Source organism: Panthera uncia (genome assembly GCF_023721935.1).
Source record: "Panthera uncia isolate 11264 chromosome A3 unlocalized genomic scaffold, Puncia_PCG_1.0 HiC_scaffold_12, whole genome shotgun sequence".
NCBI classification, from domain to species: Eukaryota; Metazoa; Chordata; class Mammalia; order Carnivora; family Felidae; genus Panthera; species Panthera uncia.
This window is the reverse complement of record NW_026057579.1, coordinates 5376064-5446615: the sequence shown is the minus strand read 5'-3', so window position 1 is coordinate 5446615 and position 70552 is coordinate 5376064. Positions and strand designations below refer to the sequence as shown.

General features: G+C 48.3%; 2 protein-coding genes, 1 long non-coding RNA gene and 1 pseudogene across 10 annotated transcripts in view; 1 reads left to right on the top strand and 3 right to left on the bottom strand.

Moving 5' to 3' along the window:
• LOC125937482 (fumarylacetoacetate hydrolase domain-containing protein 2A) overlaps nt 1-19029 on the bottom strand; it is a 22122-nt gene extending 3093 nt beyond the window's left edge. The window contains exons 1-4 of one of the 6 annotated variants that reach the window (XM_049652218.1): nt 18901-19029; nt 5658-5784; nt 3170-3417; nt 957-1173 (exon numbers count right to left, since the gene is read on the bottom strand). In XM_049652218.1, coding sequence (XP_049508175.1) covers nt 957-1173; nt 3170-3411 — 459 coding nt within the window. In that variant the 5' untranslated portion in view covers nt 3412-3417; nt 5658-5784; nt 18901-19029. Of the gene's footprint in view, nt 1-956; nt 1174-3169; nt 5634-5657; nt 5839-18900 lie in introns of those variants that run through there. The other 5 variants (XM_049652219.1, XM_049652217.1, XM_049652216.1 and 2 more) reach the window with 5 other exon arrangements.
• Nucleotides 19030-28303: 9274 nt separating this feature from the next.
• On the bottom strand, nt 28304-54069 carry KCNIP3 (potassium voltage-gated channel interacting protein 3). Its single transcript, XM_049652225.1, has 8 exons — nt 53626-54069; nt 37623-37747; nt 37057-37126; nt 36771-36841; nt 30667-30774; nt 29856-29960; nt 29134-29196; nt 28304-28472 (listed from the first exon to the last, which is right to left on the bottom strand). The coding sequence occupies exons 1-8, from the start codon at nt 53726-53728 to the stop codon at nt 28425-28427; spliced, it is 693 nt and encodes a 230-aa protein (XP_049508182.1). The 5' UTR covers nt 53729-54069; the 3' UTR covers nt 28304-28424.
• A 224-nt stretch (nt 54070-54293) lies between these two features.
• Nucleotides 54294-60548, top strand: LOC125937489 (uncharacterized). Of its 3 annotated transcripts, XR_007462398.1 has the most exons (4): nt 54404-54649; nt 55432-55547; nt 57399-57506; nt 60205-60548. It is a non-coding gene; the product is annotated as an uncharacterized LOC125937489 (long non-coding RNA). The 3 variants fall into 3 exon arrangements; XR_007462397.1 differs by lacking the exons at nt 54404-54649; nt 60205-60548 and adding an exon at nt 54294-54394 and having other exon boundaries at nt 57399-58313; XR_007462396.1 differs by lacking the exon at nt 60205-60548 and having other exon boundaries at nt 57399-58313.
• A 5565-nt stretch (nt 60549-66113) lies between these two features.
• Nucleotides 66114-66936, bottom strand: LOC125937485 (60S ribosomal protein L23a-like; annotated as a pseudogene).
• Between the last annotated feature and the right edge of the window lie 3616 nt (nt 66937-70552).

Below are 70552 nucleotides of genomic sequence, written 5' to 3'. Positions count from 1 at the left end.
GGAAACTGCAAAAAGACAGTAGTCCATGAACCAAGCACCAAATGTATCAGCACCTTGATCCTGGACTTCCCAGCCTCCAGAACTGTGAGAAATTCGTTGTTTATAAGCCACCCAGTCTGTGATATTCTGTTACAGCAGTCCAAATGAACTATGTAAAATCCTTGACAAAAACATTTAAATCTAATCATGAGGAAACCGACAAATCCAGAGTGCGGGATATGCTAAGAGAACTTGTCAGGATTCTTCAAAAAATCAGTGTCACGAAAGCTAGAAAATGGCAGGGGGACTGTTTGCTATCAGAAATCACCAAACTATGGCCCACAGGCCGGATCCAGTTCACTGCCTGCTTTTATAAAGTTTTCCTGGAACACAGCCATATTCACTCATTTATGTATCAGCCACGGCTGCTTTTCCATGACAGTGGCAAAGCTGAGTTGTTGCAACAGACACTCTATAGCATTCAGAGTCTATTATTTGCTAACTGACCCTCTGAGAAAGTCTGTGGATCCCTGTTTAGATTAAAAGCCCTAAAGAGACATAGCCAAGTACAATGTGTGGCCTTGACTAACCCTGGTTCAACAAAAAATAAAACCGTACCCAAATTAGAAATCCTCTTTGGAGGCAATTGGGAATATTCCCAATTGGACCATATAATGGTTATTATGTTAATTTTCTTAGTGGTGATAGTGGCTATTACGGTCATGCAGGACACTGCTTACTCTTAGAAGATGCATGCTAAATTTTATTTTTCTACAATGAAGGTGCACTATTTTTGTAATCAGTAAAAGATATGTTAATTCCTTTTTCTCCTGAGACCAGCCTTCCACTGTATAGTCCCCAGTAGTATCTGCTTAATACACTAAGCAACAGGCGGCTTCTTTAGGCATCCTGAGTGCTGAGCACCCATGCGCTGGGCCCCGGTGGGTGGGGAGGGCAGTGAGGAAGGAAGCACTGACCTGGCTCAAGGGTGGGAGGATGACCTCGTCGTAGGGCCCCACGATGGAACTGGCAAACTTGCTGAAGATGATGGGCTCCTTGGGCACAGGAACGTTCTGCTCTTTGCAGTGGTCCACATAATTCATTCCCACACACACCACCTTGTCTGGCCGTGTGACAGGGGCCAGAAAGGTCACCTCTGACCGTGGTAGGACTGACAACTGGACAGCCAGAGCTCTGCAGAGACAAGAGCAGGAGAGAGGGACTGATTGGGAGCAGGCCAGCAACCCTTGGGCACGCTGGGCAGGTACTGCAGCAGCCACAAGTTTTGCTCTTTAAAGGGGCGCCTGGGTGGCTCAGTTGGTCATGCGTCCAACTCTTTTTCAGCTCAGGTCATGACCTCATGGTTGAGTTCGAGCCCTGCAGTGGGCTCCACGCTCACAACTGGAGCCTGCTTGAGATTCTCTCTCCCCCTTTCTCTGCCCCTCCTGGGCATAATCTCTCAAATAAACAAACTTACAATTATATACTTCTAGATCTATAAACCATCACAATCAATGTGGAAATCAAACCCAGCTATTGTCCCTTGGTATCAGAACACTTTATTTTTATCTATGTTGATTTCCTTTCCCCTGTTAGGTAATACATGTCATGTAAGGAATTCAAAAGGTGCAAATGGGAAGAATGGAAAGGCCTCTCTACTGCCCCTTCTCCTAGTCACCCTGCTCCAACCTTGGACACAGCTACTGTGTCCTGTGTAGCTCTTCATGGCTGCTCTATGTATACTCTGCTCCTCCCGTCCTTTTTTTAGGCAAATGACACCAAATACATTTTTAAAAATACATGTATTTTTTAGGGGCACCTGGGTTGCTCAGTTAAGCGTCCAACTCTTGATTTCAGCTTAGGTCATGATCTCACGGTTCATGAGTTCATCTCATGATTCATGATCTCACAGTGCAGAGCCTGCTTGGGATTCTCTCTCTCTCTCTCTGCCCCTCTACTATTTGCATGCACGCATGCATGTGCACTCTCTCTCAAACTCAAAAATAAATAAATACATATTTTTGGAGATCTCTCCATAACAGTATATACTTTCCCCTCTTTTTTCATATGGCTGTATATACCTGCACAACACAGATACACCCAATTACCTGATGAGGGATACAGAAGTAGTTTCTTTTTTAAATTTTTTAAATTTTTTTTTTTCAACGTTTTTTATTTATTTTTGGGACAGAGAGAGACAGAGCATGAACGAGGGAGGGGCAGAGAGAGAGGGAGACACAGAATCGGAAACAGGCTCCAGGCTCCGAGCCATCAGCCCAGAGCCTGACGCGGGGCTCGAACTCACAGACCGCGAGATCGTGACCTGGCTGAAGTCGGACGCTTAACCGACTGTGCCACCCAGGCGCCCCTTATTTTTTAAAATGTTTTATTATTTATTTTTTGAGAGGGAGAGAGAAAGAGAGACAGGGTGTAAGCAGGGGAGGGGCAGAGGGAGAGGGAGACACAGAATCCAAAGCAAGCTCCAGGCTCTGAGCTGTCAGCACAGAGCCCGACGTGGGGCTCCAACTCACAAACTGTGAGATCACGACCTCAGCCAAAGTCGGACGCTTAACCGACTGAGCCACCCAGGTGCCTCTGTGGTTTCTAATCTTGCAAGACTATGACAGTATAGGAAGCATACCGTCACCAACGCTGTGTGCTGCCAAACGTCTGTATTTTTGCCGGTTTAATGTGTAAAAATAATAACTCAAAGTGGTTCTCAATTAATTTCATCAGATTCCACACGGATCCTGGCTTTGGGGAAGTCCCTACCTAATCTAGCCCAAACCCAAGAACTATCTATAAGAACACCTCTTTGCAGTCCTCTCTCCTTCAAGGAGCCAAGAGTCCAGACCTTCCCTCCCCACCCTCCCCCCCTCCCAGGTCCCAGACTCCTCAGGCAGCCAGGAACTTAATACCCTGGGGAAGGCAAGTGTGATGAAGCACTTCTGGCTCCACCACCAAATGTGTGGCTTTGGGATAGTTAATCACCATCCCTGGGCCTGAGGATGTTGTCATACAAGATTTCTAAGACTCTTCACTAAGAGAACAGGTGAGAAAGGAGAGGTAGAGTTACCCTGCTCACTTGCAAAAAAGTTACTAGCTGGTTGTTTCCCAGGGCAGGAATGGGTGGAACGAGAAAGAGGGTAGCAGGACAGCCACTGTAGGGCTATGCTGCCTGTTGATTTACCTTCTTGCCACCGAGAGAGTGGCCTCTCCCTGCTCCAGGAACTCCACCATTGTCTTGGGCAGTGTGGGGTCAAAGGCGTTGAGGTTAATGACCCCCCCGCCATTCCCTGATTCCAGGCCCAGGTGAGGTCCCATCAGGTGGGGTGCCTGGAACTGCACCAGTCTCATATTTCTGGAGGGTTGAAAGGGCCACTTCTGAGCCTGCAGCAAAGCTGTGAGCAACCTTCTACAAGAGACCAGCATCAGAACCTGTGAAGAAAAAATTAGGTCCTAGGGGACAGAGGGAGCTAAAACCACCATCAAGATCCACAAAGTTCCCTGAGCTGCAGCCCAAGCCCTTTTGCCCACCAGCCATTCCTAGAAGTAGTCTGCATTTATTAGTTATTTCACTGTTACATTTTATAAGGTGACTTTTTTGTTTCTCAATTCAATGCACGTAATGAAGCATTTCTAGAAGAGTGACTACTTCATGCCAGGCACTAATCTAGATAGGAGGGATTCCAGTGTTCCTTCAACCAGTGCTTTCTAGAGGTTTACACTGTACCTGGCACATCTCTGAGGCACTGGACAAACAGTATAGATCAGACACACTCAGTCCTGCCGTCCTGCTGTCAGGGGAGACGGATATTAACAATGACGTTGTAAGTAAGATCCAGCAATTGGGACCACTGTTGTAAAGACCAAGGGTCCTGCCTTTGTCTAGTTTCTTGAAGTGATACTGAGCTGAGCTGGGCTGGCCTTAAAATAAGCAGGACTAGAAATTAGTTAAGAGTGGGGCACAGCATGGGCAAGTGACCACTGGTAAAACTGGCTTCACAGCTGTCATAGGCAAATTTTTAAATGCCAGTTTGATCCTATTAACCTCCTAGTGAAAATGCTTTCCACTGCTCACATTACCAAGCTAAACCCCATACCAGGCTATCCCAGCCTTCTAGAAGCAACTCCCATGAGCCTCTCCAGACAGTATTTAGTTTCTCCTGCTGAAGTACAGGCTACCTGAGGGAAGAGACTGCACACAAAGGGCAGGGTCAAAGCCTGACAGGCATCATTGGGCTGTCTCCTCTCTGGGTTCTAAGACTACCTCTGTCCTTTTCACTGCTTTTTCATAGCATTGTGACTGGCACACAGAAGGCTCTACACTGCTCTCTGTTGAATGAACAAATGCCAGAAGCAGGGGCTTGACTTTTCACTACTTGGGAAAGCTTGGTGATTGTCAATATGGCTATGTCTTCCTTTCTCAAATCACTTAGAAGGTATCAACAGGGCTCAGGTCCTGTTTGAGTTCCAGGCTTTACTCAGAGGCAAACCCCATTCTCCTGTTTTGTTTTTAATCTAAGTCTGGCCTTCATTCCAAACAGTCTTTGCCCTGCATGGGCCCTTGCTTTAAAAAGTAGCCCTTTATGCTCAGTCATGTGGAGGTGGACCCAGACTCCTGGTCCTCACCCTGATGACTCAATTTGCCACCTTCAGTTAAAGATTCATTAGACCCAGGTCACTGATCTGACTACTGTCATGGCCAATAAGTTTGACCAGAAAACAAGGAGCTTTGAAACTTCTGCCCTCCTGTCTTATACAACCATGCTACTGTCAAAAATGTGTTCAAGCCAAAATGCATGCACTCAGATCTCCACACACTGAAAAAACAGTAACCACTCCCACTGAATGCCAGGTGTTAAGTGCTTTACCTATAATATCTGATTTAATTCTCTTGACAGTTATGGAAGATAGGTACTGTTAGCCCCATTTTACAAATGAAAATACGAAGGCTTAGTAAGATGAAGGGGTTTTCCCAAGTTCCCAGGGAGAGAAAATAGCTGGGACTTGAATCCAAGTCCAGGTGACATTGAAATTCTTGGCTTGGGCTAAAGTGTCCTAGAGATGGGTGGGGGTTAGATCTCCAACAGATCTCCTAGAGCCCCATGGACACCCTGTCTGCTATCAGCCAGGGAAAACTTGGGTCACATTCTGGCTGCTGCTTCAGGAATAAGGCTGGTCATCTGCTCTCCAAGATAACCCCAGGCCCCATTGACTATGACCTTCCCACATGACAGGCATATTCAGGCTCTCATTCCACCCTACAGCAATCCCCTCAGGCACAAGGTCCATTTTACAAAGGGGACACTGAGGCGTAAAGAAATCATCTGCCAAAGTACCAGTTAGAAAGTGGCCTCCGTGCTTCTGCGGTAATCACGATGCAACAGGGCACGAGCTCAGTTCAACTCTGGAAAAGTGTCCTTAAGCAAAGAGGCAGAGATTCGAGGCAGAAACAGCACAAGCATCACAGCTTGAGAGACGTGGGCCCCGTCCCGCCACCCACTCGCTCGGCACCCTGAACCAGTCCCCCAGCTTGGTCCCTGGCACTCAGCGGGCACTCACGACGGCCCACCCCACCCGTGTGGTCAGAGGGATGGGGGGGCCCGGTCCAGTCCTGACCCCAGCGGGAGACCTGGAGGGAGGCTGAGACCCGCCCGCCCCCCACCCCAACCTACCTGGCCGCGGCGGCGGGTCTTGCCGGGTTCCCTGAGCTGTCGGGCTAGGGCTCACCGAGCTGGGGGCCGAGGTCAGCGGGCGCCTAGACACCTGCAGCGCGTTTCGGAAACAGCGACCGGCGGGGAACTGCGGGGGCAACAGGCCAGGCTGCTTCACTAAGACTTTTGCACAAGCGGGCGCTGCCTAGTGACGCCAGAGAACAACAGCCAATAGAAGGGCGCCTCATTCCGACCCGGAAGCCAAGCCACGGAGGGGGCGGGCCTAGCGCTAGAGGGCAGGTTGTCTTTCACCGGTTCCTTCAGGCGTCTGGGCAGGTCCCGACGCAGGTGAGGCCGACCGCCTCCGTTCCGCTCCCCCTCCCCCCACCCCGGGCGGACACTCCTCGTCAGCGCGCCCTGCAACTGCACGAAAACGACAGGGAGGGCTTCCTGAAATTTTGTGCCCTAGGCGCCTCGCTGGCCTCACCTGCGTCGGGCCCTGCTTCTAGGCCAGGCACCGTTCTGATTGTTGGGCAAAGTGTGGTGGAGGAGACCAAATGATGGCGTGCCGGTTCACAACAACGAATATTTTTGTCTTCTGATTCTGACATATCACAGAGAAGAGGGATGATTGCACCCATTTTACATATGGGAAACCCGAGGCGGAAGTGTTTTGCTCAAGGTGACACAGGAGTGTGAGTAGTGGAACCAGCATTTTTGACCCCAAGTGCGGTCCTTTACTGCCATTCTCAAGCAGCCCTGTCTTCACACGCATTGTGCTGGGCCTAGGGCAGGATAGCGGGAGGCATAACCTCCAGCATCAGAGAACAGGCATTCTCGTGTAGAGGTGTTTTAATTACACAGGCAGTTAACAATCCGGCTCTGTAGGCCTCTGGCATATGAAGACATATTAAGTGGTCTGGGCAAGATGCCCAAGACTTAATCAAGGACCAGATCATCAAGGGCTTTACTTGTCCCACGAAGGAGTTTGAGCCTTATCTAAGCACACGGGACATGTCACACACAGAGTTAGACTTGCATTTGAGAACTTTTGCTCTGGCCACTCCTCCAAGGCAAATGAGTGCAGTAGGGCAGGTGGCTTGGTGTGTGGCAGAGACGGTGAGAATCCAGACATGTATAGAGGGTAGAACAGACAGCTCTTGATGATGACAGGAAGTGGAAGTGAAGGCGGAAGAAGGTCTCAGGCCAACTCCTAGGTTTCTGGCTGGTAAATGGCAGTGCCGTTCATGGCGACAGGGGTCCTCCATTCTGGAGGGGCAGCAGGTCTAGGGAGAGGATGATGAGCTCAGTGTTTGGATGGGTTGTATTTAATGTGCCTGTGACACATTCAAGGAGGCAATGCAGGGTGGACATGGAGACACAGGTCTTAGAACTTGGGGTTCTAGTCTAGCTTGAAGGTAGAGGTCAGCATACAGAGAAAAACAGGACTTGTGAGGGTAAGTGTGATCAGGAGGAATGTGGTAAAGAGAGTCTGATATAACCCCCAGTCAGAACACCCATCAGGTAAGGATCAGCCAGAAAGACTGAAGGGAAACGGAGACAGGGGAACATACAACTTAGGCAAAATTTGGGGGCTGCACCTTCGAAATGCCAAGGAGAGGACTTCTGCTTCTGGACAAGATGAAATAGGTGATGTTATTAAAGACCACGATCAAAAAGATGAGAGAATACTATGAACAAAGCTACACACATAAATTTTACAACCTTGATGAAATGGAGCAATTCCTTAAAACAACAGCCTGTCACAATTCACCCAAAATGAAATAGATAGTTTGGATAGCACCGTATCTATTAAGGAAATTGAATTTGTAACTTAAAAAGTCCTGAGGGGCACCTGGATGGCTCAGCTGGTTAAGCGGCTGACTCTTGATTTGGGCTCAGGTCATGATCTCACTGTTCCTGAGTTCAAGCCCCACATTGGGTTCTGCTCTGGGATCCTGGGAGCACAAAGCCTCTCTCGGATTCTCTCTCTCCTTCCCTTTCTCTACGCATGCTCACTCTCTCTCAAAATAAACAAACAACAACAAAACTCCTAAAAAAGAAAGATCTAGTCCCAGATGGTTTCATTGGAGAATTCTACCAAATGTTTAAAGAATGAACAGCAATTCCACATAATCTATTTCAGAAAGTTGAATAGGAAGGAACATGTCTCAATTCATTTTATGAAGCTAGTATTACCCTGATACCAGAAAACAAAGACAGTACAAAAAAGGAAACCACAGGGGCGCCTGGGTGGCTCAGTCGGTTAAGCGGCCGACTTCGGCTCAGGTCATGATCTCGCGGTCCGTGAGTTCCAGCCCCGCGTCGGGCTCTGTGTTGACAGCTCAGAGCCTGGAGCCTGTTTCAGATTCTGTGTCTCCCTCTCTCTGACCCTCCCCCATTCATGCTCTGTCTCTCTCTGTCTCAAAAATAAATAAACGTTAAAAAAAAAATTTAAAAAAAAAAGGAAACCACAAAGCAATATATCTCATGAATACAGATGTAAAAGTCCTTAACCAAATATTAGCAAATCTAAGTCAGCAATATATGAAGATAATTTTCTACCATGACCAAACGGTTTATTGCAGGAATACAAGGCACATTCAATATCCAAACACTAAATATAATTCACCAGGTTAATAAGCTAAAGAAAAAAAATCACAAAGTCATATCAATTAGTGTAGAAAAATCCAACAAAATCCAACACCCATTCATGAAACATACTCTCAAAACTGAGAAGGGAACTTCTTCAACTTGATAAAGAACATTTACCAAAAAGCCTACAGTTAATATGGTTAATGGTGAAAAATTGAATGCTTTCCCCTCAAGACTGAGAACAAGGAAAGAACGCCGGTTCCTACCCCTCTTACTCATCATAGTACCGCAAATTCTAGCTAGTACAATAAGGCAATTGAAAGGAAATAAAAAATGTATAGATTGGAAGGGAAGAAATAAAACGATCTCTTTTTGCAGATGGTATTGTTGTCTTCATAGAAAATCCACAGTGGGGGAAAAAACCCTCCTGGAAATAATAAGTGAATCCAGCAAGTTTACAGAGTACAAGATCAACATACAAAAATCAACTGTATTTCGGCACACTAGCAATGAAAATGTGTATCCTGAAATTAAAAATATAATACTATTTGCTCAAATAAAAATAAATACTTAGGTGCAAATCTAACTAAACACGTACAGGACTTGTATGCTGAAAACTATAAAACACTGACAAAAGAAATCAAAGATCAGCATAAGTAATGAGATATATACCCTGCCCACAGATTGGAAGACCCAACACAGTAAAGATGTTAATTCTCCACAAACTGATATACAAATGTAACACAATTCCTACCAAAATCCAATCACAATTTTTTCTACATAAAGACAAGACTTTCTAAAATTTACACAGAAAGGCAAAGGAACTAGAATAGCTAAAACAAATAGCTAACTTTTCAAAAGAAGAATAAAGTGAGAATAACCAGTCGACCTGATTTCAAGACTTATTATGTGGTTATTGTAATCAAGATTGTGTGATCTTGGCAGAGGAATAGACAGATCAATGGGCCCACAGAAATATATCCAGCTGGTTTTGAGAAAGATACAAAAGCAATTCAATGGAGGAAAGATAGTCCTTCCAACAAACGGTGCTGAAGCAACTGTACATCCATGATCTTATATAAAATTTAACTCAAAATGGGTCACAGATTTAAATTTAAAATGTAAAATTACCAAGCTTTTATTATCTTATTTTTTTTTTAATTTTTTTTAACATTTATTTTTTTGAGACAGAGAGAGACAGAGCATGAACGGGGGAGGGTCAGAGAGAGGGAGACACAGAATCTGAAACAGGCTCCAGGCTCTGAGCTGTCAGCACAGAGCCCGACGCGGGGCTCGAACTCACGGACCGTGAGATCATGACCGGAGCCGAAGTCGGCCGCTTAACCGACCGAGCCACCCAGGCGCCCCTCTTATTTTTTTTTAAGTTTATTTTTTATTTTGAGAGAGAGAGGGAAGAGAGAATGAGTGGGAGAGGGGCAGAGAGAAAGAGAGGGTGAGCCCAAGCAGGCTCCGGGCTGTCAGTGTAGATACCGACACAGGACTTGATCCCACGAACCGTGAGATCATGACCTGAGCCAATACCAAGAATTGGATGCTCAACTGACTGATTCATCCAGGTGCCCCTAAGATTATCAAGCTTTTAGAAGAAAATATAGGAGAAAATCTTTGAGACATATGGCTTAGTGAAAGGTTCTTAGACATTACCCCAAAAGCTTAATACAGGAAAAAAAAAAAAGTAGTGGACTTCATCATAATTAAAACCTTTTACTCTGCAAAAGGATGTTAAGTGGGTGAAAGAACAAGCTACAGAAAGGGTGAAAATATTTGCAAACTACATAGCTGACAAAGAACGCACACTAGGATATATAAAAAACCCACAGACTTGTCGAATCACTATGTTGTATACCTGAAACTAATGTAAAATAGTGTCAACTATACTTCAGTTAAAAAAGAAAAAAGAAAACCTCTCAAAAATCAGCAGAAAAAAACAATCAGTGGATAAAGGACACGAAGAGATGTTTCACTGGAAGCTATACAAATGGCATATGATCACATGAAAAGATGTTCAATATCTCTATAGAAATTAGGGGGATGTAAATTAAGACCATGATGAGATATCACTGCACAATTATTAGAACAGTTGAAAAAATAGTGACAATACCAAATGCTGGGGAGGATGCAGATAACTGGATTTCTTATACATTGCTGACAGGAATGTCAAATGCCATAGCCACTCTAGAAAATAGTTTGGTTGTTTCTTAAAAAAACTAAACATGCACTTACCATATGGCCCAGAAACTGTAGTCCTGGGCATTTATCCCAGAGAAATAAAATTCTATACATGATTGTTCATAGTGGTTTTATTTGCAATAGCTAAAACCATGGAAACAACCAAAATATTTTACAGTAGGTGAATGGTTAACCAAAATGTGGTACATCCATACTATGAAATACTACTTGTCAATAAAAAGGAAACAACTTTGGATATCCACAATAACTTGGATGGATCTCAAGGGCATTGTGCTGAGTGAAAAAGGCCAATCTCCAAAGGTCACATTCTGTATGACACCATTTATAGAACATCTCAAGATTACAGAGATGGAAAACAGATTAATGGTTGCTAGGGGTTACTGATGGGGGTTTTGGTATTCCGTGCAAGCGAGAGAAAAAAAAATCTTTTTTTTAAGCCACTGTTATTTTGGATCCCTGTTACTTGCAGTCACACACAGTCTGAACTGATAAGTCTCCTGTCACTCTACACTTTTTTGAATTTCCTCCTCCATCTCAGTCCCTTTCAAACTCACCCTCCTCCACATACCCTATAAATGATGGCATCGCTCAAAGCATGATCCTTACTGCTCTTCTCCTCACGCAGTAGGATCCCTAAGCAATCTTTTTCATGCTTGATGGTTTCATTATCACCACAGAAATAAGTCTCACATGAATCCAACTGCCTATTGGACATCTCCATTTTGATGTCTCAAAAGCACCATAAACAACATGTCCAAGACTGAACTTATGATTTTTCCACGTCAAACATGGTCTTCTTCTCTATTTCAGGGGATGTCATGACAAGCTGTCCAGCTGAATAGCTCCCAAACCAGAATTCAGTCTTTACCCTTCCCTCACTCTTTCATTTCCAATTCATCTTCATTTCCCAGCAACATTACCTTCCCAAATCTGAGTTGTTAGACTTCTTATCCCAGGTCAAGCCACTATTATATCCTACCTGGCTGCGTTCCTACTACGCCTTTCTGACAGATTTTAAAACATGTTCACAAGTTGTTTAACACTCCTTCCATCAATAAGTGGTATCTAATTTTCATCCACCTAATTTTCTGTGAGCTGAACTTAGTGACTCACTTCTACTAAATACAGTGCAGTGGATGATCCTGCCTGACTGCCAAGGTCAGTGTATTACTCTGCTTGGGCTGCCATAACAGCAGGTGGTTTAAAGAACACACGTTCGTTTTCTCAGTTTTGAAGGCTGGAAATCTGAGATTAAGGTGTTGGCAGGTTGGGTTCTTCTGAGGCCTCTCTCATTGGCCTGCAGATGACCACCTTCTTGCTGGCTCTTCACATGGTCGTCCCTCTGTGTATGCACCCCTAGTGTCTGTGTGACTACATTTCCTCTTTTTATGAGGACACCAGTCATACTGGATTAGGGCCCACCCTAACAACCTCATTTTAACTTAATCACCTCTTTAAAAGACTTATCTTCAAATACAGTCACATTCTGAAGTACTAGGGGTTGGGACTTCAACCTATGAATTTTGGGGGGACACAATTCAGCCTATAACAGCTAGGCAATAAAAGGTGGTACAGCCTCTTCTTGGCTCTCTCTCTCAACAGCGTATCAGTCTAGGTCCAATCAGGAAAGAAATCACACGGGAATTTGATCAGACTTAAGTTTAGTATAGGACGTATTAAGTAGAACAGGGGATTGGAGTCGTGAGGGATTGCCCAGTAAGACTCTAAAAAATATAAAAGTAATAACGGATATAAGAAGTCAAACCCTTAAGACTCGAGAAAGCACCCTAGGAAGAAACCTGCCAAGGCTGGGATTCCCCCCACTCCCCTTGTTGGAGATGGCAGAGATGTTTAGAGCTGTGCTGGTGAAACCTACTAGAAATCTGGAGCTCACTTGAAATCCAAGCTTTAGGGTACTGGCAACATTTTACTGGAAGCTCTCTGTTACAAAGCCAACTGACAAAGGGAGTGCCAAGGGAGGATGCTGGCCACCAGAGCTTCTGGGACCAGGTACTGCAGGAGCTGGGCACTGGGGAAGTGGGGAATGCTGTAGGATCCTGCTGCTGAAGAAGTCTGCAGGAGCTGGTCTAGTGAGAATGCTGAAAACAGGAAGCAAAATCCTTTCTTCCTAGAATGTCTCTCCAGTGCCCTCTGTAGACAATGCTTTAGTGTCAGCTGGAAAGGAGAAAATATTTAAAGTGCCTGGATCCATTTTTACAGAATAGGCAAAAAAAAAAAAAAAAAAAAGGTGAATCTAGAGCTGACAAGCAATAAATAGGTAACTGGCACAGTCCAGCCCTTTGACTACTCTGCTTCCAGATGTACCCCCTGACACATATTTGAATTCTGTACATCAACAAAATAACTCTCGATTTCTATCTAATATGAGGTTACTCTTCTTAGGAGTGAAGAAGTTCTCATCCTTTCCCCAGGGGTCAAGGTACCCATCACTCACTATGTTAATCATTGCTCAATTTAGTAAAAGTCCCCCGTTAGAATATTCTGTTGCCTAAGTTTCTGACAACTTGTGGATAAAGGAAAATTGGGAAGGATAAACAAATGGTTAGCATATCCAAACATATCAAATAGAAAATAAGCAAAACTTTTCACAGAATTATAACAAACAATCCTAAAATTTGTATGGAACCACAAAAGATCTTGACTAGCCAAAGCAATTTTGAAAAAGAAAAACAAAACTAGAGGTGTCATAATTCCAGATTTCAAGTTATATTACAAAGCTGTAGTAATCAAAACAGTATGGTACTGGCACAAAAACAGATCCATGGATCAATGGGAATGGAACAGAAAACCCAGAAACAAACCCACAGTTTTATGGCCAATTAATCTTTGACAAAGGAGGGATGAATATACAATGGGGAAAAACAGTCTCTTCAATGCAAAAGAATGAAACTGACCACTCTTTTACCATCCACAAAAGTAAACTCAAAATGGATTAAAGACCTAAATGTGAGACCTGAAGCCATAAAAATCCTAGAAGAGAGGATAGGTGGTAATGTCTCTTGACATGAGCCATAGCAACACTTAAAAACAAATTTTTTTTATGTTTATTTTTGAGAGGAAGAGAGACAGAGTGTGAGTTGGGGAGAAGCGAGAGAGGGAGACACAGAATGTGAAGCAGGCTCCAGGCTCTGAGATGTCAGCACAGAGACTGACACACCAGCTCGAACTCATGAACTGTGAGATCGTGACCTGAGCTAAAGTTGGATGCTTAGCTGACTGAGCCACCCAGATGCTCTGCAACATTTTTTTTTACATATGTCTCCTGAGGCAAAGGAAACAAAGGCAAATATAAACTACAGGGACTACATCAAAATAAAAAGTTTCTGCACAACAAAGGAAACAATCAACAAAACTAAAAGGCAACATAGTGAATGAGAGAAGACATTTACAAATGACATATCTGATAAAGGGTTAATATCCAAAATATACAAAGAACTGATATAACTCAGTACCCAAAAAACAAATAATCCAATTAAAAAATGGGCAGAAGACATAAACAGACATTTCTCCAAAGAAGACATACAGATGGCCAGTGGACACATCAAAAGATGTTTAACATCACTCATCATGAGGGAAATGCAAACCAAAACCACAATGAGCTATATCACCTCACACCTTTCAGAACGGTTAAAATAAAAAACATAAGAAATAACAAGTGTTGGTGAGTATATGGAGAAAAAGAACCTTCATGAATTGTTGGTGGGAATGCAAACTGGTGCAGCCATTATGGAAAACAGTATGGAGGTTCCCCCCCAAAAATTAAAAATAGAACTACCCTATGATCCAGTAATCACACTATTGAGTATTTATCCAAAAAATACAGAAACACTAATTCAAAGGGATATATGCATCCCTATGTTTACCACATTATTTACAATAGCCAAACTATGGAAACAGCCCAAGTGTCCATTGACAGATGAAAAGATAGAGAAGATGTGGTATATACATGATGAAATATTATTCAGCCATAAGAAAAAATGAAATCTTGCTATTTGCAACAACATGGATAGAGTTAGTCAGCAATCAGTCAGAGAAAGACAAATATCATACGATCTCATTCATATACAGGATTAAATAAAACAAACAAATGAACAAAAGAAAAACAAAAGAGAGCAACAAACCAACAGATTCTTAATTATAAAGAACAAACTTATGGTTACCAAAGGGGAGGTGGATGAGGGGATGGGAGGAATAGAGGATGAAGATTAAAAACTACACTTATGATGAAAAAAAATTAAAATGATTAAAAAATCAATGAAAACAAATAAAAAAGCAGCCAAACTACTACAGTTCTCCTTTCTGTAATTTGTCACAAGGCTATAACCGATACTGATAGCTTTCTTCTCTCACTGCACCCTCTGTATTTCCCCTGCCCTCAAGGAGAACCTTAACTGCTCGGGGTTCACACCTAGAGGAGTGACTTAAACTCTCATTCCCAAAATGTTTGAGCCCTCAATGGTCCTGCCTTTTTTGGTTTCTGTAGTTTTTCATTCACCTTTACTATTGCTGTATTTTTCATTAAACTTTACTACTAATACGTGTCTTGTGAGGGCAAATCTCTGTGCCTTCTGTGATGCAGGAGGTCCAAAGTAATCTACTTGCCACTAGGTAGCTAGCTGGTGCCCACAAGGAGTGGTGCCATATCAAGGATTAACACTGGTCTCTGCTGTTGGCAGACTGGGCACCTAGCAATAGCGTTAGGTCAGTCTTGGTAAGGGTAAGTGCACATTGCTGAGACCACGCATGGACCCTATTCCTGCCATCCTGTTCATGAGCCCATTGAGCAAGCACTAGGGTGGGGAGAAAGGCTAACTAACATCCAGAGTATGTTAGTAAGTATCCATGTTTCCCACCTATTGTTGTGCTCCTTTGCAATGGATGCCTTTTGGTGGGCATTCACATGTACACTAATATCTTCATAGTCTATGTCCTTTCAGAGAGGTCCATCCCTATAACTCTTCTCCAGACTTACCTGTCATCAATTGTGATGGTAATTTTATGTGTCAATTTGGCTTGGCCACGGTGCCCAGAAATTTGGTCAAACATTATTCTGTATGTTTCTGTGAGAGTGTTCTTTGATTGAAATTAACATTTTTAAAAATGTTTATTTATTTTGAGAGAGAGAGGGCATGAGTGGGGAGAGGGCAGAGAGAGAGAGAGAGAGAGAGAGAGAGAGAGAGAGAGAGAGAGAGAAACAGACAGAGAATCCCAAGCAGGCTTTGTGCTTGGAGCCCTACACGGGGCTCAATCTGATGAACTGTGAGATCATGACCTCTCATTTCATGACCTGAGCTGAAATCAAGAGTTGGATGCTTAACCAACTGTGCCACCCAAGCGCCCCAAAATTAACATTTTTTTCAGCAAGATGTATTTTTTCAATTTAAATTTTAGTTAACATACAGTGAAATATTTGTTTCATAAAATTAGCACTTATATCAGTGGAATTTGAGTAAAGCATATTGCTTTCATAATGTGCATGTGCCATGTCCAATCCATTGAAGGCCTTAACAGAACAAAGACTGACACCTACCCACCCTACGCCAAGCAAGAAAGAATTTTTCCAGCAGATGGCTTTTCAATTCAAACTGCAGCTCTTTCCAGAATCTCCAAACTGCTGGCCTATCCCATTAGATTTTGGACACACAAAGCCTCCACAATCACATAAGCCAATTCCTTAAAATATCTATCTATCTATCTATCTATCTACCTACCTACCTACCTACCTAGGTTCTATTCTTTGGAGAACGCTATTACACCAATTTTTCATTCCTGTTCCTTCCAAGTGCTTGACCATAAAGCCAAACCATTAACAACAGATCATGAACCAATAACCAGTAGATTCATACTTCTGGCCATCTCTCACTCCAGAAAATCAAACACATTGCCCAAAGTTCTAGCCACAGGGGAGATTTTTCTTTACCATTGACCTTCATCCCTGAATGAGGTCAAGGTCACCCCTGAATGAGATGACCATGCTGCCTTGTAACTTTGGGGAATTATCAGCGTCATTTCATGCAAACCCATCTGTAGAGCATGCTTGAATATTTTATTTTTATTTTTATTTTTTTAGTGTTTATTTTTGAGAGAAAGAGAGAGACAGAGTACGAGCAGGGGAGGGGCAGAGAGAGAGGGAGACACAGAATTTGAAGCAACTCCAGGCTCTGAGCTGTCAGCACAGAGCCTGACACGGGGCTCGAACCCACAGACCTAAGCCAAAGTTGGACGCTCAACCAACTGAGCCACCCAGGTGCCCCAGAATTTTTTCATTTTCTGTAAACATATCCTAAAGATCATCCCAGGAAGCCTTGCCTGTGGGTTGAGAGAGAGAGAGAGGAGGCAATGTGACTGGAATTGGTGTGAAAATAATCTGAGTCACCTGCGTATTCAACTTAGTTGTATCTTCCACACCTGCCTGAGCTCGGACTCTTAGCTACCATTTCCATTTGATGACAGACTGATGCTGCACATGCCCAACCTTATAACTGAGGGATCCAACAACACCCAGATTTTTTGGGCAGCTCAGACTGCATGGCCACCTAATAGCCTATGGTGGGACATAAAACCCAACAGCAAGCCAGAGCTGTTTTTCAAAGTCAGAGTAGATATTTGAGAAGAGGGTATAGACATGCTCTACAGTCCTAGAATCTGAACTGTGATGATTCTCTTATCAGTGCTTTCCAGAAGCTCCATATAGTGTCCCTATCTGCCATAAGTTTCTATTATCAGATGACTCCTACCCCAGCCACTGTCTAATTGCAAGTGCATGAGAGATCTTGAACAAACATCACTCTGAGATGTAATAATAATCAATGACTGCTATGCTGTCGTAGCTGACCCCAACAGCATCCTCTCTGGTTTCCCTGCATCTTCTCTGGCCCCTCCAATTTGGAGTCCATGTTTCAGCCAGAGGGGCATCTTCAGAACAATGATCTGACAATAATACACTTATCAGTGCCTTCCTGCTGCCCTCAGGCTGAGGCCCAAGCCTTCAGAGCACCTCCCCATTTCACCTCCATCTGCGCTCAGGATTCCGGGCTCCAAGTCCCGTCTCTCTAGCCCAGTTCTGGGCAGTGCTGTCTCCCTCCTGTGCCACAACCCTTTACCTGGCTCCCTCCTGCTCATGCTTCAGGTTTAGCTCAAATGCCACTTCCCTCAGGAAGCCTCCTGAGGTCACGTGGCCTGTCCAAAGGTTCTCAGACCTCACCTTTGTGGCTGTGGCACTGGTTGTAAATTTACACCCTTTTGAGTGATTTATCTTTTCAGTGAAGACTTTATCAACGTCTTGTCTTCAAGAAATTATAGGCTCCACCAGGGAGAGGTCTGCAAATATTCTGTGATTTTATCCTCAGACTCCCCCAGAGTGCTGGGTGTGCAAAGGTTGTTGTTGTTTTTTCCAATGAATGAATGAATGAATGGATGAATAGTGAAGTAATGGGCTGGGATGGATGGGGGCTGGAGAGTCTCGATGCCTGTCCCACAGACACAGGGGATATGGCCTGGGGTGGGGGGGACACAAGTCAGAGACCAGGGCCACCTCCCTTTGGGCTCCATTCGTTCTGCCCAGGACAAAGTTCCACTCAGGGCTGGGGAAGTTCGTCAACAAAGCAGGGAACTTGAGGATTTCACAATACTGGTTGGGCTGGCAGTTGGCTGTGGGGGACTGACTGATGGCCTGCTCTTTGGGGCTTTATTTTTAGTTTCTGGATGTTTTACTGTATTTGGTAATTTTTCAAAACTGGGAAAAACCATTGCCTGGCTTCATTTGTTGTGCTCCTGGGTCAGGACACAACCAGAATTGCTCAGGAAAGTAGAAAAAAGAGGGGCTGAGCTGGGGGTGAGTGCTCAGACTGCTCTACAGTGCAGGCCAGAGGAAATGTTTCAAAAGATGTTTCAAAAAAGACTCTGACCCTGGTGCTGCGGAAAAGCGGGTCCCATGACCCATTAGGCTCAGGGCCCTGACACCTGGCCCCACCCTGGGCTGTCTGCCATGGCCTCCTTCCCTATAACCTTCGGTTCAGCAGCATTACTGACCACTCCCTTCCCCAATGTGCCAGCCACAGTGCCAGTCCTGGCCCCAGGAGGGACCACCATGGCTCCCACTTGCAAGACGCCCACAATCTGGCAGAAGAGACAGCACTGGGCACTCTGGCCCCTGACCGCCCCACCCCGCTTCCTTCAGGGCCCGCTGGAGTCTGGAACGCATGTTCACCACCCCACAGCTGAGCCTGACATGCGGGGCCACAGCAGTTGAGAATTTTTCAGGAAAAGTGCCAGTCAACCCAGGTCTAACTGGCTTATGGCGGTGGGGGTGGAGAGGGGAATCCTATTAACCAGTGGCTCATAAGTGAAGAGTCTAGAGAGTGGGAGGGGGCTTGCTTAAGGTGCAGTTTGATTTTGAGCTCAAGAGCTTCCCCTCCCCCACTTGCCTTCCCCGGACCTTGCTTTCTGTCTCTCCATGCCTCAGTCAGGCCATCTTCTGCACCAGCTTCATTCCCGCGGCTCCCTGCAGGTACGAAGCTGCAGCAACAACTCCAGGACTCACACGACCCAGTGTCTGGGAGCAGGGCAGCAGCGCCTTTTCCCAGCATGCCCAGCATATGTCTCCCTGGGCCTCATTGGCTGTAATCGGGTCAGGTGCCCGCCCCCCAACCAATCACTGACGGGGAAAGGCGTTGCCGCGATTAGCTTCATCTGGGTTTAGAGGTAGTATGGCCGCCAGGGCTTCACCAATGGAGCATGGAGGAGGGCTCCGCAGGCGAGATTGGGAGGCTACTGCCAGGAGCAGGGGGAGGATGCGGGGAAGCGGAAGACTGGTGTCTTTCGTTCCCATGGTGCCCAGGGACCTCAGTGAGAGCGAAGTTCCTGACAGCCGTTTGTTGCCAAGCGAATGGAGGGGCCATCTCAGGCAAAGGGATGGGGTAGACTTAGATACTGCATTTAAAGGAAGGTTCGGTAATGTTCAAAGCCAGCTAAGAGACCTGAACAGAGGGAGCCCTGTTCTAAGACTGATGGCCCTCAGCAGTCGGGACAGATGTCGGAGGGAAGTTTGTGGGTTGGACTCTTGTTACATTGTCCCTTCTCTGGGACCTCTCAGCTCTGGCCAGGGTCTAATTAAACCTGTATCTTCCCCTTCAAGAGGGGTGTGGTGGGTATGATGGATAGAGTGTTTCTTACAGATCCCTCATCTTGGCCCTGCTTAGGGAAAGGTTTAGTCTGGGCCACATTGTCTCTGGTTCTGGCCTATAGGCACCATTCCCTGTGCAGACTGACCCTACCTATACCCCGCCCTCTTCTCTAATCTCTGAACCCTGCAGACCTCACTTTGCAGGCAGCTAGATTCTGCACATTCTCTTTATAACAAGCTAGTTCAGACAAAGTCCATGTGATTAGAGCTGGCCCATGTGAAACCACAGATAGCTTGCCTCTGGTATTCCCCTAACCTGAAGGGCTAGGGTTCATGTGAGTGGGTAAGGGGGGCAGGGAGAGGGGGCTTAGCACCGGCTTTGGGCCGGCAACAGTGTCCATGGCCTTGGAAGCTTGTCTGGGATGCAGAAGGTTAATGGACCAGTGAAAAGAACAACGAACCATGTCCAGGATGACAGAACCTGGCTCGAGGAGAGCCTCACAACTAGCTCTCAAAGCCTTACTGACTGCAGCACAGCTCCCCTCTGGAATGTGTCAGGGGAAGGCAGGATGGACAAGGGAAAAAAGGCTCCCAGCCACTCTAAAACGGACATCACAAATACTTATACTGAGGCGGGCCCCTCAGTTCCTCGCTTTGAGCCTGGTTCCTCTTGTTTTACTCACAGTTCTGTGGGACGTCCAGGTCCTCTGGCAGTCTTTCCCAATGAGCTTTGTCCCCCACCCCGGCATGTGCCTCGTGGTAACTTCTGTCATGGTCCGAATCACTCCCGTGGACATTTTGCCTTCTGGGTCCCCGGACTTGAATTTCCCAAAGGCAGAGACAGTGGTTTATCCCCGTGGTCTCACATTGCGGCCCACACATAGTGTATGAGAAGGTATCTAATAAAGGTAGAATGATGCCTCCCTTAGCGTAGACCCAGGAATTTGGAACTTGGCAGGGGCGGGGACGAGGATGAGTGGAGTGTCACTGCCTGGCGTGGAGGAGGAGGCAGAAAACCACCCCGAGTAGACACATAATGATTAGAAGCTCATGAACAGACCGCCTGTGACCTTGGCTGTTGCTGAGGCTCCAGGGCACCGAGCAAAGGTTAGAGACCGGAGAGTGCTGAGAGATTGCAAAAAAAATCTCCGTCCCCACAAGTGTTTTACGGGACGGTGTGGTTGTTTCAAAGTTTGGTTCTGTCGGGATCACACCCTCAGCTGTTTGATGCGTGCTCTACACATGACTCTTTCCCATAGGGTCTCTGACAGCCCAGATGTTTCTGCGACAAACTACTGTCTCCTGTCTGGCTTTTTAGACCCTACAGGGTGTCATTGAGGTTTTCAAGCTTTCTTCAGGATTTTCAAAAGCCTAGTGGGTAAACCTAAGTGGGGAATCCAAACGTTAACTTACTTGCCATGGGCTGGAATGAAATCTGCTCAGTGTGGTAACAGTTATGCAGTCTGATGAGTGCTTATGTGTGTCCTAGTTAATCAAATAGGGACTGACAAGTGTATCTTCTCTCCCAGCACCCAGCTTGGTAGACTTTTGTGGAACTGTTACTTGATCAATTGAGTTTTCTGGGGGGAAACCATGTGCAGAATGAGGCAGAAATACGAAAATATCTTTGGGCTGTGAAAGGAATGACTAGCAGCTTCCCTCCCGTAGTTTCCTCCGGAGCCTGTGGAGGGCAGGGAAATCGGTGAGGAGGCCCGGTTGCAGCGCAGTCGCCCCCTGGTGGTCAACGGGGAAGCACAGTACTTGTAACCACAAGCGAACGGTGTCTCCAATGAAACCTCCACGTGGGGAGGAAAAGAGAAGCCATTCATCTTCTAAATGGTAGACTGGCCATTGCTTTGGAAAGTCTGGAGCAGAACACGATAGGGAAGGGTACGGGCACCTTACCCAATGTCTCTGGGCCTCACTTTTCCTATCCCTTGCAGGAAAGGCACCAAAGAAGAAGCCTCTTGGATAGGCCGTGTGAGGGAATGAGACAAGCCAGGCCACAGGAACTTCTGCACTTGCTCTGGGCCATGTCTCGTGTCTGGGGCCATGTATCCTGTCTCTCGAGAGGAAGAGAGAGAGAGAGAGGAGAGGGAGAGCGAGCGAGATCGGTCAACCTGGCCACGAAGTGAGTGGTGGCAGAAGGGTGGGGCATGTGGACTATGGGTTACCCAATATGGCCTCACTGGTACAGATTGCTCCCCGTTAGCCAACTGGTCCCCAAATAGGCTTTGGGGTTTCCAGGGAAACTGGGAACCATAACAGATTGATTTATTTCCAATTCATTCCAATACCTGGAAACTCCTTTTGAAACATCTGTCCTTTCTCTGGTGACTTACTGGTATGAGTCACCCTTATATATTTTAGTATATGTGCTGCCGAAGCGAGCACAAGTCACCCTTATATAGAAGGGGAAAAAAATACATGAAAACTTCTGTGGGGTAAGAAGAAAAGATGTGCATATCTATCAAGAGGCTAGTAAATATTGATATTTAATCATTGTAACAATTCCATCAGAGGATTGTTTTTCTGTTCATTTACAGCGTGGAAACGGAGGATCAGCAAGGTAAACTGATGTGCTTGGGATGAAACCGAAAGCTCCGGAACTGAAGCACGGGCCGTGTGCCCTAAATGTCACAGGGCCTTAGAGGTATCTTCTCTATCTTGGGGCAGGGTGGAGGGGAGGAGGAGATTTAGATAAGAAGCCTCCCTCAATCCCTACCACCCCCTCCACCTTGGGCAGCCCTTCTAGTCCGGACTTCTGATTACTGGGTGGCCAGTCACTTCATCCTGGCCCACACAGCTGACTGGACCAGCCCTGACACCTTTCCCAGGGCAGCTAATCCATAAGCTGCTGATGGCTTAGTATGTGAAAGGCCACATCCTGCAGGAAGGGTGGTCTTCAGACCAATTGGTGCCCCTGGGGCCCGTGAGAGTGTGGGGAAAGAGGCTTGGTAGCAGGAGGACACTGCACGCACCAGGGAAGTTTCACAGAGGCAGTGCCCGGAACGGGGAACCGGGCTGAATATTTACTGCTGTCTGTGCTCTTCATGCTTTCGTACCGCGGACTTTGTAGCTGGGGGAGGTGAAGTAAATCTCTCAGGATTTTCTCAAGTGTCTGTTGATGGCAAAGTTGTGTTTGTCTGAAAACATTTTTATGTTGCCCAGTCTAAAATTCCAGGTGGGCAGTTAATTTTGAACACATTGAAGATATTCCACTGTCTTTTAGCATCATCGTTACGGATGAGATGTCATTTGTCAGTCTGTCGCTCTTTCCTGTCTGTCTGGCTCGGTGATCTTTGTCTTTGGTGTTCTGCAGTTTCACTATCATATGTCTTAGGTAACAGTTTCCTTCATTTAGCCTGCTTGGGACTTGTTTGAATTTCTTAAATCAGTGTATTTGTTTCTGTAATGGTTAATCTTCTGTGTCAACTTGGTTAAGCTATGGGGCCTAACGCTAATCTAAATGTCTCTGTGAAGGTATCTTGTGATGCGCTCGCTATTTACAATCAGGAGACTTTAAGTAAAGCAGGTTACCCACCAGAATGTGGGTGGGCCTATTCAGTCAGTTGAAGGCGTTAGGAGCCAAAACTTAGGTTTCCTGGAAGAAGAAGGAATCTACCTCAAGACTACCACAGAAATTTTGCCCCAGGTTCTGCCCTGCTGGCCTGCCCTATGAATCTTGGACTCAAGATTGCAAACTCTGGACTTCAATTCTTGCCTGAGTTTCCAGCCTGCCACCCTGCCCTGCATATTTCAGACTTGCCAGTCCCCATGGTCGCGTGAGCCAATCCTCTTCCGCCAGAAGAACCATGACTAAAACAGTGTTGGTCAAGTCTAGAACTTCCCGGCTGTTTCCATTTTTTTCTTTAGGGACCCCATTGAGATTTAAGGTTTATTTTCTCACTCTATTTTCTGTTTATTTACCAGTATCGTAGTTTCTATTTCTTCGTTTCTCTGAGTTACAATTTGAATAATTTCTTTAGATTTAGAATTCCAAGTCACTGATTCTTTTGTCAGCTGGGTCTGATTTACTGTTAAACCCATTCCTTGAGTTTTAAATGTGATATATATATATATATATATATATATATATATATATATATATATTTTTTTTTTTTTTTCCCAGAAGTTTTACTTGATTCTTTTTTCACATATGCTTAGGCATTCAGTATAGTGTATTTTCTATATGTCTTTTCAAGTATGCCTTTTATTTCTTTAAAAAAATTTTTTTTAATGTTTATTTATTTTTGAGAGACAGAGAAACAGAACATGAGTGTGGAAGGAGCAGAGAAAGGGAGACACAGAATTGAAAGCAGGCACCAGGCTCTGAGCTATCAGCACAGAGCCCGACGTGGGGCTCAAACTCACAAGCCGTGAGATACTGACCTGAGCCGGTCGGAGGCTTAACCGACTGAGCCACCAGGTGCCCCTGCTTTTTATTTCTATAAACATATTAAATAGAGTCATTTTATAGTTGTGTCTGGTAATTCCATTATCTGAAGCCCTCTGGGTCTGTTGATGCAACCTGTTGTTTCTGCTAAATATCAATTACGGTGCCTTGTTTCTTTGAATACTTAGTCATTGTTGACTGAAATCTGTTCCTTTTCCTTAACTGTACAAGGATCACTACAAATTAAATTCCCAATCATATTTTCTGTGTGAATTTGGGCTGCAAATTCACATGGGGTTTAGCTCATGATTCCTAATTTTAGGGGTGAGTTTTCCTACTGTTTTACCGAGGGCTTGAGGTAGTCAACTTTTCTTGCAGTCTCCTGGGAGAATGTGGGAACGGCTGGGTTTTCTTCTATTTCACCTTCATTATCTCCAAGGGCGTAACTGGTGCTCCAGTTTTAGGGAGGAAGGATTTCTTGATAGACTCCTCACCTGGGTGGATCCTGGGCTTTATCTCCCATTCCTTGGGCTTTGGCAAGATGTGAAACCGAAGCACAGCCAATCTCACCTGTTTCAAAAAAATCCTTTCAGGGCTCTGCTTACATCTTGAATTTCCACATCCACTCAGTTCCTGGTCCAAGAACGCTTTACCATTTGGGCAGTTCAATGATGCTTCTAACAAATTCTTTTATTCCAGATTTTTAGTTGCTTTAGGTGGAAGGAATAATCCGGATACCCAGATACTCCATGTTATTGGAAACTGAAAAGCCTATATTTTTAAATGTTAAACCTTGCACTTCTGGGGGGTAAACCCCTATCTGTCATGATATATTGCATATATCATGTGCATCTAACAAAACATTGGTGAAAGGAGTTTACTGATATTCTTATTTCTTACATCTTTGTTTCATAGTTGAGAATGTCCTCTAATTTTTTTTCTTATCCTGTCTATGATTGATTTTTTAAAAATCCTGGTAATGCCAGTCTTTAAAATGAGTTGGAAAGTGTTCCCTCCTTGTCTTCTACGTCAAGACCCAGAGAGACAGAAAGAGAGAGAGAGAGAGAGAATGGGACTTGTCCCAAGTTCAGGCCCAGGTCACGACTAAGGTCTCCTGTCCCTGAACTCAGGGCTCCTTCTGAACCCCTCACTGCCACCCAGCCACACAGGGGGCATAGCCTGGTCACCATCTCTGCCCTGGGTGTCCAGGTGAGGAAGGTACTGAGTCAATGAGTGGAAAACAGATGTAGAAATGGGTGGATGGAGATAGATGGATGGATGCGTGGATAGATACATGGGTGAATGGATGATGGATGGACGAAAGGATGGCTACATGGATGGATGGTGGACTTTCCTGACTCTGAGCTCTGTAGCCCGTCACGAAGTAGGTGATTCAGTGCTTACACCCAGCTTAGAGCCACTTCTTGGCCCCATTTTTAACAGCTGGGAGGACCTAACATCTTTTAGCCCAGCTTCCCCACCTGTGCTCTTTAGGCTGTGACCAGAGTGAACGTGCTCAGCATGGAGGTCAGCCCACGGCAAATGCAGGACATCCCATCCTAGACAGCAAGGTCAGGGCTTCCTTACCTGGATTGTGCCAAGGCCCTGGAGCTCAGGCGGAGTGGAGCCTTTGGTGTGTGTGATGGTAAAAGTGGGTTCCTGTCGTCTCTCCTCCCAACTATTGTTGAGATGCCCACCGGCCAAACCTGGTGACTCATGGAGGCGTGGGTCTGTGCTCACTGTGGAGGTGATGTCACGTGGCCTGGGGTCTGGTCCTTGAAGCAGACGACCCCAGAACCTCCTTCCTCCCCATCCTTGAGTGGGGGAAACCCCTTCATCTCTTCCCTGTCAGGTTCTCACTTCTTGCCCCTCCCCTGGCATAATCCAGAGTTTACACTTTTGAAAATAAAACCAGGAAAGGAAGATGCCTTCAGATAGATTCTACTTCTGCCCTGTGACCTGCACCCTCCAGCCAAGGGGACACGGCAGAAATGACTTCCTGGAACTGGAAAAGAAAAATGGTCTGGGAATGAAATACAAGTAGCACCTCAAGAAGTCACCCTGCCCCACTGGCTCTGCATAGGTTGCAGGACTGGAGCTTCTCGTAAAGGCTTCCCAACTGTGGGCCTCTCTTTCTTCCCGACTCTGCCTTCAGTGATACCACAGTGAGAGCCTGAAATCCAGCGAGCGTGGAAATTGGCAAATGCTACAATTCGGGGAATGCAAAAGACATTTACCAGCACAGCACTGGGCAGGAGCCATGGCTAATAGCAGCAGGGATGGGAAGGGCTGTACTGCAATTCAGAGTTGGGATAAAGCCAACAAGAGTCCCTCTTCTTTGTCAAGTTTATTTTATTAAAATATACAGGACTGAATATTTGTGGGCGCTGAGAACAGGAACCACCCTCCCAGGCTGCGCCCAAGGGAGACACTTCTGCCATGCAGACATGCGGCCAGTCCGCATCCCAGCGTGGGAGACAGACCCCTCCTGGTTGGATGTGCAGCCAGTCTGGCCCAAGGCCAAGAGGGGCAGGGGCATGGTGGTGACCCTTTCCTACGGCCTTAGCCCCTTAGAAGCACAGCTACACCGGCTGGGAGGGCTGGGCTGGCGGTGGATGGAGAGGGAGAAGATCCCTGAGCCAGGGAAAGCTGATGCCCTCCTGGAGGAGGGAAGAAAGACACCCCAGTCAAACCGGAGACGGGGTGTCAGTGCAACTCCAAGGGAGAGGACCACCTGTGTGTGGGTGCCAAGGGGTGCCCGCGGCCAAATCAGGCCAGTCTCCACAGCCTCCACCATCCCACCTTTCCTTTGAGGGCCCTGCTCACCCTAGGGCCAGGCCTGAGCAGAGACGGGATGGCAGCCGGTGGAATGTATTGTATGGGAATGTTCCTCGGAAAGGCCCATGCTACCTGGAACTGGGTGCCTTCTTGGGGAGCCCTGGACGGGTGGGAGCAGCTAATCTCTCTCTCCTGCAGGTTTCCGTTGGCCTACGATTCAGCCTCAGGCCCCTCAGCCATCATTCCTGGCTCTGTCTTCAGGCTGACATCAGCCTCCATCCCCAGAGCAGAACCCAGTCAAGGAGAGTCCCTGGGGTTTGTGCTTTTGAATGTTGGTGGGCTGGGCTGGGGATGGGCTTTGAGCCCCCACTGCTCTGAGGCACAGAACTGACCCCCATGCTTCTTCCCCAGGGCTGCCTGTACTGGGGCCACTGCAGCCCAGGCCTCAGCTCACTAGCAGGGCCTGATCTTGGAAAAGCAGAGTGTCCCTGGCTCCCCTTGTGGGCTGCAACCTGAGCCACTCTGGGTGCTTGTGCTTTTTGTAGGGGGCTGCGTGAGCCTGTGTATGGAGGCGTGGCCACACTGCTTCAGGACCCTAACCAGGAAGTGGTAGTGGGGACGCTCATCCAAGCTGGGGGCCAAAGGAGACAGAGGCTGACAGGAAAGGAAGGAGAAGCCCCTTCTCAGGCCTGTTCTGCCACCTGGGCTCCTTGGCTCCCAGTCCCTGATCTTTGTGATCTCTTCTCAGGACCTATTAAGACCTTGGGGTTGAACACTCTAGTGCTTCAGGCGAATGGGCAGCCCTACCCACTTCATTCCGACTGAGCTAGGACTGGGGCAAAGGAAAGCTTCTTCCATTTCAGTGGACTCGGCAGACAGTTCCCCTCCGATTCTCCACCGAGAAGCCCAACCCCGGAGCTTGAATATCCCCCTTCCCAGGACGGACAGAAGAGAGTCCATGGGCCCCTTATCACTGGAGCTTGCCCAGCTCAGTGGAGTGGCAGGCATCTGGGACCCCAGGTAAGCGTTTCGAGGAAACAGCAGGCTGTCTCCATCACCACCTCTTTCCTAATCCCCCCTCCCTTGATCCTGCTGCCCCTTCAAGCGTCCTGTGGGGACAGGCATTCTGGGAGTGTAGTCAGTGGGCAGGGAGTGGCCGGGGGACAGGAAGGCCAGAGTAGCCCCCGGAGCCTGGCCCATGTATGGTGGGAAAGAAGGGTGGTAGGAGGGAGGGGTGAGGGGGCTCACACCAGAAGGGCCTTTGGAGACTGGAGCCTCCTCTGTCGGGGATCTTGAGCACTTCCCTGGCAGCACCCCATGGCCAGCAGCCTGCAGACACTGCTCTTTCAGTACCCAGTCCAGAGGCAGCCCTACCCCGCTGGCCTGGGACAGGGACTGGCCGGGGTATGTGGTTCTCATCACCTGGATCCAGCTCCCAGCCAGACTCAGCCCCTCCCTGACCTCTGCCCACCCCCCACCAGCCCAGAGGAATGGGCTGTGTGTGTGTGTGTGTGTGTGTATGTGTGTGTCCAGAGCAAACTGTTCACTTTTTCAAATATATTAGAAAAAAGTTTCTCATGGAGGCTGCTCCCGGCAGGATTGAGGTTTCTTTGGGGGCAGAGGTGGCAATGGCCACTCAAGTACCCCTCCCCACCGACATGTCCTAGATGACGTTCTCAAATAGCTGCATGGAGCTCATGATGTTCTCATCCTGTGTGGAGAGAGAAGGATGAGAGACCTGGTCAGACCCTGGGTGGGCAGGCCGGAACAGTGCCCAAACTGGTCCTACCTTGAGCAGGTTCTCGCCGGGGACTCGGAACCCTGCGGTGACCACTCTGTCTGTCTCACTGGGTGAAGGGGCGGCTGGTGAGTCACAGCCTGTCTTCAGCCCCACGGCCTGACTGCAAGCCCATCTGGGGGCTGCTGTCTCACTGACGGACAAAGTCCCCTGGCTCTACTCAGATGGAGGCCAGGGGCACCTGAGAGGCCACTCTGGGAGCGACGCAGATGGCTGAGGCCGGTGGAGGCACATGCCACGCTCCCACTCGCGCACAAGGCTGCTCTGCAGACGAAGGTCACCTGCAACGCTGGGGGAGGCTCCAGGCACCTCTCTCACTGCGTGACCCTGTCCGGAGGGCCAACGGCCCAATCATCCTCCTGTTGGCCCACGTCTGTCCCCTCTGGTGTGAGGCACTATAAGGCCGTCTAAGGGATGCTGAGGCCACGGGCTGTGGGTTGTAGGCTGGCATGGAGCAGGTGGCAAAGGGATGGGGCCCAGACAAAAGTGTGCACGTGGAGTTTGGAGGTCGGGAGGAGCTCGGGGACTGGCAGGGGCAGGACCCTGGGTGTCCTCAGCTCCGGATGCCACCTACCTTCTGACAGGTCTCCAGGAACTCATCAATGGTCACCACCCCATCCTTATTCCGGTCCATTTTCTGTAATTCAAGCCACGCCCTCAGTGAGTCTGTGGGTCACCTCCATCCCGGCCCGTCCCATCTATCTCCTACCCTGGATCCAGGCCACGTAAGTGCCCTCCCTAGCTACTTCCGTGGCACAGCTGACCTCTCTGGCATCTCCCCAGTCTGTTCCCCACACCCGGCCACTTCCTAGCAGCTTTCCTGGGCTTACACTTCCCAGAACGCATCCCCATGCTCCTCTGACCCCCTCACCTCCCTGACAGGCAGCCAGGGCAGATGGAGCAACTGAGGCACAGGAGGGGCCACCGGCCAACGGGAGGTGGAAGCTTCAGCCCCTTTAGTCCCCATGGACACAGAACAAAGGCACCACAACCCCACTCCTCTTACGGAGTTTTTCTGGAGGAGCTGGGAGAGCTCTTGGAAGGCACCGGAACACTGGCCTGGTATGTCAGTTGCCCTGGAATCTACAAGCCCTGGCTTGCCCTGTGATGAGGTTCAGGGGATCAGGGAGTGGGGGATCCTGACAACCAGCCAGGTGGGGGGTGCCGGTTTAACCTCCTTATGGGGGGAGTGGGGCTCAGAGAGGGGAGTGGCTTGCTCAGGGTTGTCCTAAGAGGAGGAGCCCCCTCCCTCCCCTGGCTGCCCTGCCCCTCCAGGCCCAGGGCTGGAGCACTCACCTGGAAGAACCTCTCCACGTGCTCCAGAGGCGCGTCCTCCCGCAGGATCGGATAGGTGTGGCGGCCCATCATGTCATAGATGGACTTCATGATGGCCAGCATCTCCTGGAGCAGGGCCAGAGGGCCAGGCATGAGTCTGGCTGCGAGGATGTAGGGGGGTACCAGGGCCCCAGGAGAGGGGCTGCCCCAAAGGGCGAAGGCACTGCCAGGGCAGCAGTGAGTGAGCAGGCGGGGTGTTCAAGCTGGAGACAGACGAGCTCACCCCCATCTAGTCTATTCAGTGCAGGCCTCTGATTCTCCAGAAGCTGGAGATAGATTTTGATGTGCCGTCTCCAAAATTTGAAATTGTAGCGACGATTTCATATACAAAAAAAAAAAATGTTTGGGCAAAACAAAACCTGACTGTAGACCTGTGTGGTGAGGTCCCCCACCTGCCTTAAGGGTCCACACTGCCCCCTTGACTGGGGGGAGCTGAGGCCCACTCCTCCTCCCCCTGCCCCTAGCTTCTCCAGTTGTGTCTCCCTCAGGACCTCCCTGTGAGAGAGAATGATCTGAGAATACTGGTCGAACCGGTGAGGGGCACACCAGCTCCACAATCCCCTGCACCCCGATGTCCAGGACCAAGAGCCTGGGAGAGGAGGAGAGCCCCTTGGCTGCTGTCCCCTCCAGGATTGAGCTGAGAGCCGTGTCTCTGGACAGGAAAGGGAGACAGGACAGTCAGGGTGGCAGGAGAGTGGAGGAAAGAGGCTGGGAGTGTGGAGCAGTAGAGAGGAAGAGGGGCAGACGGCCACCACCCTCAACCGCCCTGTACCTCTTTGGTGATGTAGCCATCCTTATTAATGTCGTAGAGGTTAAAGGCCCACTTGAGCTTCTCATGAACTGTTCCTCGCAGCAGGATGGAGAGGCCAACCACAAAGTCCTGTGGAGGGAGGGGAGGGTGAGGAGTCCGATGCTCAGATTTTACTTCCGGTTTGCTGTGTGCCTTCACACCTCTATAGGTGAGGAGCCTTCATTACAGAGCAGGCTGATGATGTCCATTAGGTCAACACCTTGTGAGTGTGTGCATGTGTGCGTGTGTGCGTGTGTGCGTGTGTGTGTGTGTGTGTGTGTGTGTGTGTGTGTGCATGTGGTGGGAATGGCATGGTGGCTGGTGCTTATCTTCTCAAATAAAGATATTCAAATACATGGTGTCTTAGACCCATTTAATGCACGGCTACTGAAAGAGAAGACCTTGGGTGCTCTTTTAATAAAGGAGAATGTTCTTTTAGTTTACCAAGGATCTGCATGTCAAGGTGCTTGAAAACTCATGGCTTAAAAGCTAAACTAATAGTGCTCAGCTTTGGAGTCATGACATACCCGTGTGTTGGAATCACCTCTGAGGTGTGACAGAGAATTTATTACAATGTTATAAGACATAAATGTTCCAGTGGCTTCTGTGTGAAAACTCCAACTGCTCTTAGCAGTTGGTGGAAAAGCAAACCCTCCCTTCCATTTCCCGGAAGGCTTGCAGGTTGAGCCTTCTCTGCCCCACAGGGTCCTCCCAGGTTATTCTGAAAGAAGGCAGCAGAGAAGGGCTATCCTGGAACAGGAAGTGGAGAATGGCAGATTGGGGGCGGGGGGGGGGGGGGGCGCGGGGGCGGGGCAGGCCGTGCACCAAGGGTTTTGGTTACCACTCAAACATAAGATCTTCTGGATCTGAAGAGGCCTGTACGACGAGAAAGAGAGACTAAGGGAAACAGAGGAAAGCAATCTGGAAGAAAGAAAAATTATTCCAGGAGGAAAAAAGACTAACAAAAATGACCAGAAGTGAAGGTTGGAAATCTGGCATCCCTAAAATAAGAATAGGATGCTACAAAAAGGGAATAATTGACAACGAGAAAGAGCTCCTGGGAATTAAAAATACGAAAGCAAAATGACAGACTCAGAAGAGGGTTTGGGAGAGCAAGTGGAATCTTCCATAAAGTTGTGTGAAAACACAAAAGAGCTGGAAAACAGAAAAGAGGACAATGAGAGGTCTCCTATAGAGGACACAATGCCCAAGCACCAGGGGCTCCCAGGAGAACTGAGGAAATGGAGGAAAGCAGGTTACAGAAGACGAAGGCCCCCCCCCCCCCCAGGATGGAAGACCGGGAAGCATCCAGGTCCTGCTGAGGCCAAGCATGTGGAAACACATGTGCATGGAAACAGCCCACAGTGTTGCCTGTGGGCACAGGTCATGATGGCATTTCAGTAAACCAGGCGCAAAAAAGAGGATCCTACAAGCTTCCAGAGAGAAAAACAGAACCAAACGGACAACACAAAAGCAGGTCCTGTACACAGGGTCAGGGTTGGGCAGGTTTTGCAAGAAGTGAGGCCACCACCGCTGGGAAGGAGGACAGCTTCCCACCGTAGCTTTGCTCCCACACAATGTACCGAGCAAGAGGGAGAATAGAACGAAGATGTTTCCAGACATCCACAGGCTCCAAAGTTATCTCCCACATACTCTTTCATAGGAAGCTGCTGGAAGCTGTGCCCCTGAAAAGACAGAATAAAGCAAGGACAAGGGAGATGAAGAATTCCAGAACCAGGAGACCCACCCGGGGGAAAGGGGAGGAGGTGGAGCCAGTTGGAGGCTGAGGAGCGTCCTCAGGGAGATGCCCATTCGTTCATTCGTTCGTTCGTTCGTTCTGAGACTGGAGAAAGGCCTGGAGGTGAATTCATGACGAGGTCACAGACCCCGGGCAACTGAAAACCCAGGACCACTGTTAACTGGAGGCAAAATAAGAATGCGCGGAAAAGAAAAACATAACCCGCTCACCAGAAGGCTGAGCGGGGCATCAAATTCACGTCATCAGAGTAAAACCACGGTCCTTGTCCCACCTGAATCCTAGCATTCTGGAAAGCCAGGGGATGGGAAAGGTGTATGCGTATGGGAGACCCAGCTCTCATCCCCACAGCAGAGAGCGAGTGGTCTAAAACTGGGCAGCCAGTGGGGCGCCTGGGTGGCTCAGTCGGTTAAGCTTCCGACTTTGGCTCAGGTCATGATCTCACAGTTTGAGCCCTATGCCGGGCTCTGTGCTGACAGCCTGGAGCTTGGAGCCCGGTTCCAGTCCTTGCAGAAGGATTCTGTGTATCCTTCTCTCTGCCCCTGCCCGACTTGTGCTCTCTCTCTCAAAAACCAATAATAATAACAAAATTTTAACCGGGCAGCCAGGAAGCAGCAACAAGCGTACTGTGCGGACACATGGAGACGAATGGTGCAAATCCCCTAAAGCAGCAGAAGGGGGTTGCCTCCGCAGGTGTGTGGGTGGGTAGTTAACAGCTGGTTTTCCAGAGCACATCCTGTAAATCTACTGGACTCTTAAAGCCTGGTGTGTATAAGTGAAGAAATTGAAAACGTTAAAGGAGAAAGGTGATAGCTCTTACGTGCCCAAGTGTGGGGAATAATCACTGAAGCTCGGGCATGATTTAGTGAGGAGTCGAAGCGTCCCTGAAATCACATCACTGGGGTCTGACAGGCTTTCCCGGTGGGAGGCAAGGGCGTGGGGTCCGACCGGAGGCAGCAGGGAATGGCCCGTTCTAGTGCGGGCCGCCGGAGGGTGCTGGCAACACCATCCCCCCGTCTTGTCTGCACACACCCAGGTCTGCCGTGTACAAGCCCTCACGATCAGCCACAACCGAGGAACGCCTCCGTTCCATGTCCCTAAGCGTGTGGGTATGAGAACAGTGGTGACGGTACCAGGAGGGAGACGTGTGGGAATGTCCTCTGGGAGACCATCCATCCTCCCTAGCACACAGACTCCCTCCTGTCCCGCCAGCACACGTTGGAGTACTTGGTAGTTCCAAACGTCCAGCCCCAGGGTGCCTCGGTGGCTCGGTCGGTTAAGCATCCCACCTCTTGATCTCAGCTCAGGTCACGATCTCATGGTTCGTGGGATGGAGCCCCCATGGGGCCGACAGCCGGAGTCTGCTTGGAATTCTCTCTCCCCTGCTCTCTCTGTCCCTCTCCCGCTTGCGCCCTCTCTCTCTCTCTCTCTCTCTCTCTCTCTCACACACACACACACACACACTAAATAAATAAACAAACGTTTATTAATTTCCAGCCCCACACGGCACAATCTCATGTGGAACTGTCACTAGCTGTAACTCCTTGATCTTAACTCCGAGGCATATGACGTCCATCGCGTCCACAGCCCCTGCTCTGCGGCTGTCCCTGAGGCAGAGCGCAGGGAGGCTGAGGGTCTCTGCAGTGGCACAGTGACACAGAGAGGCCTCGGTTTCCAGGCTAAGGCACCCCTGGGTGCACACGAGCGGCATCCAGTAGAGCACACGGGAGGGGCTCAGCCAGAGAGGGGAAGCAGAGGTTTGCAGGCATAAGCTAGTAACCATAACTCTGCAGTCGCATGTGGCCTGGCCAGTGAACAGCACAGGGAGTGGGTTACTGCAGGGGGAGGTAAGGGAGAGGCAGCCGCACCTTCCTCCAGACACGCAACTGGGCCTAACTCTCCAAAGGAGCAGCAGCGTGCTGGTACAATGAGTGGGTCGAATACAAAAGGCCCTGGAAGGCACAGAGGGTTGTGATGCATCGCAATGTACACACGTGGCCCGTGCCTGGGCTGGGGAGGCCAACGCCAGGCTCCCTCCTGTGGGCGAATCCCAGAGGACCCAAGAGGAACAGAGCAGCGGGCAGACCCTGAGGTGGGCCGCGGGACCACTGCTCCCGCTTGGTGAAGATGAGGTTTGCTTGTGTGCTGTTTTGTTCAACTTTAATTAATATGTGTCTTATCTCTCAAAAATAGAAAAAAAAAAAGGTTGGGATCATTGTAACTATCAATAAGCTGACCTGACTTTCTGTTTTCTTAATTAAAAAAAAAAAATTTTTTTTTAATGTTTATTTATTTTTGAGAGACAGAGCATGAGCGGGGGAGGGGCAGAGAGAGAGGGAGACAGAATCCGAAGCAGGCTGCAGGCGCTGAGCTGTCTGCACAGAGCCCGACGCGGGGCTCGAACTCACAAACTGCGAGATCATGACCTGAGTCGAAGCCGGACACTTAACCGACTGAGCCACCCAAGCGCCCCTCTTAATTTTTTAAGTTTATTCATTTATTTTGAGAGAGAGAGAGACAGCGCAAGTGGGGGAGGGGCAGAGAAAGAGAGAGAGACAGAGACAGAGAGACAGAGAGAGACAGAATCCCAAGCAGGCTCTGCACTGTCACCATGGAGCCCGATGTGGGGCTTGAACTCACAAAACTGTGAGATCGTGACCTGAGCCGAAACCAAGAGTTGGACGCTTAACCGACCGAGCCACCCAGGCGCCCCCTGACTTTCTGTTTTAAGGGCACATTGAAAGATTCAGTCTGAGGCAGCGAGGGGGGTCAAGAGTCACCCCCACTTCTTGAGGTCCTTCCAGCCATGGGGATCCCAACCTGTGGTGCACCCAGGATTAGGGCCTGCTGATTGAAAGGTCCCTGGGGACATAAGTGCCCTCCTCTCTTTCTGAAAAAGCTTTCCTAGAGCAGAACACTGCAGTCAAGAAGGTCCTTAAGATAAACAAACACACACATATGAAACCGGAGGAAAGGGTTTCATGGCAGAGAAGCAGGCGGGAAGGCCTGGGAGGATGCCGCAGATATAGGACCTTTTGAGAAGGTGCCTAGCAGAGGGGCTTCGGCACCAGTGTCCCTAACCCAGCCACTGACAGCACACCCCACCTGCCTACCACCTTAAAGGGACCACCAGACCCCTCCCTCCGGGGGGCGAGAGCAAAGACCACAGGAGGGTGACAGAGACCTTCCTGGCCCCCACCACACACTGGGCCCCTGGTGAGCTGTTTGATCATCTGATTTCCGAATGAGAAAAACTGTCTCACAGAGCCCTGGCTGGGTCCATTACACGAGTGCTTCTCACACTTTATTCCCAGAACTCTTCGGTGCCCCTTCAAGGATACACGAGAGACTGGTCACAGGGTAGGACAATCAATTTCTCCTGCATGCCCTGGTAATGCTGGGGTTTTTACTGTGTGCAGGTATTCCTTTAAAATAAAAAAGATGACGACACTGTAGGTTTACACAGGCACTAGCCCCAAGAGTGTGGCCAGGAGAGGGTGGGGCCCCTGTGGTCACAGGGCAAGGCTGTGGCCTTGGGCCACCCCACCCGGTCTGCCCCTGTGTCAACGTGCCGGCTGGCTGGCGGCATAAAAATAAACTGAGCAGCATTACCGACAGGTTATTATTACACCCCGGCTCGTCCAGGGGCTTTCTGAGCCCGGCCCGCTCGTTCCTCTGCTTTCCTGTCAGCTGCCCTTGGCCCTGGAAGCCGAGCAGGGTGGTTATCGATCAGGCCCAGCTCTCAGCAAGGTTCTCCTCTCCAAAGAGGTTTCAGCTTTTCGCCTGCAGCTATTTTTGGGGCCTGGGCTCCACAGACGGGGCCTCTCTCAAATGGTCCCGTGTGGCCGGCCTAGGTGCCGCCCACGTCTCTGCCCGCCCCACAGAGCCTGGCAGGGCCCTCCTGGGGGGCAGGTGTCACTCACCAAGCTAGCTCAGGCTGGGTGCTCCCCCTGTTTTGTGGCAAGGGATAGATTCTGGGGCTGGGCGCCTGCAACCCCCACTATTAGCACGGACCCCAGAGTTAATCCTTGCCCCCTTTTCAAATGCAAATTCACGTGTGCCTTAGAAGCTCCCTGGGCTTGGCAGCCCTGGAATGGAAGCAAAGGCTGAATGAGAATAGAGTGGCCAGACTGTCCCTAACTTCAGCGAGGCCCAGGGCCAACCGGGCACCGTCCACCCATTCTCTGGCTGACACACTGGATCGGTTACACCCAGGATCATGTCTGGGCCACTGAAAGGCCCGAGAGGGTGGCACCCGGGCAGGGAGATCGCCCGCCCCCACTGTGGGCTAGAGGGGCAGGGGGTGTGGGAGGGGGCAACGGGGACCTACCTCAAAGCGGATGGCCCCATTCCCATCGGCGTCGAAGGCGTTGAAGAGGAAGTGTGCATAAGTGGTGGCATCTGGGGAGAGCAAGGGCAAGGGCTGGGGTGTGTTGCCATTGGGGGGCTGGAGTGCCCCACCTTTCCAAGAGGACAGAGGCAGCTCCAGGCTGCAGGCAAAGGGTAGAGGCAAGGATCCCTTCCCCTTTAAAGGTGACACCCACTGTTTGTAGAGGTGCCATGGGGGGCGGGCGGGGAGGGTTGGGAAGAGCCAGGGGGACTGGCCTCAGACTCACCTCCCTGAGGGAAGAACTGTGAGTAAATGAGTTTGAAGGTGTCTTCATCCACCAGGCCCGTGGGACACTCCTGCAGCAGGAAGCCACCCCCTCAGTGACCTCAGCCATCCCTAGCGCACCCCCCCCCCCCCCCCCCCCCCCCCCGCCTCTCGCGCCGCCTCCCCCCCCGGGGATACCTGCTGCTTGGTGGGTCGCTGGGCTCTACTGAGGCCCGAGCTGGGAAAAGCCTGGCGGTGGGGCAGGGTGATGCAGGCGAGGGGTGAGTGGGAGGGTGGCGGGTTGTCCCTTCATGCCAAGTTGGTCCCTCCCTATGCTCCTCCCCTCTGCCAGCATCAGAGACACACAGCATGGAAGATGGTGCCTTCAGAATACTGATTCTGGGACTTGACCCACCCCCAGACAGCTCTCCCACAAAACAAGAGACCCATCAAGGCCCCTGGGATATTTGCTGTGCCCTGGGGAAGTTTTTAGAAGGTGCCCCTGGGCCAGGGTCTCTCCTGCCTGGAGCTTGGGCCAGGAGGGCTAGGTGGGTCCGGGCCTCTCCCAAGGGGATGGGGAGCACTCACGTTCTTGAAGCCCCTGTAGAGGGACTGTAGCTCCTTCTTGGTGAACTTGGTCTGTGCCTGCAGCTGGTCCAGTCCCTCTGGCTGGTGGCGCACTGTAGACAGCTCCAGCTCACTGTCGCTGCTGTCTGGAAGGAGATACAGACCCCGGAGGGTGGAACAAATGCCCTTGCTCCTTCTCTTGCTCTATTGTGGGCACCAGGCCATGGGCTAAAGTAGAGGTGGAGGAACTCTCCTTACATGACTACCAGGTATGGCCCCACGGGCTGTGCACTGCACAAAAGGTGGGGCTATGGGGGAATGACATTCTCAGGAGTTGTGTCTCATGGCTGCTCTGCTGCTTTGCTCCTCACATAGAGTTAGCTCTCCCCACTTGCCTCACCTCGAGCATGTCCACCCTCTCAGCCACATGTGGGATGGGGGGGGGGGCAGGAGCTGGTCTGATCCTAGAGAGACACTGAACAAAGGGAGATGGGAGGAAAAAAAGACAGCAAGACAAGCTCAAAGGACCTTCAGGCTTCAAGACCCAATTCCTGGACCACCTCCTCCATGCTGCCCTCCCTGATTTCCCCCCAGGAATGGGGAGGTCACCCCCTTGGCCCATCTAGCCTAACATGCTGCTCATTGGCTGTATTTGGTGTGAAGCTGTCATTCACACCTGGGTAGGAGGTCAGATCTCAAGGGCCCATAGGGCAGGGACCAGACCTAGCCTTTAATAATAACATCAAAATGTTAATTAACCATGGTTACCTTTGGGGGAGGGGTGCGGAGGTAAATTTCAGGTGATCTTTACTTTTTTATTTATGATTTTTTTTTTTACATTTTTCTAACATCCTTTGATATGGCATGCATCACTCTTACAACACAAAATAAAGCTACAGACAAAACAGCACTGAGCACCTACACCTTGCTGAGCAGCATGCTCACATAATTATAGAACTTCTCACCGAAACAAAAAGCAAGATCCCCACCCACTGCACTGTCAGCATCCCTGGCCTCCCCTGGCATCCTGCAAAGCAAAATGGTAAGCCCATGACGATCTCATAAGCTGCTTGCTTGTTCCCACTGCAGGGTAGGGGCTGCGAGCCTCCCTGAACTGCCCACCCTGTGCCCGCAGAGCCTAGTGCAGTGCCAGACATGGAATACTGCTAACGGGAGCACCCTGAGCCCTGTGCTGGGCTGCCCCATTCTGGGCCTCTCCCATGAGTACTGCTGGCTCCCACTGAGGGCCACCGTGCCCTGCAAAGGTGCCCAGCAATCAGGCTGTTGCCTTGGTCCATGCACATGCCTGATCTCCAGGATAACCATTTCATACCTTCCGTCTGTTTAAATTCCCAGTGCCTCCTGCCCCATCCTTACTCTCAGGATGCTTCCTACATCCCTGAGAAAACAGAAGCCACAGAAGAAAATTTCTCCCCACATCTACCGGTCTACCTGTATTGGCCTAAACATCCTCTTTCCCTCCTCCTCTGGGAACCACTGTCCTGGTTCCTGGCCAAGGCAAACCCTTCCGCGTGCACAGTAGGTCCCAGACCCTCTCACTGTCTCAAGCACGTGACTGCCGCAAGTTTCCCCACTGTTTCCTCTTTACCCATCATCTTTTTTTCCTCTCCCTTCTGGATCATTCCCTTCACCATGTGGACATACTATTGAATCTGGCAATCCTCCGTCAAGTTTAGTATCGGTAAATTTTGGAAGCCAGCGATTCTACTCGGAATAAACATCCCAAACAGGATCTCAGCCAGCTAAGGGGACTGTACATTGACGTTCACGGCAATAGTATCTTTGATCGATCGGGGAGTTGGAGGCCATCACAGGCAGGACGGGTGGACACAAAATGGGGGATGCACACACGGCAAGGCGAGCCATGCAGTGCGTTAAAGGGACACACAGCAGCATAAATAGATGTTAAAAATTGGTTGCTTACTTCAACTAAGAGGTAGGCATTTCAGAATGGATGAAAAAGCCAGACCTGACTATGTGCTACTTACAAAAAGGATACCTTAAATCAAAGCCACAGATGTAAAGTAAAAGAGTGGAAAGGAATACGAAACCTGGTGTGGCTCTATTAATGACGGACAAAGTAGACTTCAAGGCAAAGGGTACTACTAGAGGCAAAGAGGAACGTTTTATAATGATATGAGGATTAATTCATCAAGAAGATAGTGCAATATAAAATATATACATATACCTAGCAACAACTTTAAAATGCCTGAAACAAAAACATTCAAAACTAAAAGGGTGATACAGATAAACCACAATTTCAATTGAAGTATTTAACACCCTTTTCCAGCAAATGGTACCATAAGTAAACATACAAAAGATGTGAAAGACATTCTCAACCAATTTGATCAAATTAATATTTATAGAACCTTCTGCCCAACAACTGTAGAGTACATATTCTTTTCGGGAGCACATTCTGTGGTTACTAAGACAGACCAGATGCTGGAATAAAAAGCAAAATTCTGACCACAATGGTATTAAATCGAGATCCCCCCAAAAAAACAAGAACAATAAAAAAAAAAACCCAAACGTTTGGAAATTAAACAACACACTTCTAATGAACTCAAACATCAGAGAAGGAAAATCACAAGGTGAGTTTTGAAATATTTTGCACTGAATGATAACGAAAATACAGCAAACCAAAAATTTCTGGATGCAGATAAATCCGTGTTTAGAGGGAAAGTTATAGTTTTATGTTACTTTATTAGAAAAGAAGATAGGTCTAAAGTCAATGATAGAAACTTCTAGATCTAAGTTTTTCAGAATCCAGGAAAAGAAGAGCAAATTAAGCTCAAGGTTATTAGAAGAAAGGATATAATAAAAATAAGAGTAAAAATCATTGAAAAAAAAACCAGAGAAACATGGAGGAAAAACCAATAAAGTTATTAAGAAACCCAGTAAGTGAGTCATAGACTAGGAAGCTTTATGGCCTGGATTTAGGCAAAGAGTTCTTAGACATGACACCAATAGCATGATCCATAAAAGAAAAGTTGATAAACTGTACTTTTTTTTTTTTTAATTTTTTTTTTCAACGTTTTTTATTTTATTTTTGGGACAGAGAGAGACAGAGCATGAACGGGGGAGGGGCAGAGAGAGAGGGAGACACAGAATCGGAAACAGGCTCCAGGCTCCGAGCCATCAGCCCAGAGCCTGACGCGGGGCTCGAACTCACGGACCGCGAGATCGTGACCTGGCTGAAGTCGGACGCTTAACCGACTGCGCCACCCAGGCGCCCCGTGTACTTTTTAATAACAACTAAAACTTTTCCTCAACAAGAGATACTGTGAAATAAAAAGGTAAACTCCAGACTGGGAGAAAATATTTACGAAGCATATATCTGATGAAGGATATCCAGATTATGTGAAGAACTCTCGAAACTCAACAGTAAGAAAACAACTCAAGTTGGTAAGTGGGCAAAGACTTGGTCAAACACTTCACCATAGAGGACATACCGATGGCAAATAATCCCATAAAAAGGTGTCGAACACCACTGGCGATTGTGGAAATACAATTTAAAACCACAAGGAAATACTACTCCACGCCTCTTTTTTTTTTTAATGTTTATTCATTTTTGAAAGACAGAGAGAGATAGAGCACAATAACTTTTATGCAAACGTTTAGAGCAACTTCATTGACAGTCACCCAAAGCTGGAAATAACCCAAATGTCCTTCAACCAGGGAGTGGATACATCATCTGTGGTACATTCACCCAGTGGAATATCACTCAGCAATAAAAGTAAACAAGCTATTGATATACGCAGCAGCATGAATGAACCTCGAGTGCATTAGCAAGTGAACTAATCCAGACTCGAGAGGCTGGTTAATGTATGACATCTGGAAAAGACAAAATTATGCAAATCACGGGGAATGACAATATATCAGTGGCTACTAAGGGCTATGGAGCAAGGGACGTGTTAATGACAAAAAAAAAAAAGGCAGCCTTAGAGAATTTTTTGTGGGGATAGAATTGTTCTATATCTTGATTGTGGTAGTGGTTACATTATTATGCATTTGTCAAAATTCGTAGAACTAGGCACCAATAAAGGGGACCTATATGTGGAGTAGAAACATATTAAATAAAAACTAGATAATTGCCTACAGGAGAAGGACATGTGATAAAAGGGAAAAAAGATAGCAAAATGAAAGACGGGTTCTCTTTTTTTAAAGGAGGTTTCTCACCCAGCGCAGAGCTCAATGCCCAGTACAGACCCCAAAGCAGGGCTCATGACCCTGAGATCAAGACCTGAGCTGAGATCGGGTGGCAGATGCTTAACTGACTGAGAGGGGTTTTAAATAGGTCAAGACTGGGGAGCCTGGGTGGCTCAGTTGGTTAAGCGTCCGACTTCAGCCCAGGTCATGATCTTGCGACCGGTGAGTTTGAGACCCGTGTCGAGCTCTGTGCTGACAGCTCTGAGCCTGGAGCTTGCTTCGAATTCTGTGTCTCCCTCTCTCTCTGCCCCCTCCCCGCTCACACACACACACACACTCTCTCTCTCAAAAATAAAGATTAAAAAAATTTTTTTTAAAATAAACATTAAAAAAATTTAAATGGGCCAAGACTGGTAATGTCCCATGAACATTACCATGACTGGTAATGGCCCCTATGGGCCAAAAAATAAAAACAAAACAAATATCCTAAATTTGTTGCTATTTCTTCCACTGAATAAAAAGCAAGAAAACAAAACTTCCTCGAACCTTACCATCCCCTCCAGCTATTTCTTTTTTCTCTTCTTCTTTAACTCTTGGTCTTTACTTCCTCTCCTAGTCTCCCCTGAATGAACTTACTCCTAGGGGGCATTTACCCCACCACTCCATACAAGCTGCTTTTCTGAAGAATCACCCGAGACCCATGTTACTAGTCCAGTAATCTTCACTCCTCAATCACACAAGGACCGTACAAGAATGAAAATTACAGTGACAATATGGCTGGACCTTGAGGACATTATGCTAAGTGAAATAAGTTAGGCATAGAAAGACAAATACTGTATGGTCTCACTTATACGTGGAATGTAAAAAAAAGAAACTACATTTATAGGTACAGAGAGTAGATTGGTGGTTGCCAGGGCTGAGGGATAGGGGAAATGAAGAGAGGTTGGTCAAAGGGTATAAACTTCCAGTTATCAAATGAGTAAGTTCTGGGGATCCGATGTATAGCGTGTAGACTCTAGTTAACAATACTGTGTTGTATACTTGAAAGTTGCTAAGATAACGGATCTTAAATGTTCTACTGCCACCACACATATGCACGCATGTGCACGCGCGCGCGTGCGCGCACACACACACACACACACACACACACACAGGGTAATTATGTGACATGATGGATGCATTAATTAACCTTATTATACCAATCATCTCATAAATTTACGCAATGGTATATGTCAATTATATCTCAGTAAAGCTGGAAAAACAAACGAAAATTACATGCCCATTTCACTTTTGAATGTAGATATAAAACCTTACAATTTTTTTTACATTTATTTATTTTTGAGAGACAGAGACAGAGCACAAGTGGGGGAGAGGCATAGAGAGAATGAGACAGAATCTGAGGCAGGCTCCAGGCTCTGAACTGTCAGCACAAAGCCTGACATGGGGCTCGAACTCATGAACCTGTGAGATCATGACCTGAGCTGAAGTCAGATGCTTAACTGACAGAGCCACCCAGGCACCCTGAATGTAGATATAAAACCTTAAACAAAATGTTAGCTAACTGAATCCAACGGTACTAAAAAAAAAAAAAATTACATCACGATCAAGAAGGTTTTATCTGGGGGCGCCTGGGTGGCTCATTCGGTTAAGTGCCCAACTTCAGCTCAAATCATGATCTCACAGTTCATGAATTTGAACCCCACATCAGGCTGTCTGCTGTCAGGGCAGAGCCGGCTTCAGATCCTCCGTCCCGCTTCTCTCTGCCCCTCCCCCACTGTGTTCCCCCTCCCCCTTTCAAAAATAAACATTAAAAAAAATAAGGTTTGGAGTGTCGGGGTGGTTCAGTCAGGTAAGCTTCTGACTTTGGCTCAGGTCATGATCTCACGGTTCGTGAGTTCCAGATCCATGCTGGGCTCTGTGCTGACAGCTGGGACCTGCTTCAGATTCTGTGTCTCCCTCTCTCTCTGCCCCTCCCCCCACTTGCATTCTGTCTCTCTCTCTCAAAAATAAATAAACATTAAAAAATTTTAAATAAAAAATTTAAAAAGTTGAAAAAAAGGTTTTATCTGTAAGAGTATACAGAGGGAAAAATCATATGATAACCTTAATACAGAAAAGGCATTTGATAAACATCCACATCTATTTATAATTAAACAAACACTTTAAGCAAACTAGGATAGAAGGGATAACTTGATGCAGCTTATATTTGCAAATAACATATTTATTTACAGAAAATATTAGATTTAATGGCAAAGACTTAGATGAATTCCCTTTAAGATTTGGGACAAGCCAAAGTTGGCCACAATTACCACTAATTGATATCCTGCCAGTGCTCTAAGGAAATTTCAAAAAAGAAAGAAACAATTTAATAATTGGGAAGTAAAGGATAAAACTAACATTACTTGTAGATGTTCGGTCCCTACAGGGACAAAAAAATCAATATACATGAGAGTTTAGTAAGGTTGCCAGATACAAGATTAATTTACAAAAATCAATAGCAATTTTCTACACCAGTAATAACCACCTAGAAAATATAATTAAAAATATAACATTCATGGGGCACCTGGGTGGCCCAGTCAGTTAAGCATTCGACTCTTGATTTCGGCTCAGGTCATGATCTTATGGTTCGTGAGTTCGAGCCCCACATTGGGCTCTGTGCTAACAGGGTGGAGCCTGCTAGGTGATTCTCTCTCCCTCTCTCTTTGCCCCTCCCTCACACATACTCTTTCTCTCTCTCTCTCTGAAAAATAAATAATAAAACACTTAAAATAGACATATATAACATTCATAACAGCAATAAAAACTCAAAAGTATCTAAGTAGTAACCAAAACTCAAAGGACTTCTACATGGAAAGGTAACCTGAACAAATGAGACATTCCATTTTGGATAGGACCGTATAACATGAAGACACTCTTTCTCCCCCAAAGTTATCTACAAATTCAACACAATTCCAATTAAAAATCCAGTTGGACTTTTTGAGGACCCCAATAGACTTACTCTGAAACATACATGGAGGAATAAACATCCATAAAAATCTAGAAAGGAAGAGTAAAAAGGGAATTTTTCCCATTAAATGCTAATATACAGTCACAGTCACTGTAATAAAGTTGTGTGGTTGGTACAAGAACAGACAAACACACCAAAAAAAACCAGACCCAGCGAGCTCAAAAAAGAGATGGACGTATAGCAGGAACTTCACAGATTTGTGGAAGGGTCACATAGTTTAGTAGGTGGTTTTAGGAAAACTGGCCCAGCACAGAAATCTGGATCCCATTCTCATAGCACGTGCAAAAATGGGCTCCAGATGAACGAAAGAGCCAAACGTCAAAGATAAGCTATTGCGTTAAAATGTGAAAGAATCTCTTGCTATCCTAAGGATGGGGAAAGACTTCTTAAGACTTCCAAAGTTCAAAAACCAGAAAGGAAAATAAAAAGTGGATGAATTCGATCACATCAAAATGAAAGATTTCTGTTTTAAAAAGGGCCCCGTGGCTGGTTAGAGACAACTCAACAGAATGGACGAAGACAGCGTACAGTGTTTAAACAAACAAACAAACAAACAAACAACGAAAAAAGAATATCTGGAATAGATAATCATCAAAAAAGGAAACTGGAAAGATGAATATATGAACGATGGCTCAACCTTATTAATAAACAGGAAAATGCAAATTACATTGAGAATGCAACAGCTAGATTGGCAGGAAATAATAACAATGAAATAAGAAAGCTGGCCAATCCTTAAAAGCTGGCTAGGGAGAGAACAGAGGTCAATGGGAATTTTTAAGCATGCTTGTGAGCAGCTAACCGGTACACGCACACACTGTGGGGGGGGGGGGCGGTTATTTGCATTTTCATGCTAAGGCTGCATACATCGGCATACCCTAGGGGGCAGTAACCCTCCCCTAGGTACTTGTGCTTGAAAAATAAGAGTGCAGCCACCCCAGTGTTCTACCATAACAATAGCTTGGGGGCACCTGACTGGCTCAGTCAGTTGGGCATCCGACTTCGGTTCGGATCATGATCTCACAGTTCATGAGTTTGAGCCCCACATCTGGCTCTGTGTGGACAGCTCAGAGCCTGGAGCCTGCTTCAGATTCTGTGTCTTCCTCTCCCTCTGCCCCTCCCCTGCTCTCTCTCTAAAAATAAATAAACATTAAAAAAAAAATAGCTTGAATTGACCGCAGGCCCACTGACAATAGAGCAGATAAATAGACTGTGGGACATCCACTGGATGAAATGAACGAGAACACATGGCAATGTGGACGAGTTAGAAACATACTGTTAGATGAAAAACCAGTCCTACGAGACCAGTATGATTCCCTTTCTTATAAAATTCAAAACCAAGAATAGCCAAACAATTTGTAGGGATACGTAAGAGATAAAATGATAAATAAGAATGAAAATCCAGGAACGACAAGTGCCAATCTGGCTGGTGGTAACCCCTGGGGAGGGAGAAGAGAAAGTCAAGAGAGGGGCAGGCTGGTGATGTTCTAGTTGGGACAGTGGAGGTGTGTGTGGGGTGGGCAGGATAGGCTCATTGGTGTTTACTATTATTTTAATGCACATATAAAACACATATTTGAATTTAATAGAGATTAAAGTGTTAAAAGTAATTAGAGTCCCCAGAACGAGAGAAAATGAGAGAGGGAACCCTACAGTGTCCCAACTCTATATGGCAGCCTTACAAAACACCACTGGTCTGGACCAAACAGGACACTTGGAAGATAAGAAAAAGACAGTAGTCCCCAAAGAAATGACCAACAAATACAGACGGGCAAGTTAGAGATGAGCAAACTGAAGAGGCTAATAGATATGCAAAGAGGTGGTCAAAATCATTAGTATGATGTTGGGATGAGCACTCGGTGTTGTGTGGAAACCAATTCGACAATAAATTTCATGTTAAAACAAAAACAAAAACAAAATTAGTATGAAAAATGCGTCTGAGAGCAACGAGGAAACAATGTTACACTCATTAAATCTGCAGCATCGAAGAGCTACTTTAAAAATCAAGACTCAGTTGGGGAAGGAGGGCTAACTTTTCCTGGGCCTCCAGACTCCAGTAGCGGGCAGACTCCGGCCTGTCATCTGCACTTGGATGTCTAGGAGGTTCTCAGATGGAGCATTTCCAAACTGACCTCTTGATCTTTCCTCCCCCCAACCTTCAGCCACAGCCTTCCCCAGCTCGGGGGACAGAGACTCCATCCTGTCGAGTGCTTGGGCCAAAACTCCGGGCATAGATCTTCCTCCCAGCACTCAATCCACATGCATGGCCAGCCAGCTCTAACTCTCCACGTACATCTCGCCTCTGACCCCTTCTCCCGCGTCCGCTGCTCCCACCCCGGTCCAGGGCTCCGGCATCTCTCCAGGCATGTTGCCCTCCTTCTGCCTTGGGTCCATAGGTCTAGTTTTCAAATAGTGCTGAAGGAAGCTGCTGAAAACATATCCTTGTGTATTCCTCTGTTCAGCAACCTCCCCCAAGCTCCGAATATAAAAACCAAAGCCCTTAAATGGCCAATAAATGTGCCCCCACCCCCAGCTCTGACCTCATCACCCAGGTCTCTGCCTTTGCTCCCTCTGCTTCAGCCATTCTGGCCCCCTTGTGCCCTTCAAGCCCACCGGGCACACTCCCTCTGCAGGGCCCCCACTTGCTCTTCTCTCTGGCTCTACTGCTTTTCCCTCGGAACCCACACCTGCTTCAGGCATCTCCTCAAATGTTACCTCCTCAGAGATGCCCCCCCCCCCATTCCTATCTATCCTTCATCTCTGTTCTACTTTTGCCCATTCGGCCATGATTCCCTGCCAGACACATATTTCTCTGTTTACTAGTGGTCTGGACTGAGTTGCGTCTCCCCCAAATTCATACGTTGAAGTTCAAAGCCAGTGTGACTACATTTGGAGATAGCGCTCCCGGGAGGTAATGAAGGTAAGGATGAGGTGAGAGGGGTGGGGCACTAATCCAATAGGACTGGTAGCCTTATGAGAAGAGGAAGAGAGATTTCCCCTCCCCCACTTCCTTTCACCCCCTCTACACACATATGCTCCAAGGAAAGGCCACGGAACTGTCTGGAACTGTCTCAGGAGCAGGGAACCTGGTTTCCTCTTGACCCCCACAGCATCCGGCCCCATCCTGGGCACCCCACATGCTCTCAGGGGACACCGGGGGACACCCGTCTCCTGGCGTATCCACGGGAGAAATCCAAGGGGCCATCCCTCTGGTTTGTTTCTTGTTTCGGCCGAGACGCAGCCAGATCTCTTAGGAGCCGCCAGAGGCATCACGCCCACCGTGTGCAATTATGGGGCGTGCTGGCAATTAATGGATCTAAATAGCCATTTTGTACAGCTTCCCTCAAAACACTGAGTAGCCTTGCTCAGCCAAACTGAAGTCGACCTGCGTCCATAGCCTCCCTCCCGCCTCTCCCTGGCCTCAGCCCTTCTCCCACTGCTCCAGAGGCTTGTCCTGGACATTACTCATCCCCCACCCCATCGACTGCACTGATTAGCAGGGGCTCAGCGACAAAAGATTTAACATCTCCATCAAACAAACATTTTTGCCAAAGGAGCCAAGGCATGAGGCTTTAAAAATTTTATTCTAAAAGCTGAATGTTCCAACTCTATACGGCAGCCTGACAAATCACAAACTGGGCTCGCCTCCCAGGGGAGTAAAAGTTCCAGTTCAGGATGCTGACCCCACGCCGCACGGCCCCCTCTGTGCAGGACCCACCTGCACAGAGGGGCTTGTGAAAGGTGGGTCCGAATCTTTAAATCACTGGGCGAAGGCACACCAGGTACCGGGTGAGGGGTGTTTGTTGCCTACCTAGTGCGTGAGCCCGGGGAAGCCCCCTGCGGCTGTGCAAGGGTCCCTTGGAGGCAGCTGCAAAACCTTCCTTTGTGCCTACTTTGCTCAGCCAGCACCCATCTTGGCTCCTCTGGCAGCAAAACTCTGTCCACAGTGTGGACCCCACTGGCTGGCACCAATCCCTCTTACCCAGCTGGCAGATCTCAGCCCTCGCCGGGTCCCTGCTGACCAGGTGACCCCTAGACCTGGAGGTCTCACTGAGGAGCCCCTGTGGGGACCACTGTGGGGCAAAACGCCCCTTCTGTCTGTCAGGGGGTCCTGGGCTTCGAGGTAAGACTCCATCTGAGATTGTGGCTAAGCTGCTTTGAAGCCACTAGATTTGCAACAGTTGAGGCACTGACCTGGGGAGGGAGGGGGCTTTGCCCAAGTCCCCCATCCTACAGCAACAACAACAGGCCTCAGGCTCCTGTCCTGCCTTCCTATCCCACAGAAGCCACCCACAAGGAGCCTGGCTCTCTCCTTCCTTTCCCAGAGCCCCGCCCAGGAGCCTTGGGCCTGTCGGAGGGGAGGACGAGGACTCTACAGAGCACATAAGGAAGGGCGCCTACCGCAATGAAGGGCCTGTTAAGTGCGTTCTCCTCTCCCACTAACTTCTAGTATGTGGTTAGTGATGTGTGACGCTGGGGGGAATTTGGGCTAGCACGTTTTTGGCAAGAAATAACAAGAGGTAGGACTTTTAAAGCGCTTACTCTGTGCTGGGCGTTGCTTTACGAGAGTTTACACACAGGCACATATTTAGTCTTTACAGCAGCTCGATGAGGGAGGCTTTGCCCACTTTGGATCTGGACCCAGGCGGCTGCCTCCACTCTGCCTTGCTGACGCCCTCACTGTAAGAGGCAAGGACGTGTCCGTGGCTCCTTGGCCCTGCGGAGTTAGAGACGCATCCAGGACAGGCGTGCCAGAGTTGGTATAGGTCCTGGCTCTGACACTCCTTGGCTGGATAACTTCAGTGAAGTTACTTACCCTCCCCAAGCCTCAGTTTCCTCATCTACAGAGTGGGCCTGCTGTTGGGGACAAAATTAGGAGATGCCCAAAGATAGCCCTCACTAGATGCGGGCTGCTGTCGTTGTCGTCAGCGTTAGACCTGGAAACTGCCTAGGGGTCCCGAGGAACAGACAATTTACAAAGGGTGGCAGACCCTGCCAAGGAGGACGCCAGCCGGGGTACGGAGAGTGTCGGCTGGCCCCCGGCAAAGGCAACAGAGGGCGCTGGGTGGAGATACAGAGCAAGAGAAGAGTAGGAGTAATGGCCACCCCTCGGGCCTGCTCAGAGCCAAGAGGCAGCTGTGGACCCGGCAAGTTCCCAGGCCGCCTCTGTCAGCCAGGGCTGCGAGGCCACCTCAAAGAGGGAAGAGCAGGGCAGTGGGTCAGGCCGTGCACACCTCCATCTGGGCGCCCCTGATTCTCCCCTTCACACTTCTGTCTCTTCACACGCCTATACTCCCATGTCACAATTCAGCATCCCTGTCCCCTCCCCAGCCAGAGGGGCCTCCCGTCAGAGGGCACCTGCCCAGGGATGTCCTAAAGAGAGGGCCAAGCCCCTGCATCACCTGTGCTCCTGGTGGCCTCATACTGCCTGGCATACAAAGAGTGCTCACTAAATGTGTGGTGATCGCGGCATATAATTTATACTTACTCAACACCTGCTGTTTGCCAGGCAGTGCTGGGCACGCTTTGGGGCCGTAAGTGTATAGACGCAAGTCACTGACACCGTTGGAAAGGCCATATGGGGTGGGGATGGGGACACAGAAAATTTCAGAACAGTGTCACCTAACACAACCCCAAGGGCCAGGGGGCCAGAGCGGTCAGGGAAAGTTCCCAGGGGAGATGGTGCGTCTAATCCAACACCCCACTTATAGACGAGGAAACAGAGCTCACAAAGGAAGAGTGACTTTTCCAAGTTAATGACAGCATGTCAGTGACTAAGTCAGGGCTGAAAAGCAGCTAGCTGTTCTAGGCCCTGGCCACCTAGCCCCTACTGCTCCTTCCAGAGAAAGGCTTCTCAACCTCACTACTGACATTTGGGCCTGATCGTTCTTTCTCGTGGGTCCCGTCCTGTTCGTCACAGGATGTTCAGCAGCATTCCTGGCCTCTACCCACTAGATGCCAGTAGCACTCTCTCCTCAATTGCGACAATCAAAAATGTCTTCAGATGTCACCAGATGGCCACTGAGGTGCCACACTGCCTTCAGCTGAGAGCTACGAGTCTAGAACTTAGGAAATCCGGACTGCGAGAAGAGACACAGCAGCCAAAGTCAAGTTTGGGGCACAGATGTAGACAAAAAGGTCTGGTGTTAGGCTTGCAAACAAGCACCAAGGATTACCAGCCCAGGGTCACTTTTTACTGGTGCCCTATCCTTGGAGTCCCTTAGATTTGAATTCTGCTTTTTAACTTTTCCAAAGTGCTTTAGTTCACTACACCCCTGGGAAGCGAGTAGGGGAAAACATGCTTTTATCCTAATTCTACAGATGAGGAAATTAAGGCTCAAGAATGTTAAAGGTGCCAAAGTCACCCAGTAAGCTAGTGGCCAGACCAGGCTGGAACTCCCCCCACGGAGTCACCCAGAGACAGACACTGACAGGACAGACAGAGGACCCTTCAGCTTCGGCAGCTACTTCTAGAAGGCTGCATCCCTGGAACCCAGATCTATTAGTTCCTAACAATCCCAGGGGCATTGTAACTCTGGTGTCTCACAGATGGGAACTACGGAAGCTCAGGGGGGACAAGAGACACACACACAACGACATGCAGCCCCATCTAACAGTCCCTTAGACACCGCCTGGCCCATGGGCCTTCCAGGCACTTAAAGGACACCACTCCCCATCAACACGGAACATCTGGAACGTCTAACCCTCGCCCTCTGATGCAGGGAGGCCTGTTTCAGTGAGAGAATGTCTTCAACCACGAATCAGTCCTGTTAGTGCCAGTAATCACTCCATTGCTAATCACTGGTGATGCCAATGGCTCACAAAGTTTGCACATTTATTACATGCCAAGAATGGTGCTGGAGACCTCAGAGCCCCACTGACTAGTTACAAGTCTGCCACGGCCCACTTCGCAGGTGATGAAACCGAGGCTCAGAAAGGGTAAGGAAGCTTTACCACCAGCACGTGTGGGTGGCAGGATCCCAGCTCAGATTTGACGGACGCGGAGGCTCCGCTCCTCCCACCCCCTCAAGACACCACAACTCCAAAGGGCACAGGTGGGTAACTGTACCAGAAAGGAGGCACTCCGTTCGAGCCTGAAGTGGGTTTTTTGTTTTTTTGTTTTTGTTTTTGTTTTTTTTTTTAGCAGGTTGAATAAAGCGTCGGTAGTCTCGGGCATACTATCCACCTTGCAAAGAAATCCCTTTTTCCTTAGACGTCACCAAGGCAAATTTCACAGGCCCACACCTGGGAGTTGGGATCAGGTAGGAAGGTTTTGCAGTACCAAGTAGAATGAGGCCACTAGTCCTCCTGGCCCCTGGTGGCCCCACGACAGTCCAGGAAATGGGGAAGATGGATGTAGGGGCTTCCCTGAGCACCAACCACCATCCACACCCACCGAAGACTCCAGGTGGGCAAAAGATAGGGTATACAGGATAGGCTAGTGGCCTGTGGGAGGCGCGGGTCCTCAGGGGATGCTCATCCCCCCATCTCACCCCAAGCAAAGGCATTTCCCATTCCCACTAAATCCCCTGTCATAGATTCCCCAGCCAGGGTCACCATCCAGACAAGCGCAGGCCCAGCGTGGGCAATTTTCCTCTCCAAGTAAAATTTAGAGCTCAAGGTGGCACCTCTCAGAACCACCTTGATCACATCCCTTCTCTTTGGGTCCCACGAACTCACCTAGAAAAGGTGTGATGGAGCCTGATGGCTTCTTCGGGGCACATAGCCATGGACTTCAGGTAAAGAGCCGGCTCTGGGCTCTGAAGGCAAAATGGAGGAAGGGCCTTGCTTCAAGCCCTTGTGCCCTGTCCTGCCCTCAGAGGAGTTTGGGGGCACATCCTCAGGCTGGGGTGGGGGGGGGGGGGGCTGCCGGGAGGTTCAGAGGCAAGGACAGGTTCTTCCTCCCTCTCCTGCTTGGGCCTCTGAGTTTCAGTCCCAGGAGCTGGAGCCTGGCAAGGTCAGTAGAGTGCTGAGGCAGGCAGAATGCCTGTCCTCCTCTGAGAGGACAGCAAGGGAGTGTAGGTGACAGAACAGGACAGGCTGGCCCCACCGTGCAGAGGTACTGGGCTGCAACACCTCTTTGGATCTGGGGGTGAGGGTGGGGGGGGGGGGAGGGAAAGTTACAGCCCTGGGGGGTCAAGGTCCCCTTCAGAATGGATGTGCCCTAGAGGGGCTTCTCCTCTTAACCTGCCCAGAAGTCTTAGGGAGGTGCCAAAGGTTGGGAAGCAGCTGGAAGGGCTCCGGTCAGGGGTCCCAGGGTGACTGTCCACTGTCTGATTTAAGAGTAGGTCTGTCTCCTCAATTAATATTTTATTGGGACAGAAATGTGGTGCCGAGGATTTGGTTACCGAGCCCCTGGGCCTGAGCCTTGCCTAGGGAGGGGGAACTGGATGTGGGCAGGGGGCGAAAGGGGCAACCCTCGTGATGTGGCTGAGGTCTCCTATCATAAGGCACCCTGGGCTGAGGATCCTTCCAGTCATCTACACCCCGAGCCACCTCCCCACCAACGGGCGAGCGGCCCAAGCCGGCTGTGCTCACCCGGGGTGGCCCCGACCTGCGGGCCTAGAATGGCTCAGGGTGTCAGCAGGCATCTCGCTCACGCCCACCCTAGCGCCGCAGTCCATCCCCTCCGGTGCTCCTTGGAGCCCCGGGCCTCTCCATCCCCTTAGTTCCAGGCCCAGCCCTCAGGAGTCGGGAGGGGGCGGCGGCTCTGGAGGCCAGAGCCGCTGAGCGCAAAGTGCCCGAGGGCCTCACCTCGCGGGCCCCGCAGACCCGCGCCCGGGAGCGCGACTGCTGCTCCCTCCCTACACACTGCTGGCCCCGGCGGAGGGGCGGATGGCCACGCGTTACCTTCCATGGACATGGGCTCCAGGATGCCGAACTGCTTGAGGACGGCGATGAACAGCAGCACCACCACGGCCATGGCGCACAGCTCCATGCCCTGGATGCCCATGGCGACCCGGGCTGCCTGGGGCCGGGGCGTGCCCCTCGCCCGCGCGTGCCTCGGGAGGCGCCGGGGCCAGTGCAGCCCGCCCGGCCTCTGGGGGAGGCCGCGGCTCACATCCCCCGGCAGGCGGGGCTGCGGGTGTCGACGGGGCCGAGGCCCCGCGAAGGGCGGCGGCGGCGAACTGGGCAGGCCGGGAGGTTGGACGCGGTGCGGCGGCAGAGCCCAAGCGCAACTTTCCGAGTCAGCCGGCAAACTTCGAGGCGCGGCGGCGACGGCGCGGAGCGCAGCTCGGGCGGCCGGCGCGGGCCAGAGACGCCTCCATGGCCGGCGTGGGCGCCGCGCCTCTTTCGCCCCCTCTCCAGCCCCGCGGGCGCGGGGACACGGGGGCGCGGCGACACGGGGGCGCGGCGGCTGCGGGGGTCCCGGGTGCTCCCGGCCGCCCCAGCCTCCATCGCTCCCCGCGCGCTCATTGGCCTAGGCAAGGCGACCACCCGGGGAGGCGTCCCCGGCGCGCCCCCCCCCCTCCCGCGCGAGCCCGGGAAGGGGCGGAGGGAGGTGGCCCCGCCCCTCACAGCCCAGCCCCCTGACCGAGCCTGGCGCACAGCCATCGCCACCCGGCCATCCCCCCCGGAGGCCGCGCGGTCGGTGGTTTTACCCAACTGCCCGTACAAGGTGGGGGCTGAGTGGCTGGGGAGGGGGGCCGGAGGCCGGAGAGGAAGGGAGCCGCAGCTTCGCTCTGTGCGGGGAGTCGGAGCTCCAGTCTCCTGGCGGAGGGGTGCCTCCGCCGCTCACCGCCCCGCGGGCCAGCGCAGAGCGGGCCTTCGGGGGATCGGGGAAGCCCTCTCTCCCTGGGGTATTTCCCACACCATCAGCCCTCGGCTCGAGGTTGAACTTGGCCCTGGTCTGCCGCCCGTTGAAAATAGAAAAGTTGGTATCCAAAGTTATCCAGCTCTGGAAACCCGTGTGCGCTCCAGACTTTTGGAGGGAGTGTGGGCTTTGGTATTAGAGACTACAGAACCGAGTTTCACTCTTGGTTTTGCTGCATGACCTTGGTCGAGTCACGGACTTGCGGACTCCTCCACACGGAGGGGCTGGTGCCTGCCTGCCTTTCCGGATGTGGGAAAGAGCTAAGCGGATGCCAAGTGCACGGGAGTGCTAATTCGTTTGTGGATCGCTCTCTTCCTGCCCAGGGGCGATGTGTAGGAAAGGAAGGAGAAAGGAAGGGGAGAGGTGGGGGCGTGGCAGGGCGGAGCCCGGGATCCACCAAGTATCCGAACTCCCGGACCTGAGGGCGGAAGCAGTGGCTCTCTGCTGCCCCCCGGCGGGCGCTGCACTCCCCAGGTGTCCTCACCAGCCCCCAGCTGAGACGGCGGGAAGAGCGGGCTGCTGTGAACACCAAGTTCCTCAGTTCGCCCGGTGCCTTAGGGGAGGGGGAAATCCAGCCCCGCTCCACGCCTGTTTGGACCTAGAGTCTGAAAAATGGTAGCTTCCATTTATGAACCTCTGCCACCCACTCGGTCATTCGTTCGACAAATACTGAACGGGTACTGCTCCCCAGGCACAGAGCTCGGCGCCCGGGTGGGGTGGGAAATCCAGCGTGCACGGCCGGCCTAGGGTCCTTCTGGAGCTGGCGTCCGTGAGCCAAACCTTTAGGTTTACTTGTAATCCTTAAGGGCTCCCCCAGGGCGTTTCTCTTCCCCATTTTACAGTTCAGGAAACCGAGGGCTAGAGGACGGACTGGGGAAGACGCACAGGTGGAGCGCAGGCCTCCCGGATTCTAGCAGATGCTGACGCAGCCTAACGCACGGTTCCAGTGGAAACGGAGGTGAGAGGCTGCCGGGTGTCTTCTGGCCTATGTAGTTCAATCTCACTATTTAACACACCTAGTTAAAAGTCTGTTATTGCAGATATTTTTAAAGAACTGTAAACGCACAGCTTTCAATTGCATTTATGTGGGCATGCGGTGAGTTTTCACTGACCAAAGAGGCAAGAGTTCCAAGCAGAGATGCTAATGATCGCCCGAGAACGCGGCGCTTTTGGAGCACATGAGTTGCTAAAGTGTGTAAGTCTGGAAAGGCTCAAGAGCCTCCTGCACTCTAATTTACACACTTACGTGCTGAGCAAAATCTAGCCTGTGTCCCAGCTAGTTGCCACCAATCCTCAATCAATGGTCTGGTGGAAAGTACATTAACCTCTCTAAGCCTGTTTCCTAAAATGGGGATGATAATCCCACCTCTTCAGGGGCTTGTAGGGGATCAAGTGAGACAAGGGCTGGCCTGTGTCACAGGCTCAGATGGCCCCTTATGATGTGTTCTCGGAGCTGGGTGTGTACAGAGTGCCAGGTGTGAAATAGAGAACTGGGCAAGCAAAGGAAGGCATATGGAGGGTCCTCCTGAGGCTGGCCCACCCCTGCTCCCCTGCCTCAGTTTCCCCTGGTGTTCCTGAGCATCTTCCCTGTGAAAACTTCAATGGCTGCTCATAAACACTGAGCTATAAATGAGACATCGATCCCCTGGCTATGCAGTGTAAAATATTAACGATGCCTAAGTGGATACCAGGGATGAGAGCAGAATGTCCGCTCGGCATTAGCAGCCTGGGCCATGGGCCTAATGGATGGGAAACTGACTCCCCTGCTCTCTCACTAGCTTGGGGCCTGCCAGCTCTGGGGCCAACCAGGTCCACTGAGGCTGGGTTGATGGCCCTATCACACTCCCCTCTTCCACAGGACCTGGACAGGGAAGCTGGCAGACAAGCCCCCAGGCCCCATACATCCTCCCCACACCCACGAAGTGCCAGGCCAGGCCTTTCCCAGCTGCCTGTAGCTCCCCTTCTAGAGGGTCATTTGCCCCATCCCTAACATCCCCCAAGTGCCTCCTTCAGCCGGGAGCATACTGGGTGTTGACAGTGTTCCCTGCTGGCTCCCTGCCTTGGGGGGATGGGGCAGGCTTAGGGGAGGGGCACATATAGAGAAATCTCTGCAGTGCAGGGTGCTGAGGGCTGCTGTAGAGGTAGGGAAAGATGAGGGGCAATGTGGAGGGAGCAGTCGCTCTACCCCAGATGATAGTAGAAGGCTGGGGAGTCCTGAGCCCTCACTTGAAGACCTCAGGGTGTCTGGGAGGCTCTGAGACGCCTGGTGTCCTGGTCCAATTTGGAAAGTTTTTAGCAACTCAGCCTCAGCTGTTTTGGGGTGGGCTGGGACATACCCCAAACCAAGCCTTGCATCCTGCACCTCCAGGAAGCCTCCCCAGATTATACCAGCCCTGCATCAACCCCCTTCTCCTCAGAAGCCCCCCGGCCTCTGCTGCCTGAGCCATGCCACTCTGCTGTGTTTGGGCTGTCTGCCCAGACATCTTCCATGCTGTCCCATGCTTCTCCTTTCTCACCACAGCTGTATTGTCACCTCCTGTGGGTTGGAACCCTGTCAGTTTGACCAACATTCATTGGTTGCCCCAGCCTACTGACTACCTAGCTGCCTAAGGATTTCAAAAGGTCTTTTGACTTTTTAGGGAGGGATTGGACTTCACACATGCTGTTTGAGGGACCCATTCCCGGCAAACAGCCTAGCAAGTTGTTCCTGTCTCAGCCCTCCCGGAGAGCAGGCCACCCTTGGTTCTAGGACATTCTCCTGGGCAGATCAGACACCACTCAACTTATTTCTCCTTCTCATATTTCATAGGAACCAGACAAGAGTGCCCTTGGAATTCCACATCCCGAAGAAACGCCTCTAGGACTCCTCCCCACGGGTGTCCCAAGGCTCTTCAGATGCATCGCTTACAAAGCTGAAGTATCAACCTTCCCCCAAACCTGCCCTTCCTTCAAGCTCCCCGTCCTAGGGGCTCGGTCCAAAACCCTGGTCTAGACCAGAATCTTCCTGTCCCATTGCTGCCCAGTCTACCAACACACCTTGGCACTGTGTGCCTTTCTCACCCCTCTTTGCTCCACTGCCCCCAGGCTGGCCACGCCATTGTCCCTTTCTCCTGGACTCGTGATGCCAACCACCAACAGAGTGACCATCTCCACTCTGTCCTCCTCCTATCTCTTCCCCCCATTCAGCTACCAGAGTGGTCATCTCAAAATGGACATCAGGGCCTGCTTTTCCCTTGCTTACAACCCCTAGTGGCTCTCTGACTCAACCCTGGTTATGTTTGCCTGGATTCGACGACAGCCGTCCAATTTCCTTTGTGGAGCCCCTTGCTCCTGCCAGCCTCAGGCCAGTGATTTCGGAGATTTGGGGATGTAACTGGTCAATCACCACCAACTCCTCTTTTCCCACTGCACACCACCCCTCCACTGCCACAGGGATTGGTTCAAGGATGGGTACCAGCTGGGGGCCAAGACAATGAGAGACCTCCATGAGTGGCCCTGGGACAAGCAGGAAAGAGGCACTCTCTTTCACTATGGTAGCTAAATGGCCACCCTGCCACCATGTGGGGACAGCAAGCTGGAGAATGAGGTTATTTCTTGAGAAAGCAGGACGAATAAATAGCCCAATTGACAATGTTATATGCCTTGACCCAGCTGTGCCTGATGGCACAGCTAAACCCGTATCTTTCAGTTACAGGAGCTAATAAATCCCCCTACTGTTGCTTAAGCCAGTGTGAGTTGGGTTGCTGTTCTTTGCAACCAAAAGGGTCTTGATCAATGTAACCCCCATTGCTCACGGAACAGAGACCAAAATCCTTAACACAGCCCATAAGGGCAGCTGACATTTACTAAGCACTTACTACGTACCAAGCACTTCAACACCACTCAGCTTCTTCATTTCTCGCAGCTCCCAATAAGGTAGGGATTTGATAAGAGGAAGAGATCGAAGCACGGAGTGGTTCATTCTGTGCTTAAGGGCACACAGCAGATAATACACAGCGTCAGGGTTTGAACCCAAACGATCCAGCTCCACAGCCTGCGATTTTAATTCAATCCTGCCATGCCCCACTAGACCAGTGTGGTTGGGCCCTTCCTCTCCTTCCAGCTCACATGACCCCAGCCATGCTTGCAGCTACCTGAGTGGGCCCCACTCTCCCACCTCTAGATCTCTGGGCATGCTCTTCCCTGAGCCATCAATGCTCTTCTTCCTCCTCCTCTTCCTTTTCACCCAGCTAATTAGTGCCTACTTATCCTTTGGTTCTCGGCTTAAGCGTCACTTCTGCCAAGTAGCTTCCTTGACCTGCTCCCCCTTATTAGTCTCCACCACACCCCCCATCCTCTTCCCTCTTTATAGTTCTCACTGTGTGAGTTTAGCTATTTCTTTCTGTGTTCATTTATTTGTTTCTGTTCTCCCACTGGATTGGAAACTTCCTGAAGGTATAAGTATTACCTGCCTCAACGAATTTATGAAATAGTTAATGGACTATCAGGTGATGCTTTTCCTCCAACTATTTTAGCAGAGGCTATCCTGGTGTCACTAGCAGGAGCACTGGACTGGGAGTCCAAGAGAACCAGGGCCAAGTCCCTAGTTCCAACCCTAACCTGTCAGCAGAATTGGCTAAGGCACACCACCTCTCTGAGCCTTCCTTTCCTTCTTTTAAAATGTGGCCACTTGATGACATTTACCTGCCTGTCAGTAAGCTCTGAGAACCTGACAAGCTGATGGATGTGAAAACATCCCAAGACAGGCATGATGGGCCCTGTTCCCGGAGATGCTCCTTCCTCAGAGCCAGGACAACCTAGGAAGTGACACCAAAGGAGCCTACTTCTCTTTGCTTTATGGTATTGCCCAACTCTTCCAATCAAACCCACCCCTGGGGGCCACACAGAACCCATCCACACAGTCTCTGCTCTGGCCCAACTTCAGATGAAATGTGGGAGGTTTGTGGCAACAGGTAACAGAAAACCTCCATTCCTTTAGCTTAACCCATAAGGGACTGTACAGTGTCACACACAGAAGTCCAGCAGGAGGGTGGCACCAGGGACAATCAGCTCAGATCCAGTAGTATCATTAAGGACCTGGGCTCATGTATCTACCTACATACACCTCCAGCCTCAAATCATCAACCTTACTCCTGCTCCCCTCATGACCACAAGATGGATGCCTAATTCCAGACATCACATCCTGACATGACAATGTCCTGGGAAAAAAGAAGGGACCATCTCTTCCTATGTCTCCTTTTTTATAGTGAAGAAGACTTACCCATTAACAACTGGGTTAATTCTTCTCATGAACAATTCCTCATGTTTCATGGCCGGAATTATTTCACATGTGATGCCTAAATCTGTTGTCAGTGAGAGGAATGAGACCACCACTGCGGGAGAGTCTGCTAGCTCTCCACCAAAACTCATTCTCCTCTCTTCTACAGCAAAAAAGTATTAACTAGACACATGTTTGCCCAGTGGTGACAGCATTTCTCTGACCCCTTTGTAATCAGGTGTGGCCATGTGACTAAATTTTTGCCAGTGGAAGTAATGGGTGCTGCTTTGGGGATGGAGGCCCTAAGTCAGTGAGTGAGTCTCTTACTCATTCTGTCTTCTCTTTTCCTACTGGCTAGAACCCAGACATGTCGATGACCAGCCTCAGCCATGTAGATCACGACAAGTCTGGAAGGGGAGGAGAGAGTGGAGCCATAAGATGGAAGGGACTTGGGTCCCTGAATGACCGCATGGAACAGAACTGCCCACCAGCCTGGAACACTCACCCTGAGATGTTAAGGGAGAAAGAAATAAACTTAAAAAAACTCTCTTAAAGAAAGAGAGAAATGAGTTGAGAGCTGGCTATTTTGAAAATAGAGGTAGAAGGGAAGAGGGAGACACCATATACTGAAGGCTTCACAATGTTGGAAAAGCAAACACTTTTGGGCCAAACTATAGAAATAAGATTGTTGCAAAAAGCATTTTTCAAAAGTCCTTTGAGATTTATCAGCCAAACAAAGATGGCCTCAAGTGAGACACAACAGGTACAAGGAATCCAGGAAATAAAGCAGCTATGGGAGAACCATATTCAGAAAAGAACTTTGGTAGTGGTTCCTGAACACAAAACTGACTAGAAGGAAATGGACCAGAAACTGACCAGGTGTTTGAGGGAATTACATTGTGGTAGAAGCCAGAAGTCCGGCTCCCAAAAGCCTGTGAGTAATCGAGACCTACAATAACTCTGGGCCCTCCTAACTTGCACTAGCAGAAAACTTGGAAAGCTCTATGGCCCTAAAGGAGGACACACTTCCCAACACCTAACTTGAAATGTGGCTGAGAGGGAAATGGGCAGGGAATGGAAGGCAAGGCTGGGACCGTGGAGGACAGCAGGCAAGGTGCTGGACCCAAAGAACAGAACTAAGGTAGGTAATTAAGCTTTCTCATTCCACTGCCAGGGTGGATAGCCCGAGGATCCTCACTATCCAAATCGACACATATCTGAATTCAGATATGAAAGTTATTGTAGTAATGTCAGATCATGGGCAGTATACTGTATCATCCAAATCTACCAGATTCCTGAGTTTTAGATAACAAGTATGAGAATTCATGAACGAAATATATTTCAGAAAATTATCTGAATCTGTTCAGTTCTTAAGTTTAGATATGAAGAAGTTGGCAGAGCCACAAGGTGGAAGGCACCTGGGCCCTGCATGGAGTAGAGCCATTCACCAACCTGCACACCCACCTCAGGATGGTCACAGGAGAGAGAAATAAACTTCTTTGTCCTTAGGCCATTGAGTTTTGAGAGTCTCATTGCTATAGCACCTGATCTAAAGGAGCTAAAGGAGGTAGCTAAAGGAGGAAGGGAGACACTTGAACCTGGGGCCAGAACCAGAGCTCTCTAATGAGGGACAAAGTAAGGGGTAGTTTGGGACAGACAAGCTACCATGTCTGTCTCTTTGTAGTATCTAGGCCCAAGGCCCACAGTCTTATCACCCTACCGACTGAGTAAAGTGATATCAAGTCAAGAGAGTCGACTTCCTCCAATGCAGGACTTTAAAAAGGCTTTAGACTGTGTCTTACCAACCTTTACTGATGCTCTCTCCTTGAGTGGGTCTTAGACAAGTCAATGCCACAAATATTTATTGAGCCCTTACTCTGTGGGTGGTCCTGATGAGCGTTCTACATAGTCCGTTTTTTGTGAAGATCTTTCTTAGATGGGCTATTAGGAAAGTTCCTCAAGGCTGAGAATATTCACTGCCGTTGTCTGAGCCAGGTATCTGCTAGATGCTTTAAAAGAATTATCATCCTCATGTCAACCCTAATTATGGAGGAAATGAGACCATTTACACCTATGACAGAGAATTCTGGTTGCATAGACTTAGGATCTGTTCTTCCTTTCTTTCTCTCTAGCAGAATCCTCATTTTGTGGGGGGCAACAATGTGTTCTGCTAAAAAAAAGAAAAGCATTTCCCAGCTTCCTTTGTGGCTAGAGATGGCCATATGACACAGTCTGGGCCAATGAGATATAAGCAGAAATCATTGGGTGATTTCTAGGAAACTACCTTAAAGAAAGTAAGACAGACTCAGCTGGCATATGCCTTTTTGCCATTTCTCCTCAGTCTTTTCTGGAATGGTTTATGATGGCTGTACCTGAAGCCATGAGAGAAGGACACAGGTTCCTAAATTATGACTTGAGTTGCCAAACTAAACCTAACAACTCCCTACCTCTGGATTTTTCATTGCTTGACAAAACTAAACCCTGGTCTCATTTAAATCACCATTACTTATGAAGGAAACAATCAGCAAAACTAAAAGGCAACCAACAGAATGGAAGAAGATACTTACAAATGACATATAAGATAAAGGGTTAGTATCCAAAATCTACAAAGAACTTATCAAACTCAACACCCAAAAAATGAATAATCCAGTGAAGAAATGGGCAAAAGACATGAATAGACACTTCTCCAAAGAAGACATCCAGATGGCCAACCGACACATGAAAAAATGCTCAACATCACTCATCATCAGGGAAATGCAAATCAAAAGGACAATGAGATACCACCTCACACCTGTCAGAATGGCTAACATTAACAACTCGGGCAACAACAGATGTTGGTGAGGATGCGCTGAAAGAGGATCTCTTTTGCAATGCTGGTGGGAATGCAAACTGGTGCGGCCACTCTGGAAAACAGTATGGAGGTTCCTCAAAAAATTAAAAATAGAACTACCCTATGACCCAGCAATTGCACTAGTAGGTATTTATCCAAGGGATACATGTGTGCTGTTTCGAAGGGGCACATGCACCCCCATGTTTATAGCAGCACTATTGACAATAGCCAAAGTATGGAAAGAGCCCAAATGTCCATTGACAACGAATGGATAAAGAAGATGTGGTATGTATGTATGTATGTATGGTGAGGACTGGGGCCAAGAAAAACAGCCCAGTCATTGGGCTGGAGGGTGGAGCAACCTGGAGGTGGGGAGGAGAAGGGCAGAACAAACAGCTGGAGCCCTCAGTTGGGGATTAAACCTTTAGAAGGAAGCTCCCAGTCACAAGACTGGCAACTGGCAAGGAACAGGCAGACATCAGGCAAGGCAGGGACCTCAAAAAGCCAATGTGGTCAGCACAGGAGGTGGATGGGGAGGCAGGGGTTGTGAGGCACACCACCCATCTCTCTGTGACACTGCCTTCAGAGCATATTAAAAAAATAAATAAATCACCATTACTTAGGTTTTCTGTTCCATGAAGCTGAGGAGAAATTGAGGCTTCAGAAATGTACACCAAGTGCTCAACATTGGTAAGAGGCAGAGCTGGGGTTTGAATGTACTCTGAAGCCTGGAGGCAGAGAAGCCCATGATGATAACAGGGAAGAGCTGGGGTGAAAGATGAAGGTAGCCTGCACCCAGGTAGTGGCAGAAAGGAGGGAACCTCACTGAGAGAAATGAAGGAAGCTGACAGATTCTGTATGTTCCAAATGCAGCCTGGGAGGAAAAACTATAGATTTTAATAGTCTGCTCAAACAATGATTTTGTCATAACTTACATTTTTAACAAAATCTAAAAAAATATTGAGGGGTGCCTGGGTGGCTCAGTCTGTTAAGTATCTGACTCTTGATTTCAACTCAGGTCATGATCTCATGGTTTGTGAGCTTGAGCCCCACATCAGGCTCTGTACTGACAGTGTGGAGCCTGCTTGGGTAGGTCTCTCTCTCTCTCTCTCTCTCTCTGCCTCTCTCAAAAGAAATACTGAGATCATTTTTAAATGGCAGTGTAGCATGGTGGTTAATAGTGCAGGCTTTGGGGCGCCTGGGTGGCTCAGTCGGTTAAGCATCCGACTTCGGCTCAGGTCATGACCTCGCAGTCTGTGGGTTCGAGCCCCGGGTCGGGCTCTGTGCTGACAGCTCAGAGCCTGGAGCCTGTTTCGGATTCTGTGTCTCCCTCTTTCTCTGACCCTCCCCTGTTCATGCTCTCTCTCTCTCTCTGTCTCGAAAATAAATAAATGTTTAAAAAAAATTAAAAAAATAGTGCAGGCTTTGAAAACAGACTGTCTAGATTCAAATCCTGGCTTTTCTACTTATTAGACATGTGACCTTGGGCAAGTAACTTAGCCTCAACAAGACTCAGTTCTGTAACTATAAATGGGAATGATAATACATATATCACAGAGTGAGTATGAGGGTAACATAAATTAGTGCATGTAAAGCACTTAGAACAGTGCCTTTCACCCATTTGAGGTATCCAACAGGGGATGAAGCTTCTGTTGTTATCACAAAGAAAGGATTCATCGTACATCCTGTTGACACTCAGAGACCAAGCAGGAACATAGGTGAGTTTAAATACATCCGTGTTTTTATTTGTCTTTAATTTTTTTAATGTTTATTTATTTTTGAAGGAGAGAGAGAGAGACAGAGTGTGAGCAGGGGAGGGGCAGAGAGAGAGGGAGACACAGAATCGGAAACAGGCTCCAGGCTCCGAGCCATCAGCCCAGAGCCTGACGCGGGGCTCGAACTCACGGACCGCGAGATCATGACCTGAGCCGAAGTCGGACGCTTAACCAACTGAGCCACCCAGGCGCCCCACATCTGTGTTTTTAACCATACAAATGACATCACCTCTCTCAGCCCCTGTGAATGCAGAAAAGGAAGATTCCAGTTACGATGAGTAGCTGGCATCAGACTTACCTTACCAATGAAAACAACTGTAAAGTCTAGACAAAACATGTAAAGCAACTATATGTAGACACTGGACATCAATTAACATAGGGTAATGATCCTTGAGAATCACACTAAATGATCCCCACATTCATTTCTTCTTTATTTCTGAGCATATTTTCCAAAATGCTGAGCAGCAGAACATCCTAGCACTGTTGGTCACACTGGATTCAGGAGATAGAGATAAGACTTCGAGACTGCCAAGGTGGCCATAATTTGAGAGGGCAGGAGTCTGGAAATGAGGGAGGCACAGAAAAGGAGCAGCCCCCAAAATCTATGAAAATATCCCTCGGGTCAATTGTTAGGCTGTTCATGAGCAGAGAGAGACTCCGGGAGGGCTTACAGAAAATAGCGGTTGGGGGGACTGAAATCTCCTAGAACTGTGAGAAAATATCAAGGGTTGAGCCCAGCCAAACACTGGTGAACAACTTAGGCTTTCTGTTGAGGTCCCAGAAAAGCCATAGTTTAGGATTAAGGTAATTCCTCAAGAGAACGGCTACACTTCATAAATAAGAAAAAAGCTGAAACAGGCGTATGTTAACAAAGCCTAAAAGCAAGCTTGGACAAGAGGAGTGTGATTTGCCAGGAGGTTAACTCCTGAACAAAACTCAACACTCTTTTGAGGGAGAGAAGGTAACCCAGAGCCTCTACAACTTACCATTCACATGCATAACAAACACATCATTCAGCATGCAATAAAAAATTGCTAGACATATGAAGAAGGAAAAGTGGCTTATCATGCACTTAATAGAAGCCTACAGAGATGACCCAGATTTTGGAGTTAGCAGATAAGGACTTCAAAATAACTACAATTAGTATATTTCCAAAAATAGAAAAGGAAATGGACCAAATGAATCCAAAGATGAAGTTTAAATTTTAACAGAGAATTGGGATCTTGCCCCATTATGGTTGATCGGGGAAGCAGAACCACTATGAGAGATATAGAATAAAGGCTTTATTATAAGAATGAGACCTTACACAATTGGGGGAGTGGGGTAAGAAGTCTATGGAAGGCTGTTGCCTCCACATATGCCTGAAGTTGCTGTAGGTCAGCAAGACCAGAATATAGGGGAAAAGGCTGGATACGAAGGGAGAAAAAGTGAGAACAAACTGGAACCCATATCTATCTCTTACTGCCTTTAACACTGATGACAACGGTGACATGCAGGAGAAGCACTGTCCACCACATGAAGCTGCACATGTGTCTGACCCATTATTCAATAAAAAACTTCTTTTTTCTTTTTATTTTTTTTTAAATTTTTAATGTTTATTATCTTTGAGAGAGAGAAAGAGAGAGCAAGCAGGGAAGGGGCAGAGAGAGAGGGAGACACAGAATTGGAAGCAGGCTCCAGGCTCTGAGCTGTCAGCACAGAGCCCAATGCAGGGCTAGAACTCATAGACTACGAGATCATGACCTGAGCTGTATGTAGTTGGCCGCCCAACCTACTAAGCCATGCAGGCACTCCTCTTTTTTTTTTTTTAATGTTTAAAACATTTATATTTAGAGTTAGCCAGCTGGACTCAGTTTAGATGATCCCAATTTTGTGGGCAACATCCAAAGCATCATAGTCAGGAGCCAGTTGAACATATGCTTTCTTTTCTCGACCAGGCCTGATCAGAGTGTTGACCTTGGCCACGTCAATGTCATAGAGCTTCTTCACAGCCTGTTTGATCTGGCGCATGTTGGCCTTGACATCCACAATGAACACAAGAATGTTGTTGTCTTCTATTTTCTTCATGGCTGACTTGGTAGTCAGGGGGAACTTGATGATGGCACAGTGGTCAAGCTTGTTTCTCCTGGAGGCGCTCTTTCAAGGATATTTGGGCTGCCTTCAGAGACACAATATCTTGGGCCATCAGAATGTAGGTGACATGTGGATCTTTTTTTTATGACTGCGGATGCCTTTCAGCACTGCTTTCTTGGACTTCAAAGCCTTTGCTTTGGCTTTGGTTTTGGCTTTGGCTTTGGCTTTGGGAGGGGCAGGGGCTTCCTTCTTCACCTTCGGCGCCATCTTCGTGAAAGGGCTCAATAAAAAATTTCAAGGCATGCCACGAAAGAAGAAAATGTGACTCATGCTTAAGGGAAAAAAAAATAGCCAATAGAAGCTATCTCTGAGCATTGCTAGATGTTGAATTTAGCAGATAAAGACTTCAAAGCAGGTATTATGAATATATTCAAAGAACTAAAGAAAGTCATTTTTAAAGACATAAAGGAAAGTGTGACTGATGACTTAGTGGATGAAGAATCTCAATGTAGTGGCAGAAAACATAAAAAAACTGGATGAAAATTCTGAAGATGGAAAATGAAATAACTGAAATTTTAAAATTCATTAGAAGGGGGGTGCCTGGGTTGCTCAGTCAGTTAAATGTCCTACTTCAGCTCAGGTCATGATCTTGAGATTCATGGGTTTGAGCCCCGCATCAGGATCTGTGCTGACAACTCAGAGCCTGGTGCCTGCTTCAGATTCTGTCTCTCTCTTTCTCTTCCCCTCCCCCACTTGTGCGCGCTCTCTCTCTCTCTCTCTCTCTCTCTCCTCAAAAATAAACATTAGGCATGCCTGGGTGGCTCAGTCAGTTGAGTGTCCAACTTCAGCTCAGGTCATGATCTCATGGTCCATGAGTTCAAGCCCCACATTGGGCTCTGTGTGACAGCTCAGAGCCAGGAGCCTGCTTCAGATTCTGTGTCTCCTTCTCTCTCTGCACCTCCCCTGCTCACACTCTGTCTCTCTCTCTCAAAAATAAACATTAAAACAAATTTAAAAAAATAAATAAACATTTAACAAATTAAAAATTTTTTTTTACATTTATATATTTTTGAGAGACAGACAGAGACAGAGCACAAGTGGGGGAGGGGCAGAGAGAGAAGGAGACAGAATCCGAAGCAGGCTCCAGGCTCTGAGTTGTCAGCACAGAGCCCAATACGGGGCTCAAACCCACAAACCATGAGATCATGACCTGAGCTGAAGTCGGATGCTCAACTGACTGAGACACCCAGGTGCCCCTGCAAAAATTTTTTAAATAAAACTCATTAGAAGGACTCAACAGCAGACTTGAGCTAGCAGAAGAAAGTGTCAGTAAACTTGAAGATAGATGAATAGAAATTATCCAATATGAAGAAAAGAGAGAAAAAACATTGAAGAAAATGGAAATGAGTCTCAGATACCTTTAGGCCAACATTAAACATATCAATATATATGTGATGAAATTCCCAGAAGAATAAAAGAGAGAGAGAGAAGCAAAAAAAAAAAAAAAAAAAAAAAAAAAAAAAAAAAAAAAAAAAAAAAGACAAAGAAAAAGAAAAAGAAAAAAAATTTTGAAGAAATAATAGCCCAAAATTCCCAAATTTGATGAAAAGCATAAATATCCAGATCCAAAAAGCTGAAAGAACTCCAAATATGAAAAGCATGAAGATATCCCCACCTATCCACATCACAATCAAACAGTTGAAATACAAAGACAAAGAGAAAATCTTGAAAGCAGCAAGAGAAAAATGACACATCACATACAGGGAACAATATGATTAATAGCTGTCTTCTCATCAGAAATAATGGAAACAGCTGGAAAGCAGTAGAATAACATACTCAAGGTGCTGAAAGGAAAAAAAAAACCTATCAGCCAAAAATTCTCTTTTTTAATTTATTTTTCTTTTTCTTATCTTTTCTTTTTTTATGTTCATTATCTTTGAAAGAATGACAGAGTACAAGCAGGGGAGGGGCAGAGAGAGAGAGGGAGACACAGAATCTGAAGCAGGCTCCAGGCTCTGAGCTGTCAGCACAGTGCCTGACTCAAGGCTTGAAATCGTGAACTGCGAGATCATGACCTGAGCCGAAGTCGGGCTCTTAACTGACAGCCACCCAGGAGCCCCAGCCAAAAATTCTTTGTTTAGCTGAAACCATCCTTCAAAAATGAAGACAAAATAGAGACATTCCCAGATAAACAAGGAGAATTCATTGCTAGCAGACCTGCCTTACAAGAAGTACTAAAGGAAGTCCTTCAGGCTGAAATGAAGTAATTCAAATCCATAGAAAAAAAAAAAGAAGCATGGCAGCAATTTAAATTATTTGGATAAATTTAAAAGACTGAATACAGTTTTTTTTCTTATTTCAGCCCTTAATTTCTTTGAAAGATATGTTTGCATAAGCCAATAATTATAGCACTGTATGCTTTGGCTTATAACATATATGAATGTAATATATGTGATGATAATAGCATATAGGAGAAGAGAAAAAAGACAATATGGTGGAGGAAAGTTTTTATATTTTACTGGAATTAAGTTAATATTACTCTGAAGTAAATTGTTATGAATTAAAGTGTACATTGTAACCCCTAAAGGATCCAATAGGCAAGTAAGTCAAAATAATGCAGTGTTAAAAATCAACAGAGGAATTTAAATGGTACCTAAAAATATATATATTTAACACAACAGATATCAGTAAAGGAGGAGCAGAGAACAAAAAAGAGACAAATAGAAAACAAGTAGCAAAATGGCACATGGAAATCCAACCACATCAATAATTACAGTAAATGTGAATGGATTATAAGTGAATATCAAAGGGGAAAAAAAAAACAGAAAAGAAGATAAGGAAGATGTGTAAATGAGCCCAACAAAGGTGTAATTGGAGCCCCAGAAGAAGCAAAGAGAGAGCAAGGGACAGAATCAGAATTTGAAGAAGCAATGGCAGAAAAATTTCCAAAACAGATGAAAGATATCAAGCCACATTTTCAACAAGCTCAACAAAACCAAGGTGGGGATAAATACAAAGAAAGCCACAGCTAGGTATATCATGGTCAAACTGCTGAAAACTAATGGTAAATAGAAAATCTCAAAGGCATCCAGAGGAAAGAGACATTCAGGGACATAATACAAATGATGGTAGACTTTGTGACAAAAGCCATAGAAGCCAGAACACAATGGAATAACATTTTTTCAAAGTGCTCAAAGAGAAATCACTGGCCAACCTATAATTCTATACCCAGCAAAAATGTCTTTCAAAAAAGAAGGGCAAATTGAGGCATTCTGAATTAAACAGAAACTGAAAAAATTTATCATCAGTAGATACATTCCACAAGAAGTACTAAAGAGATGAAGTGTCCGAGGTCAGAATCAACTTCTGGGAATAAGTTTTTGCCCCTTACATGCATCATGGGATCTTGCCTCATCTTGAAAATCCTAGAATCAGGACCAGTGATCTCTGGAAGGAAAGGAACTTCATGTGCCTTAATTGAGCAGTTCAGCCTCCCATGGTTCTCATGGTCTGGAAAGATTTGGAAGGCATGAGAAAAGTGAGCTGCTTGTTATGTGGACCATTCTCCAATTCTTACTGTGGTAGTGGGCCCCTCACTGCCTACTTATGGAAAACTCTCTTTTGCTTGCCCAGTGACCTTGTTTGTTTACACCTTGGTCAGGAAGAGAGGATATCTCTGCATGCCTCCATCTGCACCCAAGGCATATCCAAATCCCCATCTAATTTGGATATTAACTCCAAGGGTTTATAAGAGTCTAGGAATAGTGAACAGGTAATGGAAAGAGGGACACTTGAGGCCACCTTGTCTTCAGAGCCCCTTATCTCACTTCTTAGGTCCCTGTGATAGAAGATTCCTATTGCCTCTCTCATTTGGAGGACTTCTAATCTCTTCCTATGTCTTTTCTTACCCTTATACAGGTCCAGTCCAGAGGAACCAACCAGCCCCAGAATGACAGGACTGAATGAGGCCAACTATAGTTCTTCTCAGCAACTTCCCTGCAGACACTTACAGTTTGTACAATGTCCAC

Excerpts from the sequence above, each read along its gene's own strand:
- KCNIP3 (XM_049652225.1), bottom strand. The coding sequence starts at position 53,728 with ATGGGCATCCAGGGCATGGAGCTGTGCGCCATGGCCGTGGTGGTGCTG. Across the intron at positions 37,748-53,625 it reads GGAGCCCATGTCCATGGAAG|ACAGCAGCGACAGTGAGCTG; the intron begins GTAACGCGTGGC and ends ATCTCCTTCCAG. Across the intron at positions 36,842-37,056 it reads ACAGTTCTTCCCTCAGGGAG|ATGCCACCACTTATGCACAC; the intron begins GTGAGTCTGAGG and ends TGCTCTCCCCAG.